Source organism: Leguminivora glycinivorella, chromosome 4 (genome assembly GCF_023078275.1).
Source record: "Leguminivora glycinivorella isolate SPB_JAAS2020 chromosome 4, LegGlyc_1.1, whole genome shotgun sequence".
Classification (NCBI taxonomy): domain Eukaryota; kingdom Metazoa; phylum Arthropoda; class Insecta; order Lepidoptera; family Tortricidae; genus Leguminivora; species Leguminivora glycinivorella.
Genome location: NC_062974.1, coordinates 16,243,235 through 16,314,979, shown reverse-complemented (window position 1 = coordinate 16,314,979; position 71,745 = coordinate 16,243,235). Strand labels below are relative to the sequence as shown.

The window sequence follows — 71,745 nt, the reverse complement described above, 5'->3', positions numbered from 1 at the left end:
AAGAGTTTACATAGCTAATCATAACTAAATATATTTCAGATTTTGTTAATCATAAATATATACTGTTAACACCTTGCCATATTTAGGGCCAGTTGCATCAACCGCATTTGACAGACACTTCATCGTCAAGCAGCAGACGTCTATGGAACTTCCCATACAATAAAATTTAACGAACGCTTTAGCGGTGACAGACGGTTTGATGCAACCGGCCCTTAGTCAAACGTAAGTGGTTTTAAATCGTATTTCGTATGTATAACGTATTTATAAGCAATTACCTTTAAATATGCATAATAATTCAGGTACAGGAATACCTACTAAAGTATTCACAGACATGAAATCTAGTAGCTGTGACACTAAGTGCCAGTTTTTTTAGAAAAGGAATCTCCCTAGGGTCCCAAAGGGTTGAATCCGTACATTGTAACTATCGCAATAGCCGCGAAGAGTTTGCGATTGCAAGCGCCTATACCTGTATCGACCCCGCTAACGTGGGAAGAATACATTTATTATGTCGAGTCACGGTGCTCATTTGGGTATTAGAGATAAAATTAAAATTTACGCTTTGCCCAAAGCAATTTGTAACCGCCCGCTTTACTTCACGCGGAAAATAGGCTTTGGTTTATCCGAGTTTTACATTCATTTTCATAAGTGGCTTACATTCAACGAAATAGCTAAAGGATAGAATAGCCAGAGACGGCGACGTACAAAAGGATTGGCAAGACATCGTTTACTTTTCTTTTCACTGTTTTCATAATGGATCTGGCATTTGAGTGAAAAGATCCTTCAAATATTTATATTGAAAATGAGAACTCTGTACGGGATAAAGAAGATAATAACAGCTGCGGAAATATCGAAATGGACAAGACTCACTCAAGAATATTAACAAACAGACGAATCATCAAAGTAAGTGCTGAAATATTAATTATGTTAGGTACATATTTTAGAAACAAGAGAAAAAAAAATATCACACATGTTCGAGTGCTCTTAAAATCTTACTGAATATTAAACTTAGAATGTAGCTCTTAATTAAAATTATCATAAATACTCATTGGTATATCCCTAGGTACTCGTATATCCGTTCTAATACTCGTTGTAATACTGTTTGTCGAGATGCGCAAAGAAGGCATATCCATCAGTCCGTCGAACATGGGGACCCTGCGAAGGTGTGGAAATTCCTCAAGACGCTTGGAGTTGGTAAGCCGCAAGAGCACTCCTATCCCAAAGATATCGACTATAATCTCTTAAACCAGCATTTTTCGACTTCCGCCGTCTTTGATGGACCAATTAAGGAGGAGACCCTTCAGAATCTTGTCTCGTTACCAACCCTAGGCTCAGCTCCTTTTTCCTTCACGCGTTTTGCTGAGAGTGATGTTAAGAAGAGTATTGTCTCCATAACTTCTAACGCCGTCGGTGTTGATTGCATTGGCCGTACTATGATCCTTCCCCTTCTCGACTTACTTGTTCCTATTATTTCCACACTCAATAATTCCATTTCCTCATGTTCCTTTCCTTCGCTCTGGAAGGATGCTTATGTGGTTCCGATTCCTAAAAAGCCAAATTCTTCTTCTTTTTCTGATTTTCGTCCCATCTCCATTCTTCCTTTCCTCTCCAAAGTACTTGAGCGTCTTATTCACCTGCAACTATCCTCGTACTTGAACAAACACAATCTCCTAAACTCCTTCCAGTCTGGTTTCCGTCCCGGCCATAGTACGGCTACTGCACTCGTAAAAATCACCGATGACATTCGAGCGGGAATGAATGAACAGAAGTTAACAGTATTGACGTTACTCGATTTTAGTAATGCATTCAATACTGTTGACGTCGACATTCTAGTAGGTATACTGCAGACGCTTAACATATCTCCTGAGGCACTCGACTGGTTTCGAAGCTACTTAAATGGTCGTCGGCAATGTATCAAAGTAAATGATTTTCACTCATCCTGGTGCGACACGCTGGCTGGCGTACCGCAGGGCGGCGTGTTGTCCCCTTTACTTTTCTCTATATTTATAAACTCCATTACCAATAACCTTTCTTCTCATTATCATCTGTATGCCGACGACCTTCAAATTTACTCACAAGGTAAAGCTGAGGATCTTCCATCAGTCATTAGCTGCATAAACAACGACTTGGCGATAATCTTAAACTGGAGTCTAAGTTTTGGCCTTAAAGTGAACCCATCAAAAACCCAAAGTATCGTCTTTGGAAGTCCCAAACTATTATCGAGAATCGACCTTAATGCTCTGCCTCCAATCTACTTTGATGGCGTTATAATAACCTACTCCCCGTTGGTGAAAAATCTGGGACTTCTAATGGACAGTACTCTATCTTGGGCACCTCAAGTTGGCGAAGTAAGCAGAAGGATGATTGTTTCAGCATGTTCCCTCAGGAGACTGCGAAATTTTCTACCTATTCCGACCAAAATTGCGCTTGCCCAAACTCTCCTTCTCCCAATCTTAGACTATGCTGACGTTTCATATCTTGACCTAACGGAGGACCAACTAAATAAACTTGAGCGCATCCAAAATATTTGCATTCGGTTCATATTTGGGTTACGCAAGTATGACCATGTTTCTCACTTTCGCTCACAGCTCAAGTGGCTCCCTATTCGCTATCGTCGTAACCTTCATATATTGTCCCTCTTGTATTGCATTTTATTTCTTCCTACAACTCCCCAGTATCTCAAGGCGCGTTTTAGTTACCTTAATTCTGTAAGGTTGTCCCGCAGTCTACTTTTGTCTGTCCCATCTTCTTCTTCAAAATTTTACAACTCCTCTTTTACTTTCAAAGCTGTTCGACTCTGGAACTCTCTACCTCCGGGCATTAGACGGGCTCAATCTATTTCTGTTTTTAAAAAAATGCTTAAAGAACATTATTTATCTCTCCCTTAGTGATCGTATTGCTATTTTTACTCTGTGGTTGGTATGATTGCTGTATATTGTTGGTTTGTTACTATATATCTGTCTTGCTGTATATTACTATTTAAGTATGTTTATGTATATTACTATTTAAGTATGTTTATGTAAGTCTATTTATATTCTCTTATATGTGTATGTTTATTCAATTTGTGTGTTGGAAATTAGAATAAGTATGATTTTTCATTTCGAAGCACCTACTCTTTCTGATTATGTTTTTTATTTCCGCTACCCAAAGGTTGTCTGGTAGAGATCGCTCTTTAGCGATAAGACCGCCTGTTGTCTGCCTCTATTTATAATCATTTGTTTTGTCTCCGCTGTATCTTTTTTCTGTATCTCTTGCTGAGGTGTGCCAATAAAGAGTATTCTATCTATCTATCTATCTATCTATCTATCTATCCCTAGCGTATAATAAATAAGTTAATTGAAATATACAGAAGGTAAATTATATGAAGAAACTACTCCGACCCGACAGACCAATACAATAAATGAATTACAATTTCAGTATTTAAACAATAAATTAATTAATTAAATTAAATACGTTATTATGTTAGAAATATAAATTAAACAGGTTATATATGTATATTTGGACACCTTTATGAGAATAAATAGGTAATACTACCCATCCACAAAAATGTTGCATCCACCGATTTTTAATGAATCCCAAAGTCAAATTGGTGGCTCCATTTCTTAAATTATCCATCCATCCTAGGGTCCTAAAAAACCAATCCTGCCAAAGGAAATGTCTGGTTCACCCAAGGCCGTATGTTCGAGTTGGAGCCCATTTTTTTCACACGATATTATACCTACTAATACTATTTGTCCACGAACTGTCAAATAGTTACCATGACAACACACTAAGTCCCTTATTCATAAACGTACTCTAAAGTTATCAAGCCGATGAAGTTCGTTTGTCCCTTTCCGACGTATAAGTGTGATAGAAAAGGACAAACGAACTTTATCGGCTTCATAACTTTAGAGTACGTTTATGAATAAGGGGGTAATATTGTTAGACTAATATATTTTGAGAATTGGGCCCCAGTGAGACCTGGTGTACACCTATACATTACATATTTAAGGTTGCATGTAGATATAAATGACCATTAATTTTTACTTTCTCTTACGACATTCGTATCAATCTCTTACTTAAATTTAATTTAGAAACAGCCAGACTGGTAACTGTTACTATGCTGACCTTTAAAGGTTATTCCGTCGTAATAGTACTTAAAGCATCAATTAGTCAAAAGAGAGGACCTGGCCCGAGAAATGCCAAGACAATTTGTAAATGAGAATTCATTGTTGTTTGGTTTAGAGTAACCCTAGTGAGGCAGATAAATGTCCTTTCAGGCAGCGCCGTCAGTCAAATCGCGGTTGCTTGCCCACAAGATATATTGTGGACCCAACGGTCGTCCTAGTGGAACGCAACCCTAGAATTACTTTAAAATTAACAATTTAATGCAAATATGGCTGTTGCGGCTACGTATACTAGAAATTGTATAGCTGCCTAAATTGCTAAAGTTCTTATTCAATTCTTAGTTTACTAATACTTTTATTTTGTACACGCTCTTTACTATAAGGCGTGAACCTGGTTGAGCTGGAGAGAAATGTAAATAACTACCTAACATGTATTTTTAGGTAAACAAATGCCAAACGAAAAGCCACATTTACATTTCTAACGATACTCATTATATCTAATGAAGCATTGTAGTTCCTATGTCTACAGAAAACAACGGTAAAGAAATTCGCTGTGATATTCAAAATAAAACGTAGATGAAAACTAAAAGATGTAGTAGAAAAAAACAGTTCAAATGCTATTGGATCGAAGACTGCATTAAATACATTAATTATCTTGTTTCAAATACAAACTATTCGCTTAGTTTGACGTGGGTTACATTTAATTTGGCAGCGCTAACAGTTTTGGAAGCATTTTCAACTTAGGTCGACCGCAACAGGCATCGCATTCGAACAAACAAACAAAGTAATTAAACACATCAAACGGAGAGAAATTGAAGCCGCGAGTCAAAGCGGGCCAGCGCTGTCATTACATTGAGAGCTGACCGCGGGCGAGCTAACGCCTCTGAAGAACAAAAGGAAAATTTGACCATAGACGGTGTAGCTCCATGGATCAAGAGGATTCAGTATATACTGTCTCGTATTAGTCGAATACTCTGTAAAGAGGGGAAATATATAGCAAGTCGGTGGCTGGCATCAGTCAGGCGCCCGTTGGTATGCTGAGCCCTAATTATTACTTGAATACTTTAGGTGTTAAATATTATCATATTACACAATATGCTTGCACTAGATTACAGATAGGTGACGCGACTCACGCGTTCTTTCCTTCGGTATAAGAGGCTAAAAAACGGACTTGCAAACCTAGTCCAGGCCCCGTAGCCGAATGGCATTTCTCCGACGCCAAACGAAAGCGATACGCCGCTGGCTCTGTCGCGCCAATACGCAAGCGCGATAGTCATAGATATCTACTAGCGCTTCGTTTCGTGAGCGTTTCGTGAGCGATTGTGCCATTCGGCTAGCCACCCTGAAGTTCTCAAAACGTTTGTACAAAAATTAAGGAAAAAGTTAAATCATTTGTTTTTATTCCTATTTTGTTACAAAGATTTATTTGATGAATTGATTTTTTTTTGTAAGTTTTATTTCGTCATTAAGGTTCTTTAGTATCTATATTTTCTTAATTATAACAATTATCCTGTATATATCTTATGAAAGCCGACTATATTACAAAACGTTGGTAACAAAATAGGATCTATTAAAATTTGCTGACGTGGCTATGTCCTAAGTTTTTGAGAATTGCTCAGTTATTTAGGTTTGCAAGTCCGTTTTTTTTAGCCTCTTAGAGTCTCACTGCTGGGCAAGTCTCCCCTCGTTTTTTCCACTCGACCAGATTTTTAACAGGCAAAAATACTAGCCAGCCTATGGTAATTTGGCAGCTATTTTAATAACCCAATTTGACACCTTGACGCCTTAATAAAAACAAATATACTTCAAGGCAAAAACAGCTCAAGTACCTTCTTTATACTTTTTTGACCTTAGGAATGATAATAACAGCTCAAACGCTGTATAAAATTACGTGTAAATAAGGAGAAACCGGATGCCGTATTCAAAGAACAATCGTTAGCACTTGAATTTTAAAAGGAACACTTCGCTCGTTAGCAAAAATTTTATTAAGCATATGATTAAAACAAGAGGCCCGTTTCTCTCTCCTATTACCTTACTTACATCAGAGGTTATAAACCTGAAAGTAGGTATATGTCTTTCTCTTTCTTTGGCATAGGTAAAAACAGGGATAAATAAACATACACGTGTGGCTCACTTGTCGAGTCGAGATCAGGGGGGTTTTCGAGGGCGGTCGTGATATGGCGAGAGTATCCACACGGGAGGGCTTGGGTCATTTATTAGGCCATTGAGGTTGCCCCGACGACGTCTTTGGTCGGACGTTGGTATTCAGAATGGCTGCGTCCATTACGTAGGTGAGTGTTAATTGTACGATACTGACCGAAACAATCTAATTTGTTGGGCGTTCGGTTTGTAGTATGCTTGAAACTTGATGTAGTCAAATTGAGTTATACCACATTTGAGTGAGTAGTTTTAGAAACAGATAAGAATGTTTTTGAGAACTTTTTTTTAATTTTAGGATGAAAAATAAAATTACAAGCGAACTTTTTCTTGTTTAAACTTAATTATATTTTTGTATAAATATTAAACCAATAAGGTCGGCCTTACATTGTTTCAAGTAATGTGTAATAAACCACAGAATATATAAAAGGACAAGTAAACTTAAAACTTAACCAATGTGTAATCAATTCAAAATTTCTATAAACTATGTAGTTAAAGGAACCTAGCTCAACGACGACGATTACGACTCAACTATACGACTTAAAAATAAACAGCAAATATTTTATTTTAAAACCCACCTCGTGTACCCTAAAAAATCCAAATATTCATGGGACCCGGATTAATAACTCTTTCCCTAATAAAATGCAACGTACCCTAAATGACGTCATAATGCCCCCGTAAAAGCGAATGGTCATATCAAAAAAGCGACACGAAGCAATTACATGTAACGAGCAGCGTGGACGGGAGAAAGTACCAGTAGGTTTATTCCCGTCACTTAGCAATCAATGGAATTTTTTTAAAGTTAGAATTATATTTGAGTGGAAGGACAGACTTTGCCTCCTTGTGTGTGTTCTATCACATTTATACAATTGATTGTGCCCTAAAGAATTAAATGGTCGCGCGATCTAAGTAGTTTCCTCCGGTAACGGAGTGAGCACCAAGGGTAAGTAACAAAGCAACATGGGTGTGAAGTAATAACGTGCCAATCGTTTTAATTTTAGATTAAGACTTCATGGTAGCCGACGGTCTACTACTCACTATATCCTCACACAACGTGTTCTCTCTTGAAGCCATTTTCCTCAGTCAGCTACGAACCTACGAACGTAGCGCTACGAAAACCTTTGCAAGTGTCCGCGTCTGGAACTATGTTTTTTACAGTGGTTCTACGAAAGTTATGTGTCCGCTGGCAATAAGAACAGGGCCCTATATTTCACCGCCCGACTAAACGTTGTCCATTATTAACTATCGCCCACCACGCTGTATCTTGACTGGTGTCTTAATATAAGTGGTTCTATGAAGATTATACGTGCCCGCTGGCAATGAGAACAGCGCCCTATATTTCACCGTATTACATAGGTTATCAAGGGCCCGGCCACGCGTTGTCGATGGCTAATTAACGCCCAACACGTTGTATCTTGACCGCTCAGACTGTGTTTAGCAGATAATAGATGATAAAGTTAAGTGGGTTGGGGGATCTTTATGTTTGTAAGACAAATCAAAACGAGTAGATAACGAAGAAAACGAAGTAAAAGTACGACGATCAAAACGCAGATTGCCATTCGTGTTATGATTTAAATTTCAAAAACTCAGTTGACTCAAATACTACTATGAATAATATGAATATGTTTAAGTATAGTTAGGTAAAAGAAGCCTAGTATGACTTTTGGTTTAATGGAAGTACTGAAGCAACTAATTCGATAAGGGAAATTTAGTCAAACAATAGTTTGTAATAAGCCCGTGGCAAATTTACATTTTATTTTTTAAATGTGATATATGGCAATAAAATCACCTCCGAGGAATTGTGCTAAACGATAATCTTTTCTCGGTCAGCTTAGATATCAAAAACAGTTGTTTTAGATTCGGTAGAATTAAAAAATCAATATAAATTGATACAGGTTATTATATTAAGAAAGTAATTACGCTAATGTGCTTCAGTTGGCGAAAGGGTCTTATTGTTGAAGCACGTAATCTCGTAATACGAAGTGGATTTAAATATTTATTCAAGTCAAAAGAATGTTTTAAGAAGAGCCTTTACCATCAAAATAATACAATTTTCTCTGACTTCATAGCTGGCCCGTTTGTGTCGGTTACGTTTCTCTGTATCCGATCCCAGAAACAGCTGTACATGGTAAAACCTGATGGCGTATTTTACTAGCGCGTATTTTTAGTGCAATTTGGAATACAACACGAACGTATTAAACCTATGTAGATACAAATTGTGACCTAGCTGGGAACCTGGTTAACAATGTCACTTTCATACCTTTTTTTTTTATTAGGAAACATTCAATATCTATGTAATGTTCGCTCTTGCCAATTTTCTATTGGCATGACTCTAGCCATAAGACATCTAAGATATAAACTATTTAGCATCTTATAAAATGAAAAAATATATAACTATTCAAGAAATCGTGACGGACACCACCAGCGGTGAAAGTCGGACACGAACGCGTCTTTAGCAATTTTGGCTAACGCCTGAAGTCCCTTAGCCACTCCGCCATGGCGGAACCCGTGGAAATTTCTCGTGATATGTAATCTCAGTGAGACTAGGCGGCTATGAGAGCAAGCACCCTATCGTCTCCTAACTTGCACTACACAACAACCTGGTAAAGCTCCCCGCGGCTACGCTTTGTGTAGTGATCCCTTGATTGGCAGAAAATTCAAAACCGGCTTTAGACATCTATTGAGTTAACGTTAAACGTACTTTTTCCCATGATTCTTTCTATTGTATGTATCATTATCAACTTTTCTTTACACGGATCTAATAATAGATGTTTACAAAAGGGACACGATAGCCTCCAAATAATATTATTATAATTTAGTCCATCGCTTTCACGTACTAATGTACAAGCTGCAGGACATTCTCAAAATTTCCGTAAGTTACTGGAGATTTACATGAAAAAGTTCTCATGCAAGTTTCCATTGTGAACATTCTCTTTAAGATTAGGATGTATTTATTAGACAATATTTTTAACCGTAATTAATCCCTTCAGTTGATGGTCGAGTTACACACAGGTGTTTCTTATCAACTCATCAAATGCCATGATATCGACCCTGAAGCTTGGCAATAAATGTGCGAACAACAATGTCGAGAACTTTCCATGAGAGCATTCGACATTTCTCTTTGGTCCAATACCCAGTTAGTTTTTAACCCTTGGTAGGGCGCCGGCTCCCGACCGATTACATCAATCAAGAATCAAGATTCAAATCTCGATAACTCAAAAAATACTTATGCCACTCGAAGAGGTAGATTAGATTCCATCAAAATCTAATAGTCCTTACACCCTGGCTGGCGGTTGCTGCCCTGCGTTTGTCTCATGACTCCCATGACATGACACGAGCACGGCCGACATCCGCTTAGAGTACCCCTAACATTTCATGTGTCTTTCAAATTTCCGGAACACCATTCTTCCGTGATGGGTAAATACATACAAATAGTTTTTGATATACATTTCTTACATTACATTACTATCATGTCCACTCTAACGAATGCTTAGCATCGGTCGACCTGGCACTGAATAGCCAACATTTTCAACGTACACGACGTTTCCGATTGCAACAAAAACGGTTTTCGGTCAAGTTTCAACTCTCGCTCGAGCTTGAGCTCTCGCAGATGGAGTTTTTACCGCTACGTTTTTTCGTAGCAAAGTTTTGGTTTAAAAGTATTTTAAGAAAAGCTAGGTGTTTTGCAACATGGAGGTTACAATAAATGCCATGATTAAGTTGTAACTTCTGTAAAACCGGGACGTTCCTCATGATTACAATCCATTTGATTAATACATGCATATTAGCTAACAAGTGGTTTGGATAGAAAAGAAGGTTCTTTTGAAAAAGCACTCCTCGATATTTCTAGTGAGAGTACGGAATAATTAACGATAATTTATCCCTCCAATTTGATAGGCTCAACTTTCGTAACTCAATCTTCAAAATCGGTTTTTAGTTTAAAATATAGCAAACACGTTAACAAGATAACGTTCCTCGCGCGGACATGCAAACAATTAATTAGAGGGTTATAAATGCTGGACATTAGTCAGGAGCGTCCGCGGTCTCGGACGGACCCGCGCAGCTGTTACACGTCCGGGGTTGTATGACGGAAATAAAGGTCAGATTTTAACCACTTTACAGGACAATAACAATGTGGGGTCAAATTATTTTAGGAGGTTTTTGAGGCATTATGGTTAAAGATAAAGGGTGACAGAGCTCCGGAATATGATAGAACCATAACAGCATATTTATGAAGTGTTGTGAGAAAATAATACAATAAAGGGACCTTTGATTTATTTTTATTTCTACTTTATTGTTTCTTCCTTTACTATGAAATAATCCTTGCATGTATTAGAAATAAAATTATTTTGAATCTCAAGAAAACTGCTTAACTCATAGTAACATACCATAACATACGTAATTGGCTGTAGTTGGTAAAGCATCTTCTTCACTACTTATTATCTATTGTAGTCACGTTATACATTTTTCGTTGCTGGCTCCATAAGGGCAACTACAGGTACGAACACTTGTGGCTCATGTGAAGATAATAGGATACAATTTAGATGTAGTAGGTACCTAATTTAAAAGCTCTAAATTCATTTAAGCCGCCATAATTTATATTGCCTCGCCAAAACCATTATAATTTTATTGTTATTTAACAGGTTGTCATTGCTAAATGATTGAAGTATAATAAAAAAAAAGCCGTAAAAACAAAGAAATTCGATTTCTAAACCGCGAAGGTAATTTTGTCTTCTCGGCACGGTAACTGTGCGGTAACTCCTCTATTCGGTACTCCAGGAGCCCTCGAGTCAGATGGATCGTAAAATATACGACACTCCAATATTATATGGGTAAGAGTCGTTTACTGCCCACTCAGAAAAAATGTTAGCTTAATTCCCCACCCGACCCTCTACACATAAATATCCGCTCGATTCTACCATTTGATCGAAATACTCGAACCGAAAGGATTTTTGCGGATAATTAGACCCCACCTGTTCGCTTCGACTTCATGTTTTGGCTCTCATCTTCATTCAATACCGAATCATAAGTCAATCAATAGTTTTCTGGTTGACATTTAATATTGCATTTATTTTATGGGTCAAATGGTAAGTGAAACTGACATTTATTACTATTATTACTTGTTGACTAAAATACTAAAAAAAAAAAATATTAATTACAATTGACTAAAAATTTAATTTATTTATTAATTCACTTATTATTTCATTATCTCGTTGTTTGTTGTTATTGTTTTGTTACTTACCTTTTTATTGTTGATTATTTATAATATATAATTGTATTTGCATGGCTTTCGTGTCTATATTGGCAAATAAAGAACTGAATACTGAATAACGTAGTTACGTTTGAGATGCTTACGATAAGTAGGTAGTCGTTCTACATTAACATAAAATTTACATTTTCTTTGATATTCTTATTTATAAGAATTTGAATAATTCTTAATACTATAAATACATAACGTTTTTACATACCGTTACACTCGATGTAAATTTCTGTTTTCCTAGTAACTTGATTATTTCATTTATCGGAAAAAGTATAAAGATATTTCAGCGGAAACTTGGAATCTAAATGAAAAGCGACAAAGCAGATAAGACACATCCTAGTTATTCGAGCAACTGTAGTAGTGTGTGCTACGCCCCACCTCAACTAGACTATATAAGCAGGTTACATATGTTATTCTAGACATTATAACTCTATACTCCGAGACAGTCGTTCATTCAACGTCCCACATCACATGGCGACCCTGCCAATGCGGCCTTGCGCTGCACTGGCGGCGCGCTGCGCCAGCCAGGCAAAGGCAAGGAAAAAGAGAAATCGTCAAGACAAAATTAAGCAAAGAGGAATTTGCGGAAGTGTAGTATTTCACGAACGGACTAAAACAGTTATTAGTGCTTAACACTTTCGCTACCAAGAACCCGACTGTCGGGCACACCGCTCGTAGAAGCGTAGCCGATTACATGGGTTTCCCCGTATGTAGCGAAAATGTCGTAGCGCCGCGTAGAGCCCGGTTTCGAAAGTGTTAAATAAAAACTTTTTACTTCAATAAATTTTCCTATCGGACAAGGTGAATAGTGAAGTGATGGAACTTTAACTAAACGATTTAAAAGTGTTTCTAATATGAACTAATGTAGTTAAACATAAGTTGGACAGTGATAATATATATCTTATAGTTAAATAATCAACGTGACGAAAATCAGCAAATAAAAAGCAACTGTTATACTGTTAAGGGGAAAGTGACAAATAATCCGAATAAAAAATGGACTACGGACTGATAGCGGATAGTTTAAAGGAACTTTTTCGTGCCATGGTGCCGTCAGGGTGTGTTGCCGAAGATCCGGAGGTTCGGCCCCAGGAGAACATGAGAATATGATTAAAAGTCCAGTTTCAATTTCATTATTAAAATTACATAATTACGAGTAGTAAGAAAATATATTATATGATTTATAATTTTGTCCAGTAATATTCCGTATAAATAAGAAACATGACCGCGGCGCATGCTCTCCTTAAAGGGATCGGTATGCGGCCGTATGCTATTACGTCTCTAATATCATGGTACTTGTGCACTGTTTTGAATCATTAGAATTTTATTGTAATGAAGTCAATTTTAGAGTATAATAACGATTTCTAAATGTTTGTATAAAACTTATTGGCATACAATTATGAAGCTTAAAATCATATACAATTTAGAACTATTTTAAATATTTGTAAGACACATATACCTAAAATGAATAATAATGTGTACCTGGACATAACGTTTTATACGGATGTGACATTTTAAGGTGGAATTAAGAATTGAATACGATAAGTAACATATATGAGAATACATAGATATATTATGTTGGTATACGAATTTGAATGTTTTGAACAATGTTGGATTTTATGGCTAGTAGCTTCGTAAAGGTTGGTATTGTATGTGTACGGATATTTTTGTATGTAGGGTAAAGGTATGTGTAAATGGCAAGTTGGGATTTGATTGATTTTGGATGGCGTTTTAGTATAGTTGCTGGGAAAATTTATATATCTAAGCTTTTCACAGGACACCTAGCCTGATCAGCTAGAGGTTGTTGACATTCTTACATATATTAAAGTTTTCTAAGTTTGTGTATTTGTTGTGACTTTTGAATGGGTATTTTAATTGGAGAGAATGGGAATGTATGAATATTGTTATTTTTTATTAAAATGAATAAATACCTATCGCATCTTCGGTGGCCCGAGAGGCACCTTTGATCGAAATAGTATAGCAAGGGTATGCCAGGATACAAGACAGGCACGGAATCCTTGGTGTCTGACCATGATTCGATCGAGCATCAATCGCGGAGACCCTTGGACACACGGAATGATATTATGTATGGATGTGTTAAAAGAACTGCCTGGGTGTATGAATAAATAATAGTATGTGCGCGTTTAAAAATAAATATTCTTGTATCCTGAGCTAATAAATGAATAAATAAATAAAAGGTTGGCCGACCATTAATGCGTTGTGTACCCTTGCCAAGTATTGCACGCTATAGATGCACATTTAAGAAAAAAAAAGTGAAGTATACACGTTATTATGAAAGGACGTCATGAAATAGTAATTACGAACTAAATATGCGTAATTTTGAGAATAATAAGGTACCGAACAGCTACAAAGAAACTTAATAACACATACGTATGTAACAAGGACTTGACTAAAAAACTAATAATATAATTTTTTATATAAATGTATAATGTAATGTAAGTTTAATCATTCTAATTTGCTCTTGTTTAATCTTTCGTCATCAACGTGCCACTTTGGCATAAAATTTACTTAAAAATTTAATTGTTATGTGTAATTAATTAAAAAAAAAAACATTTATTTTGAGTTTTTAACGTACTGTGTTTTTTTTAGTGCGAACTTTTTTGTAACATATTTAAATGTTGCAAATGACTTTGAAAATTATAATTGGTATTAATAAATATTGGCACTTAACTATTTTAACCATCTTTGAAAATAATTTACTTTAAATTTTTAAAATCATTGATATTTCCTAATTTCCTTGATATTTTTATTTTTTACTTTGTATTTTTTTTTTTTTTGTATGTCTTATATAATTTGCTAGTATAAGATATTTTATCTTTTGCTTAGTTAAAAAAAAAAGAGTTTATATGTAGTAAATAAACTTTTTTTTTTCATTAACAGGGAAGGTGTAGTGTGTGCTACGCCCCACCTCAACTAGACTATATAAGCAGGTTACATATGTTATTCTAGACATTATAACTCTATACTCCGAGACAGTCGTTTCATTCAACGTCCCACATCACACAACCAACAGAACAAACCAATTAGACACACAAAGGGTCACGTAAAAATCTGACAAAGGATAACGAGTGAACAAGTAAACAAGTAGGATTCGGCGAATTATTGCGCAATATTTTTGCTAAGTACCTACCTGTTTTTTATAAGTTATCACGGTATATTCGGCACACGTCATCCATTTCCTATCCAGCCAGCAATCTGGACAATGAAAGAAAAAGAGCGTCCCACATCGAGGGCCGCGCACAAAGGGCTATACCTGCCGGGCCCGTCGCGAATAGTGTGAATCCTGCTACATCCCTATTGCGTTTCCACCCTGTAGCGCTTGCAAAAACGACCAAAATATTAGGACCCTTCTTAGTAGATCGACGCTTAATTAAAAAAGGATCCTCCACATTGCAAATCATCAATTTGATTTAAGTATTTCAGCTAAATTTTATTTAAATTTTCCTGAAATATAATAGTTTTCCTGACGCTACGTTTCCAAACGCCGATATTTTATTTTTTCCAGACGGGCCTAGAGATCGGTGGCGAGACTTAAAAGCCCACTACAAAGGGAAACACACATCCGGTCCCGGGCCTATTGTTGTGGCGACGTAGGCCTACGAGTGGCAATCGCGGTCTCTGCTGCTCACACCTCCGTTGTACGAAAATGTGACGATGACTTGACAGCATACGGAATGACTGGACGAGCAAAAGAAAAACGACTTTCATATTGTAAGAAGAAAATAAATAGAAAATATTCAGGACGTTTACAAGATTATTTATGACTATTGATACACCTTTATTAGCATTATGTTATATCACGTTACCTACCAGGTATATTGTGGCTGGTCTTCCGTGGATACCTGTCCAAGCGATCGCGTCAGTAGGTACACACATTTAAACAAAAATTAAACTAAAACGAGATCTGGAAAAGATTAACAACTAGATATAAGATATTTTGACAATAGGCAGTTTTTTAATGTTTAGAGATTTACGGCTTTAATTATGTATTTAGTACACTTACAAATTAGTTCCACCCCCATTACCAATAAAATTATTTGCCTACTATAATTATGATGTAAAATTATTTTCTTTTTACTAAAATTACCTGCTTATTTATATTATGTATATGTAAATACTTATAATGTTCATTTAACTTCCTTAATTTACAAAGGTTCTTTATTAACCTATTTAGATTGAGAACTCTTCACAAATATAAACGTGCGACCACGAGCAAATGACGAAACAGGCGCCCAGACAGTCTCATTATTCCAACAAATTATGGACACAGAAACAAAGAACTCAATTAAACAAACATTACCTTGCCAATTGAACGAGTCCATAACATGTGCAAAACTCCGGCTCATTTACGAATCTAGTTCAAAGGAATTTCTAAACAACGGGTAGCCGGGTTCCCAATGGTATTTCAACAAAGCCTGCAAGTTGTAGAGGTATTCGAAATTGTTTACAAAATTCAATCCTAAAGCTTCGAGCCAGATTAAATCTAATTTCAACTTGAAGGTAAGTCTGAAATAAGTCTTCATAAAACCGGAACGGACTGATGAATCTGTCTATTTGATTTAACCCTTCCCGAAGTTGTGCCCTGCTGATTGCCCGAAAGTTGGTCCTTTCCCTACTTGTATTTCGCCGTTTTTTCGTCGTAAAAAAACAAATCGGGAACAAGGTAGTAAGTAATGGCTTAAAAGTGAGTTCTGGGGCCTCGAATAGACGGCGCTGCCTGCTCGCCCGAGCCTCTCAGCCCAACTTTGACATTTAGCAAGTTTCCTCTTGTTTTAAATAAACTTCCCTAATACTGCACATATTCTTACGGTGAAACTGTGCAAGACTCCGACGATTTCGTTTCAATTAAAATGTATTGCATCTGTAATGTGGCCATGCCGAAACGCATCTACTACCTATAACTTGTCTGAATGATGATTCGATCTTTAAATTCAAATAAAGCTAAATCTATCTATCTGCAAAGTATCTTATGTCAATTTCAACTTATACAGATATCGTTCACCGGTGTAGAGTAGATCGATTACAATGATTTCAATAAATTGAGTTTGAGATAGAAAACAAATGAATATGTAATAGACTATTAAGCCCAAAAGCCTCTCTGGACAGTCTGAACCATCCCCAATTTAATAGTATTTTAGTTACCTTAGCTAGTTTACATAAATTATAACAATATGAGTAAGTATATTGAAATATCATTTGTTTTGATGAAATTTAATTGCAAGTATTAGGTATGTATTCTAATTTCATTAAACATCGCAAGCGAGATTTACATTCTCACAATGGTTATGTTAATATTAATGACGATTAGATACTAAAATAAAGGTCTGCTGAGGGACATGATTCATGACTGAAAACTTCAAGCAAGAATGAAAATGTTAATGTTCAAAAGTAAATCATTTAAGTCTAAGGCTTAACTTTTTACTAATTCAGGGAAAGGCAACTTGAATCGTGCTCTAATCTACGTTTAAATTCAGAGTAACAATAAAAATGTCGGACGGTTCATAATTCCGAAGAGCTTAACCGAAATTTATTGCACAGCCATAAATATTTGCTGTGAACGATCTTATTTTCAGTTCAACGCCGACAAGGTTCTAAGCAGTAGAGTTATTATAAGTTCCGCCGCACACGTTATGGAAATAGGAAACCTTAGCTTCGCAACTTTGCCGACTTTCGTAGTAGGGTTTCATGTGGCATGTAGTTGCAGGAATTCAACATCCATTACATATTTAGCGCCAGTTCCAATTCCAAGCAATAGATAAATAGGCAAACAATAGATAAGCGTACAAGCAATAATTGTTTTTCGACATCACTGTAGTTTCACATATTTGTTAATCAAATAATCATATTTTGAAGCCCGTTAAAGATTAAAGAGAGCCGTTGAAATACAAAAATAGGAAAAACAAAAAGCAGACTTAATAAAGTGGGAACCGAGCAACTTTATTATTTTTATATGTATATTTCACATACAAGATTCAGGGGCAAGGCAACTTTACCTATGTAGACAGCAACCAAAAGGAAAAGCAAATGTCATGCCTTACAGTGACATAAAGGAGAAGGCCGAAAGTCGCAAAACCAGGAGACTACTCCACTGATAAAAACCACGCTCTTCTTAGATTGTAATGATATTAATGATATTTCACAAGGCTACATAGACTATGATTCCCTGGTCAGCATTCAGTATTGATACTTCTCACAATTTTATTGTTCATGATCGCCTGGTATTATATCTTATTCGTTGACATTTCAGCCAACTTGTAGCAGTCCTAAACCGGTAGTCACCGCCTGAAGCGAGCCGGAAGAGGAAAGGATTCAGCAATTGACGCCGGCATCCCACAGAGCTCTGCCTTTATAAACAACATTTACACTAGTCAATGCAAAACCAGTATAAAAGTGATGTGTCATAATACCTAGTTATTACAAATCTGAGGTCAAATTGGATTGGGCAGAAGCAAGCAAGTAGGATATATTATTTGTGAATAGACTGGTGCAATGCCCTACTTCCGATGATATTTTTACAGCAAGGGTCCGTTTGCACTCTTTACGTGTTCTGCGTGATACGGAAAAACAAAGCTTGGTTCTTACGTGTCAAATGGACGGTAAGCTTCTGTGGCTCTGAAAGCTTGCAACTAGCAACTATTGATTCAGCAAATAAGGCAAACAAAAACTACTCTAATAGCTACAGCTACTCTATACTAACCTAGTATCTTAAGCAACCTTATAAAAACTAACGCTGTCTATAATGAGTTGCATTCGTCAACGAATGAGTTTATAATACCTACTTGAAGTCGTGCAAGTTATCAATTGCACTACTTACAATAGACCACCAATAAAATATTTTTCATTTTCCTGCATACCAGTATTTTCAATTTTGCAAATATTCAACACGTAGCAATATTGTAAGCTTGCATAAATGCATAATGTTCCTGATACACTTACTATTCTCCCTCGAATGATATCACATTTTTATAACGAAAAACACAGGAAAAGTTTCCGGCCTAAACTTGGTAGCTAACAGAGACACATAAAAAATTTATTAAATTAGATTTTAAAACCCCATGTTGCTTACAGTCTGAGAAATAGTTTAACTCCAGGAAACTCGCAAAGGGTTAACACGCTTGTCGAACACGCATTAAGTAAACAAGTCGAACAGATTTACAGCGTGTAATCAATAAATTCCCAGGCAGGGTAGGGCCTTGCTCTAAAATGCGTCAGCAGCCAGGGCCGGACTGATTGCTTCATCTATCTACAAGGGGCAGGGTCCGACGCATATAAAATAAATGCTGAGCCTGTGATGATAATATCATGTTTTGTAAGGGCATGAATTACATTGGTATGAACATGTACTGCCTGCATAATGTTATTCTTCAAATGCAGCAAGAAATATGCGGCAGTACTAATAAAATCGTGTCAGATTTATTTGCTGCCTTCGAAGAGTACTACATACATTAATTGCAGGTGACTGGAATTTTTTTATGTATCCATTTTATGGTACAGTCTGTTCGGAAGGAGAAGAGCCGTGGAATGTATAGGGCCTTATTTTATGATTCATCTTTTTCCGCAGACTCTAGAGTCAGAGTAAACTATTTTTAACCCCCGACGCAAAGACGACAGGGTGTTATAATTTTGACGTGTCTGTCTATCTCTCTGTCTATCTGTGTGTGTGTCTGTCTGTAGCATCGTAGCTTCCGAACGGATGAACCTAGATTTAGTTTTTTTGTTTGAAAGCTGAGTTAGTCGGGAGTGTTCTTAGCCATGTTTCATGAAAATCGGTCCACTATGTCGGGGGTTTTTTTTCAAAATTTTAATTTTGTGGTTAAGTTATTGCATAAATATTGTAGTCGAAAATTAGAAACTAGTAGTTTTTTCGGGGTATTTCAGTTCAAATGTACAAAAAGCATTTAAAAATAGTATTTTATGCAACTGGCGTTTAAAGGAGGTCAAAAAAGACGAGTGGCGTGGGTAACAATTTGAGGCGAAGCCGAAAATTGTTATTGAGACGCCACGAGTATTTTTTGACTCAGTTAAACACCGTTGCATACAATACTTTTTCTACGACCATGCACTTAGTTTTTAATAGTTTTCTTGAATAACTTTCGTGAAATTCACACTGATTCCTGTATTTTGACGCAAAGGTGCACTGTCAGCTCGGCTGCCCAAAGCCTTTCCGCGCACTCGCGCAGTGTCGTTATACGGCGTTGCCATGGTTACAGAGCCAAACAATGCGTTTTCAGTTTTTTCGATACTGCGCGCATGCGCGGAAAGCCAGCGGACGCTGGCTTTGGGGAATAGCCTTTATGTAGGGTTTTAAAGATCTATGCACGACCCTGTAAATGACGAATAACAGTTCGGGAGTAGAAAAAAGTATTTTAAGTACCACGCTTTCTTTTTCATTAATTAAACTCGTATACTTTTATTAATTTTGCAGCAGGTCTTCTTTAGGCAGCATAGTTTAGCAAAAATCAGATAAAACTAAATTAAGTAAAACGCTATTCGCAATATTAACTAAGTAAACGCTCTTATAATACAGAGCCTCAATATTGCTTAGCAAAGCGCTATTACATTTCCCTTGCCAATATAACGAACCTTTTTATGCCTTTTTTATGCATATGAAAGCGAGCAGTACGAGTATTAAATCGCCTATTGTAGATACACGTTAAGCCAACGGTAAATCGCGAACGGCTCCAATAGCTACTATTTAAAGTATTGCTAACCGAAGGCTTATGATGGAACAGTAACTTTTGTTTTTTTCGTGTTGGGAGTTAAGCCGTTGAGTGCATGTACAAAACGCAGAATCGTAGATGAGGATTTGCAATTAGATGTTAGACGCAACTGTGTGACCTTTATCATAGATGGTTCAATATGCTCCAATGAGGTCCTTTTCGTGTGAAATTTCAACTAAAATTCTGATAAAAAGCTTCTCTTCCCTGATGGAAAGAGACATGTAGAATTCCTCCAGATAGTCCAAAACCATCCATTATGACAGTTCCTCGACTTCCTCTTCAAGTGATGTATCCAGGCATTTTACCGTCTACGATATCTGTACAAAAAAATTGGTACGGCACGTTCCTAGTCTCGGGGTCGTCGGAGCCTATTTTCTACTTATATCGCTTGAGAGGTAAAAAAGTAAAAAACTCCTAAGAAATTCATAAACACACCACAACACACAGAATTAAATTTGTAGTCCATAGTAAGTAGGCCGGGCTTTTGTTTTAATGAGACTTCTACTACTTGTACTATTATATATTCTGTGCTTCAACTACTAACGCTAAAAACTGGTTTATTAATATTAATGATATTATATTTACCGAAACTAAGTACATAACTCCTCTTTTTACACATCAACATTATTATTTCACCTAAAGCATTTTTTTCATAAACAGCATCTCAAGAAGTGAAATATTAATTACATTTAATTACATGTGGAAGTTTTATAGAAGTGCGCTAAAATCCTAAATCTATTTTCGCAGTTAAATTTTTACCGTTTAAACCGTATACCAGTACACATGCTTGTAAAAATAAGGACATAGCGATTACGGAAACGGTTATCATAAAGAATATCCGACATCGATGCCACTCTGCGAGGCATCAGTAAATCTCCGATGAGCATCGGGATCAGCGGCGTCGACAGTTTTCAGCCCATTTGGAGCGCTCCTCTGTTAGCCTTCTCAACCTCCTATCTTACTCAAAAGATTACACAGAATCCACCCCTGTTTTAAGCTGCGTAAAGTCAGTGGTCCAAATACTGGGAACCCGAGACACGAGGCTTAGAGAATGTATGTCGCGTTTTTACGGCGTCCTCGACATTCGACCCCTCGTGACAACAAACATGAGCTCGGTGAACACGCCTGCATATGCCCCCAAATGATTTTCGTACGTGACTTTATAGATGATATTTCTTATTGTTTATTGTGGATTGAAAGGGTTGTGTAAATAGATTTGGCTTTCCAGAAATAAGACGCGATAAATTTAGGCTGGTTGTAATATATGAGGGGGATTAGCACTTGCTGTGCCTTTTATATACGACCGTAACATTTTTAGTCTTCTTCCTTAGCCAGAACAATGTTTTACATAAGAGTTTATGCAACCAGGTACTGGGTAAACGAGTCAAATCTGTCGACAGTTCCAATTCGACTAATGACTCTACGTATTTATACAACAACTATAGCCACTGAAACAATAAGAATCAACATTTAAGAATAAAAAATCAATTAAATTTTAATTATTTTCAATATCAATATAGGTAAGTAATCATTTTGCTGAGTTGTTTGTTTTAGAAGTTAGAAGGACTACCTGGTATATCATAATAAAGTGTGTACTCCTGGTTTAAGTACACATGAGGTTCGTTTTAAGACTTTCCGGCACTACTGGCTAAAGAATAGTGAATTTTACGCTCAGCTCTTAAAATAGGTAGTAAACATTTACCGTACTTAGCACAAACAACTAACGTTTGCAAATGGCAAAGCAGACGTTTTAACGGATTTTTTGTAAAAATGTTCTGGTTGCCGGTATATTGAAATTAGTCAAAGGAGAAAATGGAATATTTACAAGTTAATAGGCATCTAAGTGCAGCTTTTAATGGTACTTTCTAGAGCGATTCGCTCTTAACTCTCGTTTTACTTAGCAAATGGCAATGAAAGAAAATAATCGATGGAAATATCGTCGCCGTAAATGCTCACTGCGTTATTTATTCGCAGCTTTTGAATCGGTTCCTTTTAACGGTAGTTTTAAGTGCCATGCAGTCCGGCGGGGATCGCTGAATAGTTATTTTACGCGGTATACGAGTACGGTTACCTTTGAATACCATCGTCTCAAGGAAAATAATGAAATAAAAAATGATGGGGTGAAGGGTTTTTACGAACGTCATAAATATGATGAGCCTCTAGGATGTAGCTTAATTTTTTTTTATAATGTTAAATATACTACTATAATTCGTTCGTCTTTGATACTCTACAAAATTCATTTATTTAGATAAGTTAGGTACTTTTATACCTACTCATTTCACACAATTTTATTAGGTTTCCTGAAGCCTTCAACAAATCGCGATCCGTCTGAAATGCGAATTCGTAGAGCCAAGTTAGCGTTTTCATAAAATTCCTAGCAGATTGTTTAAGAGTGTGGGTAACATATGTGCGAGCAGTCCCATCGGTCGCCGACACCAGGGACACAGTTCCACTAGTGTCCGACAAACTCGTTAAAAGTTGGCGAAACAACGGAAGAGCTGTTACTCCGAGACACTTGCCGCCACGACGTTAAGCACAAAAGTACTACACGACAATAATATGAAGCATTTTGTTTCGAGACAAAATAAGTTGCTGTTTAAGCTGATACGTCGTCGCTGGCTCAAAGGGAAAGTTCCGATTTTTCACATGCCGTCGAAACTTGCAAGTGTGCAACGCGTTGCAGAAGTATATTCCGTTATTATAAAAGTTGGTGTAATTTCAAAAGTTTACGGCGATCTTCTTTCGTGAGTTAAATTGATATTCGTCATATAATTAGAAATGGTTAGCAAGGAATCTTATGCATTTATTAATATAATTACGCAAATGCGGAATAATGCCAAAGTAAGTATATGTTGTGTAGATAAAATATATAAAATATAAATATTTAAGTAGGTAAGTACTAATATAATTCTTAATGGATCCAATTAAAGTACTTCAGTTAATAAGTGTTTTTTTGTTTAGATTGTAATCTAGAACGCACTTTCCAAATTGAAATTTAGATGATATTACAGTTACAATTTTCAATTTAAAATATACAGATGTACTAAAATGGTTCTTCATATTTTAAAACGATTTATTACCTACCTTTATTACCTACTTCTATAATTAAGTACTCAGACATATTATCTTACATTTTATAGCAAACCGGCAACATTAAATATAATGAATTTAAATAGCTTTATAATACACCGCTCGTGAAGACACAATAACATTCGGATCAAGAACAGATTACGTCGACAACAATTCACGAGTAATCTAAAGAACAATAGCGGTTTAGTGGGGGTCGTTAAAATTATAAATATCCGGGGGCCCACTAACTGCCCCAGTATTCCGTTAAGAGGATTCCCAAAGCTGTAAATTGCGTACGCGAAATATTTACGAGACAGGCTTTCGCAGCATTACAACGACCATGTGGAGAGCACACATTTGCGCATTGCATGGCACGCTGCAAAAATGTAACATTCAGCTATTCCTAAGGCGAAAGAGCCTATAACTGTCCGGAGCTCGTACGTTCCCACACTACCCACGCCTATTTGGCTCCAGGTTATAACATTAACACACTGCCAAGTATATGACTGCGCTTGAACTAACAGTATTATGGTGAGATGAAACTATCCTGGAAAATGTTCTTATAATAGCTTCTACTTGAAGTTCATATCCAATTTAATGCCTATGAAAGTTTGAAACTGGTTATTGTATTATTTTCACCGATAAATTTTCATAACGTAGAGTTAGTAAAGTAAAGTAAGACAATAGACACGCTAACTACTTATAAAAGTAAGTACTTTTAGTTAAGTACTTAAGCTTATTACTACTACAATAGTAGTCATGATATTTTTTAACATAGGTAGCTTAGGTCAGATGAAAACTATCTAACTATCGTTTTCAAACATAGTTTAAATCCTTGTAAAGCGGAATGGACAAAATATAGTTACTTTGACAATAACCGTGGCACATAGGGGTATTTCACTAAAAATGCTGGCTGTTAGTCGATATAAATAAGTAAAAATAAAAATAGCATATTTGGATTGACACAATAGAACTACTTATAGAAGTGTATAAATAATTTTGGCCAGCTTTTTTATTTAAATACCCCTATGTGCGTGGCGTTAAGCTAAAATGTATACAATAAATAGCCTATGCTCGGTAATGGTCGTTATTATACATATATGGCGCAATCGGTAGGATAAGAATCTACGCTTCCTAAGGGAATCTGATTTGCAATCAGATGTATTATTAATAAAATCAGTAATCACTGTGCCCAGTTGTTTTTTCTAGCGGGATTTACTTCGCATTTAACTTAGACCTAGGTCATTTTAAGTGAGAACTTGAAATAGTATGAATCACTTCCCGCATACATGACTGTAAGAAAAACTTAGATGCGTCCATGTTTCTAACATAATTTAGCAAAAAGTCTTTAATTTAGCTACTGATATCTTAAGAAGTTAATACCTTAAGCATATGTATTAGGGGTAGTACATAGTAGTAATAGCTACTACGAAATTGCTGAGAGAGGTAGGGAAGGTCACATTGACGAGGTCGCGAGCGTATTGAACAGGTACAATTAAAAAAAACTTTCTGAAAAACGATCACTTAGTGTAATACTACCCCTTCCTTAATTAAAAATAACATCAACAAATGCAAAACTTGGCAGAAATTCTCAATTTTCACCTTGTTAAGCCAGTGGTCTGTTTATTTATATAAATTTAAACCTAAGCCAGTTCCCGTTATTCAGCGGAAAACTTAGCAAAATCTGCAAAAAGAAACTGCTTTTAAATAAAACAAAAACTTGCAATTTCTTTGTTTTTACATTGTCCGCGCTGCAGGGAGCCGGGCCGTAAAAAGGGGGGAACAAAAACCGTTCGGCTAACCGCCAAGCGTTAATAAATTCTTGGAATTTGCGGACTAAAGCCCACGTCACACATAACGCGTGATACGGCCGGGTTACGCATGATATGACATTTCAATAAGGTATCTTAATAAAAATTAAAAATAAAGTTTAACAACCAGACTAATTTTGAAGGATTAGACACCACTTAACCCTTAAATGCATGGTGATGTATATATGCATCATATCTTTGATGGCCCGTGGCTCGATATGTAGCTATCTAAAATCACATTTATTGCTTAATTATTATTCATTACTTATTATTATTTAATAAACAATTAAATAAATATAATGATTCACTATTTATTATTTAAGTATTAAGATGAAATGGCGGAAAAGTGTGAAAAAACAGGACGATGGCGATTTTTAGTATGTGATTTAGGTTGATTTTTTCGGAGTTAGTAATTAGTTTATGTTTAAACATTTTATCATAAAGGTTTCACAAATAGGGTACTTTTTTAACCCTTAATTGGACAGTGTTCGCTGTGGCGAACATACATTTCAAAAAATCTACTGGACGCATTTTCATCTTTGTTTATATTTCTTTTGACTCAAATTGTAGATTTGTATGTTTTTAATTGGTAGAAAATTAATTCATTACTGTTGCAATATTCGTATGCCAGCAGTGCACGCAAAATCGCAGCAAGACGGCAACCGCGAAGTATCATCTAGTTATTTATGACATTATATTAGATTTTTATGGTATCACTTTAATAAAAACGATATTTATCGGTTACCAATTAGGTAATGAATCGAACTAAAGAGTTTCTAGTTTAGTGTAAGACTTAATTTAGTGACAGTGGCACTTAAAAAGTCATGTTCGAGGTGCCGAACACTGCCATCTTCACAGTGAAATAGTAGGTTGGTTGCATGTTCGGCGTGGCGAACACCGCCAGCTACGCAGTGTTTGAGTTCCAGGCTTGCATGTTCGATGTGACGAACATTGCCAACTAATCCGTGGACTTTATACCAAAATATTTATTTCGCAAAAGAGCACAAAAGTAAATTACATTACTCTTACATCTGAATACGTAAAATGAATAGCTAACTCTAACCTAATTACGCACATCCCGATGCAAAAGTACCTACCCGTGCTCTTACCGCGTTACGTGTTGAACCGCGATGGATACCCTTTGCACGAGGAAGGTCCTACAGCGAGGATTTAGACCCTCTTCATCATGAGGACAAAGTATTTTAGGGGAAGTGGGAAGATTCCCCAAAAATACTTTGGCCTCCGTACACCAGAACCCGCGCTGTGAGGCATCCATGCCCGAGGTTCGCTTCACTCAAAGTATAGTTAGGCGTGCAATTTTTGCCCTCGATGTCAATAAGTCTAACGGGCCTGATGGTATACCAGCTATTGTGCTGAAAACGTGCGCTCCGGAGCTAACCCCGGTTTTAACGCATCTTTTTCGCTTTCATACTGCTCAGGTAAATGCCCGTCATCCTGGAAGACTGCTTGAGTCCATCCAATTGCAAAGAAGGGTGATCGCACAAACCCTGCACACTATCAGCCCATTGAGGCCCAGATTTGAGAATCTCTCTTCTCTCCAAGGTAATGGAGTAAGTGGTTAATAACCAGCTCTTAGCGTATCTGAAGAGCACCAGCTTATAGTGACCGGCAATACGGCTTCCGCCATGGTCGTGGCGCTGGTGATCTTGTGGTATAGTTGACTCATAGTTTGGCTACCGCCATTGATACAAAGGAAGAAGCTCTGGCGGTTAGCCTAGATATCGTTACCTAAAGTTTTTGATAGAGTTTAGCATAAGACGCATCTTCCCTAGTTCCCCTCGTACGGGCTCCCAGAAGGGCTTTGCACGTGGGTAGCCAGCTTTCTAACTGGGCGGAGCAATTCAGTTTTCATCGATGATCAATGTTCAGAAATCCGACCCATTAACGGTGGTGTACCCTAAGGAGCTATCCTATCACCGACCTTGTTCATCCTTCATAACAATGATATGCTAGTAACTAGCAATATCTATTGTTATGCGGATGACATCACATCAGGTGATAGACAGTAGACAGATCGTGAAAATGCCTATCGTGAGCAGATTTTGCTATGCAGAATGCAACTTGTGTCTCAAGTCGAGGCCTCTTTTGAGCAGGTATCCATAATCTTGTCGAGTTGAACCCCAGTAAGAAGATTTGCACATTTTTCGCATATAAAACCCCATTTGACATAACATAGCGCCTAGATTCCAGGACATTCCCCTTACCGTCTCCAAGAGTACCGGGATGTTCGGTGTCAACATTACGAAGGAGGTCTAGTTTCGGGGTCACAAAGTACACAAAGGACACACAAAGTGTAAACAATACTTTTATGTTCATTTTCTACAAATAAATTTGCATGTTTCTTAAAATTTATATAGCAAATTATTTCGCACTTTTTATTCTTGATTAGCTGGCAGTGTTCGCCACACCGAACATATTTTTCCTGAAAAACTGAAAGATTGTGATTTTTTTCATTATTTTTTCGGGGCTCCTTATGACCCACAAAAATGGTATTCAACAAAAAAAACGGTATTTTTAATGTTTTCTATGTCTGCCAAATTAAGGGTTAATAGTAGTCATTTTTTTTAAATAAAACTTACCAAGTACGATATACTTATCCTTATCCTGAACGGTGGGCCAAAATGGTTACCGAGTGGGACCCACGGAACACCGTAGAGGGTGCAGGCCGGGGTTCAGGCAGACCAAAAAAGAGATGGCGGGATGACTTGAACGCATATCCAAGCTGGCAGAATTACGCACATGACAGGGTTGAGTGGAAGAAGCGAGGGGAGGCCTTTGCCCAGCAGTGGGACACTACAACAGGCTAATTAAAAAAAAATTACGATATACTTATATAAATAAGATTTGGCCTATTTAACTTCTAACACTGATTTAGTATAAGAGTGATTCCATAAAATTCGGTTAACTTTGTGTTTAGGGCAATTTAATAGATTTGTAATAAATATATTAGGTATCTTATGTTATAGGGGTTGAATATACACGCCGTTTGATTAGGTCATCCGATTTGGTGTTGATCACTGCATTATTTATTATAGAAAATAATTATCAAATGTCTTAAAAGTCAGTCCCTAGCCATGTCACATTTCCAAATTTCAGATTAAGTTTCTTCAGTATTCATGAGTTTTAATGATATCACTAGATTTTTGTGTTTAAACCAATGTAATATTACACAATACAAAACCCCGTAACAGTTTTATGGAAGAAAATTACGTTTATGATAATAATTTTTATTCTATAATATTGTTATACGTAACTAGCGTCAGTACCTAGCCACTTAGAAATTTTAAAAATACGTGGCAGTCGAGCAAAACCCGTTCTGTTACACTACATCATTCGAAAGTATCAACGTGAAGTTAGCCGCAAACACGACGCGTTCTGCGTCGGCCATCTTATCGCCGGTGCGATTCGCGTCCTTGGAGCGTAAAGACGTGCTGTGCCAGTCGATTTTTCAGTCCCTAGGTAAGTTATTTGATATAAAATAAATAAGTTATTTTACCCGTTACCTAATTGTATGTTATTCTGATGTGTGCATTGCTGTGAGAGTGAGCTTTAGGTTTCCGCATTTATATCTGAGAATAAGCTATGAGCGATTATGTTTGCATTTGTCAGTCCCTGGACCGTCAGGCCCTGGTTATGTAACTGGCTAGGGACTGACATTATGGCTAGGGATTGACGATAGTATGATAAAGGTGGAAACAAAACGCAATTTATTTCGCATTTAGGCTAAACTATATTTCTAATAGGTAGACATAATTATGATTTCCGCAAAATCATTTAAAAAATCTAATTTATATAACATTAATTTTAGAACATGTCGCCAAAGAATAAAAATTCGACATCGAAAGAAGATAAGGCTAAAATATAATTAATGTACGTTTGACTGAATTTTTACACTGAACTATTTACAGGACTGTTGTAGCTGTTAAAATGTAATAATAAAAATCATTTAAAACAGAAAATATGTGGTTTTATTCAAAAAAATATTCTTAGCGTCAGTCCCTATCCTCGGCCGTCAGTCCCTAGAAAGCTAATATCAGAAAATTGTAAATATCTCCTTAAATACTAAAAAAATCGGCTGGCCCTTTTGGATGTATCGTACGTGGTGTCATACTTACCCAATGGGTGATCAACTTTTGCGTTAGCATTAAAAAAACACCTCTGACAAAATCTGTCCAAAAGTTAACCGATTTTTATGGAATCACCCATAAAAATCGATCTTAAATATTTATTTTATTATTTTTCCCAGAGTCAAAAACCATTGTCTATCACATATATTAATATCTCTAAAAGAAAAATTCATGCATTTAAGGGTTAAACGATGTGCAGGTACAATAAAATACACAAAAATTACATGCAACATAAGTCGAAAATGTGAAGCGGGGAACTAAACGCGATTATTTAATCGTATGGCATGCATGTTCAGGCAATCAGAGTACAGCTTTGAGATCACGCGATGATTGGGCACATTGTCACAAAAAAAGTAAGCGTTATTTTAATCTTGTTTTTTCACTACGTCTAACAACCCATTCAAATAAATAGATTGACAAAACAAGGGGTAAAAACCACAAAGACGAAATTATACCTCCCTAATTAATATATACTAACACCAACCCGGCCGTTAGTGTCACCCTGTATAACTCAGTCTTTACTAAAACATGGTGGAAGCAATGGTGCCAATGGTGCGACACCGACTACCGACCCGCTGTGGAGTGACACTCGTGACCACTGCACGTTTTCGCACTGATAAATGCGTTTCAGCTCTTTAGGTACCTCACTTTATAACTACTACTAAGTTCAGGGTGCGTAGCCGAATGGCATAAACGCTCACGAAACGAAACGCTTGTAGATATCTATCTCTATCGCTCGTGCGTATTGGCGCGACAAAGCCAGACTACCTTTCGCGGCGTTTCGTTTTCGTTTCGCGTCGGAGAAATGCCATTCGGCTACGGAGCCAGGCCCCGTAGCCGAATGGCATTTCTCCGACGCCAAACGAAAGCGATACGCCGCTGGCTCTGTCGCGCCAATACGCAAGCGCGATAGAGATAGATATCTACAGCGCTTCGTTTCGTGAGCGTTTCGTGAACAAACTTTTGACGAAGCTTTTCGTATAATTGTAAATATTTTCTCACTTTACCCATAGTAAAGGAGAATACTAGTATAACAAGACCCCTAAATCAGCAGCTGTCCGAGACATTCTAAATAGATCCATAAACCCCTTAATGTAACAATGTTAAAAACATCGAAATATCGAGATTTGCACCGAGCCAGTCGTGTAAAGTCGGAATATAAGAAATTCACTTACTCGTTCATTTAAATTTATATTTTCAGCATAATAGGTACTAATTCTACATTCTACATTTTCATTTTCCCCTCACTAGCTCGGAAACACGTGTTTTGTCCTTTAATACCAGCGGGTAAAAACGCATTTTATCCACTAGTGGATAAAGTAATTTGACCTTGAATAAAGTCAAATTAACTGCTTTAAAATTGATATAAGTAGGTGAATCTAGTAATAAAGATGATTTACCACCTGTGGAAGCAGTTATAAACGCATTTTTTGCGTTGTAGTTTCCTCGCTATAGTGATGGGAAAAGTTTTGTGTTACACTCGGGTGCAAATGTATTTTACTTCTCGTGTGTTAAAAAACTCGCAACTTCAGGATTCTATTCTCGAACCACTCGCTTCGCTCGTGGTTCAACTATAGGATCCTTTCACTTGCTCGTTTTTCAATTCCGCACTCGGCGTTAAAATACAACTTTGCCCCCTTGTATAACAAATAACTATTACCTATCAGTCAAATGGATATTTATCATGCCAAATAGATAAATACTTTGTGATAACGGCGTCAAAACGATCATAACTTGCGATTTTACTTTACCATTAAAGGCTGTCTGAACTTTAATGAAACTGTCAATTTTATGCCGCAAGTTTTCTCTGCGTTGAAAGGCCGGATTTTATGCAGAAACCAAGACATCGCTTTTTAAGATCAATGCTAGGTGTTGAAGGTACTTATAATAAACAGAACCATACGTAAGAGAGTGCCGGAGAACGCGGTTTCAAATTCCGGCTGGTACTAATGAGTTTTTTAAACGTATGTAGGAAATATCTTGGATATTCCAACAAGGCCTAGCTTACGAATTGAGTTGTAATCCACTCACCATACCGGTACCCTACTGCCTCGTTGTCTTGTAGGTGTTGTTTTTTTTATCAAACCTCAAAGCAAGAAGATGTAGGTACGTAAAAGTTAATGGCAAGTATACTTCAAACGTTTGGCGAAACAAAATAATGCTTAATTGTAAAACATATTTTATTTATTTTTAACAAATTACACCGTAATATAATCTAATCACAGGTCTATCAAAATTACATTTCCACTTTCAAAACACGCTTACCAAATTAAAATGTTACATTTTGGTCCATAGTTTTTAAAATCCTACATTTATAATATCAATACATCTAAATACAAATAATTATATAATATATTACTAATTTAGAATATCACATAGGTATTCTAAGCAAGTTAACAAGTAAGTATGTGAATTTCGGGTGAGATTACATGAAATCTCGGAAATAAATTCAAGAAAAAACTATCAAGCATCAATACAAGTATATTACAAAAGATAAATTATTCCAAAATAATCACATACCTAAAAGCGTTCTATAGAAATCGAATATCTAACACCAAATCAAGCATGTCGTGTTGTAATTCCATGTCAATGAAAATTAAGTCTAAAAATAATATTCCTAAACAAACAGGTACATATTACATAATCAAACCTTAAAATATGTCAGTCCAGTCCTTTCATGATCTCACAATGTTCCTCACACAATTACAGCTAAGTCACGTTTTAATACAGATACCTAAAATATTCCTAATACTAGTCGCACCTATAGATAGGTTGTCGAAGGTATCTTTGCTAGTTCTTGAATGGCTTCTTCCTTCAGTTCCGGGAGCGCCGATACTTTAGCTACTTTAGGGTCCATGTATCTGTTGTATACAGACTTGTGTTTGGAATTCTTTACATTGACGACGATCTTAGCGATTTTCCGAATAATAGGATCGAGGTGTTCCAGAGTGTATTCGGAGTAGTAGGTCATCGTAGGAGTCCAGACTTCCTCAAGGGTCTTTCTAGACAGCAAGTGGAGGGAAAGGCAGAGAGCGGCGGCCGCCAGCTCCGAAGGTCGGTAGTGTGCCATGCTGTATTCTATCAGGCTGAGGTCTACAAAATACTTCGCCAAATGATGGTTCTTTGATGTCCCGTGAGCAGCTTTGACGAACCTGAAAATAAAAACAATTTCGTATAAAAATAATGTTCTGTTCCATGCCCAGGGGCCCGTTTCTCGAAAGGTATAAGCCTGGTATTACAAGTGCGCGAACTGTCAAATCGTATGGGTTCATGGAAACACACTTGTAATACAAGGCTTGTACCTTTCGAGAAACGGGCCCCTGGTCTGAACTACGTTTTTCGCACAAGTGTGTTATTGTGATGAAACTGTGGACTGTGGACTGTGGACTAACTACCTTCTCTGACAAATATACAGTCAGTCCCTATTTTTGACACGACATGTTATAATACCGTAGTGTAACGTTGTTATACAGTCGTCATGAGTTCTGTTTTCAATTAAAATGGTAGGTAAGATAATCAAAAATGCGCTATTCCCGTAAAGCTTAAATTTGAAATCAGCCTTATCGAGAATGATGTGATACCTTTTAGTTGAAACTGAAACGTCATATTCACTCACTTATTATAGCAACTTGTGTGAATTTACCTTCTAAGGAAGCTGAGCGGTATGGGCCGAGCGAGACAGAAGCCCAGCTTGGACATGATGTCTCTCTCGCACTGGAACACGTCGGCCTTGCTGTACGCGTTGTCGGTCACATACACGAAGTCCCCGACCTCCGGTGCGTAGATCTCCTCATATTTTGAGGCCAGGAACATCGCTGTTACGCCAACTAGCTGCAACTGGTCGCGCTGGACGTTTGGTACCGCCTGAAATGGACTGAAGTTTAGTCTTCATTCTATAATGACAGAATTGCTAGAACAGCTTGCCAGAAATTTGGATATAACAATTCATAATAACGAGAAAACGCGTAATTTGTAAAATACAAAACGAACCACTAACGTGTCAGGTTTTTTTATAATAAATTTTTGTAAGTGCTCACTCAGTCCACACGTTTTGAGAAAGTTAAAAATGTAAATATCTTACGATTTGTAGCACCTAAGACACTCGAAAGTACTTCAACATTTAGTAAAAATTTTTACTAAATATCCACCATCTAATATTTTATATTCGTTGTCTGGTTTTAAAGATATTCAGACATAACTTTTCTCATACAAATGTATCAAGTAGGGTGACTACACTATGTCGGCTCCTGATTTTCCCCACCTTCCCATTGTCATATTGAGATTGGAGAGTTTCGTTCGTTCAATTTTGATAATATTAAACTAATACCATATTAATTATCCATCTGCAAACTGTTTTTAGGTTATGTTCTTGGCCTAGTGATGATGTGTATTGTGTAATTTTTATCGACGTCAGGATAATAACCATATCGACATGCATGCATTAAAAAGGACATGAATGATAATTGGTAAGAAACAAAGAATATAATACTTCACTAGTAAGAAACCAGAACCTGGTAATCTAATCGCGCTAACAGATGAGCGTACCGGATTTGTAAGTGGGAGCGAGAAATAGTTATTCTTTTCTCGCTCCCACTTACAAATCCGGTAAACTATTATCAAAATTGAACGAAACTCCCCAATCTCAATATGACAATGGGAAGGTGGGGAAAATCAGGAGCCGACATAGTGTGGTCACCCTACTTGATACATTTGTATAAGAAAAGTTATGTCTGAATATCTTTAAAACCAGACAACGAATATAAAATATTAGATGGTGGATATTTAGTAAAAATTTTTACTAAATGTTGAAGTACTTTCGAGTGTCTTAGGTGCTACAAATCGTAAGATATTTACATTTTTAACTTTCTCAAAACGTGTGGACTGAGTGAGCACTTACAAAAATTTATTATAAAAAAACCTGACACGTTAGTGGTTCGTTTTGTATTTTACAAATTCCCATTTCACTTTCACTCAATCCACACACACACGAAAACGCTGGGATTCAGAAATATTTATTGTTTATACTGTGTAGGTGCCTACCTACAGGAAGTAACACTAGGTACATTTTTAGTGAGAGTATCAACAGTTTTACCCTTTTCGGGATTAGCTACGTTCTTAGCCTAGGTGCTACGAAAACATGCATTAATCCAGTATACACTGATATTAGTCATAGTTAACAGATGCAGTTAGCTACAGTAGGCCTAGCACATGATTGTCGCGAGAGTATGTCGCCACGATATACGAGATAGACTACCCGTCCTTATGTCATTAATACAGTTAGAAGAAGACATATAATCTATCTCGCGGCTACATACTCTCGCAGCAATCATGTGCTAGGCCTACTGTTACTATTTAAGGGACATGGCTGCTGTGATAAATTAAAGTTCAACAAGGTTTTATTTTAAAACCGAAATAAATTACACATATGAAAGAAAAAGTGACCAAGTCCAAGAAATATTTTCAATAGATTATAATTTAACTTGTGTTCATTAGAAAAGGTTTTATTTGTTATATTTTTGCCTTGCTAAATGAGCTTCAAAGACATAGACACAGAAAAGTTTGTTCCTACTGGTCAATCATTTAGTCATACTCATACTCTTTGTACATATTTATTGCTTGTCACATTGCATCTTATTGGGGCCACTGGTGATTGATAAAATATATGATATTTCAAAATAATAATTTTATTATGATCCTTTCGCGTAAGCTAAACAATTAGAAAATAAAGGGAACAAACAAAATGACTTCTTACTTGTAAGTATCTGTCAATAATTCCCACAGTTAAATGGAATGTTTCCAAAACTAGGGAGAACTGGCGCTGCACTTCCACTAGCCAGTCAATGAGTGTGGCCCTCATCTTTCCAGTGATCACAGACTGCAAAAAAATATAAATTTATAAGGAAATTGTTTGTAAAAGAAACTGGTATTCCACTACTACTAACTACGTACCAAGTGACTACTTATGAATGTACAGTCCCCATCACACATATCGAGAGTTTACATGTGAAACCTGATAAATCGAGATAATTGGTCCTTGAAATAACAACATTGTGGAAATTACACATAGTTCGAATTTCAAAAACCAGCTTGCTCAACTTATCGGGTTTCACCAGTAAACCCTCGAATTATCGGAGTTGACAAAGCCCTCATAAATATCGGAACGCGCCTCTACTATCAATGTTTACTTTTGAGTGTGTGCTCTGATATTTATGATAGCTTTGGCAACTCAGATATAAGTACATCTAAAACTACCAGATGAGAACTAGCTTCAGCACATGCCATTTTTAAAAGATCATGAAGTAGCAGCAAATGGTCTTACTACTCAGTAAAAAAGAAATAATGACTTACTTTAAAGAAAAATTATTACAAATATTCGGGTTCCGTAACGTCTCTAAGTAGTCTAAGTACACAATTTATTGAGTATCATGTTTTACTGGTTATTCATTTCAAGTTTAGCCACAGGCCCACTTTTTTTGTGATAAAAGAAAAGATTATTTTTCTATTTAAATAAACCTGTGTTTATGATACTAAACTAAAAAAATATCATTTAAACTCATTCACACAAAAGTACGAAATTTTGAAAATGAGAAAAAGCTTAAGAACCGAGCTGTCTTAGTCACCAGTACCTTAATAATAACCCAAGCGTTTAATTGTATTTGAGGTTTATAAAAAACCTAAAGATTTTTTTTTAAGAAACGGTACTACAACTAGGGAACAAACCAAATTATTTTATTGAATATTTTTGATTTGTTCTTTTTTCAAGTAGTCACACTACTATATGTGAATTATAAATTGAAATAGATACCATACACGAAAGAAAAAACAGCAAGGCGCACTGGTGGCCGAGCGAGGAATCTAACCCAGGTCTTCAGCTTATGCACCTAACGTCTTTACCACTAGACCAGAGACCACACACCCGCCACCAGCTCCGCCACCAGTGGGCATTGCAGTTTTTTCTTTTGTGTATGATAATCTATTTCAATTTATAAACACAGTACTACTTTCTAAGCTCTTACCTGTTTCCTCAAATGATCAGGCTCAATAGGATACTTCAGCTCCAGCTCAGTTAAGTAATGGTAAATGTCCTTAATATAGCATGACATCAGCAAAGGACTATTATTGTCACCAGCATCAATATCCTCTACATCTGCTGGCAACGGGGGATGCTCCTTTTCAAGATGCAACTCCTGTTTCACAGGCTCGGCTAGCTTCAGTTTTCCCAATGATTCTGTGGGCTCTTTCAATACTGGTTTAGAATCTTCATTCACAGCTGATAATCTTGACGGCTTCTTATCCTGAACTGGTTTTCTTGGCTTCAAAATGTTTTCATCATTGGTCTTTGGTTGAGTCTCTTTGAGGACAGCCTAGATGACAAAAGAAATAACAACTTAATAATAATAATAGTAATCAAGGTGATAAATGTAGCTAGTTACTTAAAATGGACTGATGAAATTTATCAAAAGGCTGCTGTAAACACATACACACAGACTTGTTTATTTTATCAAATATGATCATCTCAAAACTTGAGGGAATAGACTGCCAGTTTGGTCTGTCTGTAGTACCCTTACCGGAACAAATGAAAACAAGTTCTAAAAAATATGTACCTTAGTTCTGGCCGCAGCTTTAGCAGCATGCCCAGCCGTGCTTTCTTCTCGTCGCAAAGGCGGCCTTGAGGACGGCTGAATGATTGGCTTGGTGGCTGCCAAGCCAGTGTCAATCTTGGACCGCACATGGCTATAATTGCTGCAATGTGGACAAAATACATTAAAGACCCATGAATCAAAAAAAAACTTATCCATCATTGCACATTGCTTCAACTACTAAGTATTAAGTTAAGAAGCAATAGTAATAATTTAACAACAACAAAACTGCGTGACAAAATTTGCATAACAAGGTTTAATAACAAATTAATCACTTGAAACTGGAGGTGAGTCAGTTAATTACCACGAATTCAAAATCTGCAAATCATTAACGTGATTACTAACTTGAGGGTAGATATGCTTCTTACCTTTTGACTGTGGCTCGATTTAAAGTAGCCTTCTTCTCATATTCGGCTGTTGCTACTGCCACTTTCCCGATCGCAATATCCCTCTGAGCTTGAGCATTGGTGTTAAGGTCACCCAAAGCTCCGCGAGCAGTCAACCCTGGCCTTTTGACAGGCAGAATCGCATTGCTTTTTCCTTTCAACACATTCGCGTTTTCTTGATCATGAAGATTGACCTGTTGCAAGAAATAATGTAAAACTGTCTGCATATAATTCAAATACCACAATAATAATTTTATTATAAATGTTGTCATGGCTTACCAATCGTTGCTGCCTCCTCACTTGGATCTCCATTTCTTTCTAGAATTTGAACGAAATAGACTTATTTTCTTAGAATGTTTGTGAAACCTGTAGTGCACGTAAATAACGTAGAAAGGCTACAGTTGCAGGAATCAATCAGTTGTGAGACATCACTGCAACATACAAATTTTAACGCACTTGGTCTTGTAGCCTCTCTTGCTTGACGGCCGTCTTAAAATTAACGGAAAAGATTTGATTTCGACAACCCAGCTGTGATGCAACTCGCTGATTGGTCATTGAGAGATACGTTATGAACAACACAAAACCTCTTTACATGTGCATACAATATTTGCCTGCTTTTATTGATACAAAATTTATTCACATTAAAAAATAGGAATATCCTTAGTTTACTTGTGGTAAATATTTATGGCAAGATAAATATTTCTGGAATATAATATTTTTAAGTCTCTCAATTGACTAACTGCCAGAGACAATGATCAGCTGTTTTAAATGATCTATGATCTAAATTTGTATTCAACCTTTTTTCAAACTTTGTAAATATTCCTAAATAAGTTAAAGAGTATTATATTTTACAAATATTTTATACTTTTCTAAAAAGTAATTCATATTAACCACAACCTGTTGAAATTAATGAAACAAAAAGCCCATTTTCTTTTTCATTTTAACTTCTGATTGTCTATGAATTTTAGTGTTGCTAGTTTTCAACAAACCTGCAGCTTTGACTTTTTTTCAAAATGCGATAAGGTCGCAGACTCAATCATGGACAGTTTAAGATACAATTATGCCTATTTTTGTATTTCACTGACACATGTAAAAATTCTACCGTTAAGCGTGTTAAAACTTGTATGTCTTATCCTTCTTTTACATTTCAAGCGTATTGCAGAATAGATACTCCTATTGGTTTCTTCATAGTTAACAAATTATAACGAGGTGTTTTTTCTCCAATCATGGACGGCAGTTCTCCAGTAATGGAACCCCCATTACGAACAGTGAAATATACTCAATGAGTCAATTTTATATAAAATTCTCTGTTAAAATAACCCAAATAAAATTAGTTTGGGTTATTTTAACAGAGGAAAGTTTCTTGTAAATTTTGGTTTCGTAAATTGTACCTTGTCCATCATAGGAGGTACGCAGTTATGGACACTCGCAAAATAACACTATATTTTTATATATTTTGGAGTAAAAAACTAGTATGTTTCATACTTTATCTCATGGTTAATGTAGTAAGTAAAACTCATTCAAGTTTACACCGAGTATTATTTTTTTATTATTTTATACATGAACTCAACTGTCTTTGCTACATTACTAAGAGTTCGTCCTAATATTTTTTTAGTAAATTGATGACTTGCCGCCAAATCCTTCAGAAATAACCGAATTAAATTAAACTTCAAAATTAAGCAGTTCTATGACTCTTGTTTATGGTAAATTGGTAAAATGCTGTCAGTTTTTAGATGGTGCGCCCACGGGCGACTTTTCGAAGCGACTTTTTTGTTGCGACCATGGGCTAGTATGAAAGTGCGCTCACGAAGCGACGCAACTTTTCATACAAATACGTAACTTACGTAAGTCGTCGAGCAACTTTGTCGCCCATGGGCGCGCCCCTTAAAAACTTACCCCTTTTAGATACTTATTTTTAAGTATTTGTGTTTTTTTTGTCCATAATGGCATCACCGTCCGTTGTAGGGTATTTTACATTATGTAGGTAATTTATACATATTTTAATATTTCACATGATGATGACACCGATTTTGGTTTAATACTTTATTATCTACTTTGATTTAATAGTAATTTGCGAACATTTACATTACGTTTAGACTGAGAAATTATTTATTGACTGGAAATTATTGTATGGAACGTGCAACCAAGTTGTATAATGTACATTGTACTCGTAAATGGGAATTTTGAATCATTCACGGTTACGCCGTGGCTTGCGTGGGCGACGGTCGCGCGATGGTCGCGCGACGGCGATGCAACGCATACGAAATCAAACCTTATCGATATGGAAGTATGAGACGCGACGGCGACGGTCGCGCGACTGTCGCCCACGCAAGACACGGCGTTATTTTCAATAGATTTATATTGACCGGGAAAACCGTTTTGATTTTTGTCATTAGCTACCGATATTTTGACGCAGTTACAAGCATCATGATCACGAAAAACATAATTATGATTACCGACCTTTATACCGACAAATTAAGTTTTAACATTTTAATTTCATTGCTGGCTAATTACGTACAACTAATTCTACCAATAGAACAAATGCCTCAAAATATGAAAATGATTTCTTAGAAGCAAATACCTATTTTTGTTACAAAGTGGAAATCTTAAATAATAAATAATCTAAAATAGATATAGATAAATATATATACAGGGTGGAAAAATCGAATGCCACAAAATCAAAAAATCAAAATCAAAATCAAAATAATTTATTCAGCAAATAGGCCACAGGGGCACTTTTACACGTCACATGTACATAGGTATTTAAAAAAATATTTAAAATTGAGTTGAAATTACAATTGATACTATTATATACTTTTGCCTCAGTCGGGACACGAACCGGTCATATGTGACAAAAAATAACGTGCCAATTAATGTGCCAAATTTTCATGGCCTTCCGTTATTCTGATTGTATTTGTTATTTAGAGAAAAATGAACCTTATCAGTAACCCTTTCAATCTGCATCATAAAATAGTCCCGACTGAGGCAAGCGATTTTTCATAAATCCTTAAATGCAGAATTTATTGTTTTTAAAAACAAAGGAAAGTCTCCCTTACACAAAATGTGCTATTTACAATATTTAAGGTAGTTGCCATCCATGTGGCATTCGATTTTTCCACCCTGTATAGATAAATAAATTATAGAGAATAGACATCAATGTTACGAAAAATATTAGGCGTAGCATGGCAACACCCGTCGGTGACATACGTCAAATGTCAATTTAGTCATATAAACGTCAATCGGCTCAAGAGGCTAAGCTTGTAACCAATATCGATAATAATCTGCAATTGTTTACAGTTTTATTCAGTTATTCATTCAGTAAGCAAAAATCAATTAAGGAAGGCAGAAGACTTACCGGATACCACCACGAATTTTATCAAATGTAATACTCATTCATTCAGTGTAAACGTGTAATTCTTAACCTAGGTTACGCGCGGCGTCATTGTAATAATCTAATTTGATTTGCATTCAGTTTTTGCAACAATGGTGCAGAAAGGGCCTCGACCTTTGGTATTGTGCGGTCCATCGGGATCTGGAAAGAGTACTCTGCTGAAGCGCCTTCTTAAAGAATTTCCTGACAAGTTTGGGTTCAGCGTTTCTCACACGACGAGAGGCCCCCGGCCGGGTGAGAAGAATGGAGTCCATTACCATTTCACTACAAAAGATGAAATGCTCGCTGCCATTGAAAAAGGTGAATTTCTAGAAACCGCTACATTCAGTGGGAACACTTATGGGACAAGGTAAGTTTGAGTTTTCTGGATTCAGGCTGACCATGTGCTTTTTCACAATGTTGTGATGTGAACCTTGGCAATGTGCCAAAGTTCATTGTGCCTATTTTGAAACCAGTGTTTACTCCGCTGAATAAACCAGAATCTGCACACTCGCTTGCAAATAGATTGAATATGAGTTATTATTTCTAGAGTTGTATTTTCATGAGTTGACTCACTATTTTGTAGTTTCATATTGTGTACACATTTTATAAACATTGTGTGTCCGTAGTTCCACACCCATCTGTAAATTCTAATTCTTTTTACTAATCCTTGATAGGGATTTGATTATTCGATTATAAAAAAAATGTTGGTTAAGCTTACTGAATCAACCCATATTGCTGCTTTCTTTTGTATATTTACACTATTATTAGAATGTCTAGAATATCTGAAATTCATTAGGTTTTTTTTTTGGTTTTGAATCTGGAATTTTCTTTTGTTTCTTTAAAAGTTCAAAACTTGAATTTAATTTGTACTCGTACAAGTACACAGGGACTTACGATCAAAATTTGTGGATTCTCTGCTGTAAAGCCACATTATTGTCCTCAAGGTAAAAATCATGTTTATATTGTTGAACCTACTTATCCTCTCAAAATACATAAATCTGGTCAATTTATTAAAAACAATTACATTACGCGATTTGATCCGTTTCCATTTTATTTCATGAGTAACTATCGCGGTAACCGAAGTATCGTGGTAATCGCGGTAACAATTACATTGTTTATGTGTGTATGTTCTTGTTAACAAATATGTAATATCAACACAACACTACTGTACACAGTTATAAATTTATTACCAGCCAGTTAATGACTATGTAAATATGAATAAGGAGACATTAAGTACTCATAAACTTCTACTGATTAGTGGCAATTTATCATAAACTGTCATACGCAATTTTTTTTTTTATACTACGTCGGTGGCAAACAAGTATACGGCCCGCCTGATGTAAAGCGGTCACCGTAACCTATGGACGCCTGCAACTCAAACAGTGTCACATGCGCGTTGCCACCCCATTAGAAACTTGTACATTCCCTTTTGCTGTGTTAAGTACACAGCAAAAAGAGTGTACAAGTTCCAAGGAGGGTTCGGGTTGCCGACGACTCAAAGGACAATAAACGGAACAAGTTAGTTCCGTAAGTCCTCCCGTCATCAGCACACCGCACCCTCGTTGAGCTCTGGCAACCTTACTCACCGACAGGAACACAACACTATGAGTAGGGTCTAGTGCTATTTGGCTGCGGTCTTCTGTAAGGCGGAGGTACTACCCCAGTTGGGCTCTGCTCTAGATTCGAGCGAGACGATATCCGCTGTGCTGTGCCCTACCACACAAAAATTAGCAATTTATAAGTGTAGATCAAAAATTCAGATAATGTACCTGGTATGCAATTTGTATGGAGATAACCATACAATCCTAGTTGCAGAACTGATTTTGTATTGAAAATAAGCACTTGAAGCTCACACTACAATACATTATCTGCTTTTTTAGAAACCTCCTTTAAACCTTTGCCTTGTTGTGACACTTTGGGAGTATAAACTGTTGTGGTCTCGGAGGAAATATAGACTGGAGTAGCCTTTCAGTTACTTACCCCTCTGCCAAAAAACTTGAACAAATGTTCATAAAGTCACGTAAATACAATTTCACAATCGATTCATGCTCATTCACAGAATCGCCACGACACATATCACTGGTAATTAAAAATGCCCGCGTGTGCTGTGAACACTTGTAATAAGCGCTCAAATACCTCAAGTTTGCAAAAAGATGGCATAATATTCCATTTGTAAGTAATTTTAATATTGTTATATTACTGTTTTTATTATCTAAATGATAATATTTTTGTCATACGTCATCGAATATCGATTTATGTGATCGAATGCAATCGATTTGAAATTTGTTGGTGGGTAGAAATTACGTCACGAACACTCCCCACGAGACTTCGATTTTTTGCTGTTTAAGAAGATACCTAATGTGGTTTACAATAGGGTCGATATTTATATATCAATTTATTCATAAAAAGACGCACTCCCCACGAGACTTCATTTATATATTTTGTAAGAATTAACCTAATTTCAATTAGAATAGAGCATATATTATAATAATATTGACAAGGATAATAAAATTGAAAATTAGAAAAATCATTTGACCGAGACTTCGTCGTAGAGATGTGGGCATGGTCGATGAAATACCAACTATCGATAAAAAAGTATGATTTGCAAACCTTGATCACACAATTCATTTGAAATATATTTGCAATTTTCCGAAAGAGAATGATTTGAGTTTTATTACATGTACTTAATAAACTTTACACTTTGAACTACCAGTATTGAAAACAGTTAATGAAGACTAAACCATTTCTAGTTTATTTATTTAACCAAGTTTGTCTATAATGATTTAGTACCACCAACCGCAGTAAACGTTGTTGATTAGTTAGTCTGGAAAAATAAATTAATGTTTTATCAAAATGTCAAATATTTCTTTACCTACTAATCCTATTATCCATCGCTAGTCCACCCGCGTGATACCTACTACCCAGGATTGTCATTAGTGAATCTTAATATGATTATAATAGTGCCAAACATTAAACAGATCTAGAAAAAACAACGACATCATTAAAATTATAATTTGCTTCATTAATTATTATCGACTTCAGTTATCGATGCCTGCCTCATCCCTATAGTTTGAGACACACACGTGCGCATTTAGTGTCCGTATACACTGTGTTTCTACGAAGTATTTCCATGTGTGATATGTCTGTGTGCATCATAATGAGCATGTGTTATTTTTTTATCATAATGTGCGTGTGTATTGACAATAATATTTTTTGCATTTGTGAGTACTCCTTTACATGTGTTATTTCCTCACCTCCCGCGAATCTTGGCAGAATTATTTGTACGTAGACACAACATGAAGGCTACTCCAGTCTATATTTCCTCCGAGGTTGTGGTATATTTGCCCTAATGTTAGGGCTAGGGGTCACAAGTTGTGACCCCTAGCCCTAACATTAGGGCAAATATACCACTAACAGTTTATACTCCCAAACTAACTTTTCCCGGTGCCTTATGCGAATGGCATTTCTGCTACGCGAAACGAAAACGAAACGCCGCGAAAGGTAGTCTGGCTCTGTCGCGCCAATACGCAAGAGCGATAGAGATAGATATCTACGAGCGTTTCGTTTTGTGAGCGTTTGTGCCATTCGACTACATACCCTGGTATCTTTAAACGTGAATGTTTCAGTTTGGTTCAACCTCTTACAAGAAATTATATTAACTGTGTTGTTTCATAATTCCAGCAAGAGAGCCGTTGAAGATGTTCGCCGCACCGGAAAGATCTGTGTCCTCGATATCGAGATAGAAGGTGTGAAACAAGTGAAGAAATCAGACCTCGACCCTCTGCTGGTGTTTGTGATGCCGCCTTCAATCGATGAGCTGGAGAGACGCCTGCGTGCACGAAACACAGAGTCTGATGCCGCATTGAAGCTTAGACTCGAGACAGCTATGAAGGAGATTGTATTTGGTAAATACTTTTTATTGTATTATTTTCAATTCGACCTAGCACAGAACCGTCGCATATAGAACGGAATGGAAATCCATGAAAGAGGCATAAGTTCAGCAGTGGACACGAATATCGTCAGTACTTTAAAAAATCTCGTCTCACGCTGTTCCTCAAAGTTAAAACGCAGTAAGTCTATATGCATTCCATACATACTTACTACAATTTTCTTTTCATTGACAGACGAAGATACAAGTTTTTTTAAAAGTAGTGAGGATATGCTGAGAAGAGAGGGAAGATTTTCAATTATGCTGAGATTTTTAATTAATCCTCTAAAAGTCTTTCATAATGGTACTGACCTACTATTCTAAGAGGCACTGAACCATCAGAGATACATTTTTATTATCATCATAATCTATTATTTTTCGGTGAAGGAAAACATTGTGAGGAAACCAGACTAATTCCAATAAGGTCTAGTTTAACCTTCGGGTAGGTCAGATGGCAGTCGCTTTCGTAAAAACTAGTATCTAAGCCAAATCTTGGTATTAGTTTTGAAAGCGTACCCCAGGCTTCCATGAGCCGTGGCAAATGCCGGGATAACGCAAGGAGGATGATGAATCTATTATTTCACCCGCAAAGAAGTTGCATGGTGACTGTGATTCATGTAGGGCCTATGTTATGTATGTATGTATGTATGTGTGTATGTTATTTACGCGCTAAGTATCGACGTTTTAAGCACGCGCATCAACAGCGTGTTTCTCATTCCACTGACGTGTTTGTTTGCGTTGTTCACGATACAAAACCCGCGTAATGGATCGAACACGCGTCACCCGGCCCTTTTTACGAAATATTTTTTTTTATAAACTGGCCAGTGATTGACCTTAGTGGCACTTGATAGAAAGTGACGACAACGCCGAAGTTGTAGCTCACTGGTTTAGTACTGATATAAACGCTCATCGACGGCGCATAACGGCCCAGCCACGACATTGGTCTAAGCGCGACAGCGGTGAGCGGCATCCATACGTGCGAATGAAAAGTCCCGTGTGAATGAAAAATCGCTGTGTCTCGTTCCAATGTATGGCCGCCGCTCACCACTGTCGCGCTTAGACCAATGTCGTGGCTGAGCCCTAAGGCAGCGTTCCCACTTATGCGTCGCGTGTCTCGGGGCGCGCAAAGGGCGTCCGCGCCACGCCACCTGAGTGTAATTCAAAAAGCGTCTCCTCAGTACATTTTGTATAGGAAGGACGTAAGGCGCACCGCCAAGCGGCGCGGCGCGCGCCCCTTCGCCGCCACGCCACCTGGGGCGCGTCTTACGTCTTTCCTATACAAAATGTACTGAGGAGGCGTTTTTTGAATTACACTGAAGCGGCGTGGCGCGGACGCCCGTTGCGCGCCCCGAGACACGCGACGCTCTGGTGTGGCCGGTCACTAAGCGTCCTGCATAACTCCTTGTACTGTGTACTTAACACAGCAAAAGGGAGTGAACAAGTTTCTAATGGGTTGGCAACGCGCATGTGACACTCCTTGAGTTGCAAGCGTCCATAGGTTGCGGTGACAGCTTTCCATTAGGCGGACCGTATGCTTGTTTGCCACCGACGTAGTATAAAAAAAATGCTCTAAGTGACCGGCCACACCAGAGCGTCGCGTGTCTCGGGGCGCGCAACGGGCGTCCGCGCCACGCCGCTTCAGTGTAATTCAAAAAACGCCTCAGTACATTTTGTATAGGAAAGACGTAAGACGCGCCCCAGGTGGCGTGGCGGCGACGGGGCGCGCGCCGCGCCGCTTGGCGGTGCGCCTTACGTCCTTCCTATACAAAATGTACTGAGGAGACGCTTTTTGAATTACACTCAGGTGGCGTGGCGCGGACGCCCTTTGCGCGCCCCGAGACACGCGACGCATAAGTGGGAACGCTGCCTAATAGATATGGAAATTCAGAGGTCTACAAAGTAACGTATCGCATGTGTATCGATCGATAACAATGTTCAGTGTTGTAGCACAACTGCGGTGTGCATAAGCCCTAGTGAGTCAATAATGATGCAGCTTATGGAAATTCTATACGCAGCGGACTTACGGAGCCCTTCGGATCCAGTACAACAACGCGTTCCGGGTATTGATGGGGCTGCCTCGTTTCTGCAGCGCATCAGGGATATAAAATTAAATTATAACTAGATTAATATTGTACCCGTATAAAATTATAATTATTGTTGCCCGTATAAAATTAGATTAATATTGACATAGGGCAGTGAATTTCCTTTCACTTTTGTTGGCTATTTTCCACATGTTTGCCATCTTGGCAATACTCAAATAATAAGTCATTCATTGGCTATAATGTTCTTTTTTTAACTGGCAATTTGAATACAAGAGGGCCAACACCACCAATTATAGGAATCTTAACAAAATTTGAATGACTTGCATCAATTTTGCTTGCTTGCAACAACACCAAGCTGTTGTGTGCTGTGTGGTCTTTAAATATTTGTGTAAGATTTTTTAACCCCCGACGCAAAAACGACGGGGTGTTATAAGTTTGACGTGTCTGTCTGTCTGTCTGTCTGTCTGTCTGTCTGTCTGTCTGTTTGTCTGTGTGTGTGTCTGTCTGTGGCATCGTAGCTCTGGAACGGATGAACCGATTTTGATTTAGTTTTTTTTGTTTGAAAGCTGAATTAGTCGGGAGTGTTCTTAGCCATGTTTGATGGTAATCGGTCCACTATGTCGGAGGTTTTTCAAAATTTTAATTAGTTTTTTTTTAATAAAAAAAAATTACAATGGTATGTGGCTGATTCTTAGCGGCCCGAAATGTATTACAAAAACACCTAAATACAATTTTTTTCAGCCTTCTAGCTCAAAAAATAAAGATTTTACACCTGGGTTAGATTTTTTGGAAAAAAAAAAATATCCAAATCGGTCCAAAAAAATGTCTATATATACGAAAATATAAAATTCGTGTGGCACTATTGTGCCACCGAAAGCCCAAATCTGAAGTCCATTTTGGTCTATCTCTTATCGTTTCCGAGATATAACGTCTTGAAAGTACGAAATTAATTTATCGCCACTCGTTTCGAACTTCTTCTTTTCCACAGTTGTATCGTAATGTACTATTATTTAACGTTGTAACAAATACTAAAGTAGTATTTGTGTTAATTACAGGCAAGGAGCCCGGCAACTTCCACATCATCATCATGAACGACAACTTAGACAAGGCGTATTCGGAACTGCGCGAGTTTATTGCGCAGAATGTGAAGGATAACGACCAAGGTAGGATGTTTGCACGATTTATATTGAGAATGCTGTAACAGTTTGTGAAATAAAGCCTAGACAAGAGCCCTTTTGCGTTGCGTATATTTGTATCTGTTATTAGCCGGGTCCACACTGAACGAGCAGTCTCGCGTGGCTATGCCTCAGACCCTCAGTCAGGCAAACGTGCCCGCATAAGTAGGTACGAACGATTTGCACACGAGGCATGGCCTCGCATGGCTGATAGGTCAGTGGGAATACGGATATACTTTCATGTTAGTCTGACAGAGTTTGCTGTGTGACACACCATTTTAGCTAGGTAATAATATCATAACTTTTTTTGGTTATAAATGATTTATGATATGAATTACCTCATCATGTATGCTCATCACTTAGCACTAAGTCAAAGCAACATTGTGTGCAGTCCGCATACAATTATCAGTTGGGTTACAATCTGTACTGTATTGGCCCTAAAATAATTGCTTTATACAAAAACTATAACAAGCTGATGCAATGCACCCAATCCACCAGTTCTATGTTTTCTGTATAAAGCAGCCTGCTTCTGTTGATTTACCCATTTTAGAAGTAAACACATGTAATCATCATTGGATTCCATCTTTTTCTAGACTCGGTAGTATTGCCATACCGGTAAAACACCAAACTCAAAGATCCTCCACATACAGTAAACGGCCATAAAGAATGCACATCGGTCTTTGGAAAGAGACAATAGGCTAGTTTCCTATACTTAAGAGGATACGGTAGCGAAAATGCTAAAATGGAAAGGACTCCCTTTCAACTTGGGAATTTTAGTTAAATATACAAGTGTTATTAGATTCATCGAAAAAAAATTGTCCATTAAGAACAACTCAGTCAAAAGATATTTCAAAAAAAATCTTGAAAATCGAGGTTCCGCTCTCGACACTTTCCTCCTTCAAAACTTAATCAATCGGAACGAAATTTGAGAATCTGAATAACATTGAAATAATCAATGTCGGACCGTTTAGCTTTTTTGGTTAATTGATACCAATCTTGAGTATCACACCTTTTCTTAAAATAAAATATTTTATGCAGTGCACGAAATAAAGCACCACATAATTAGAAGAAGAATATGGACAGTACTTATTTTAAACATAATTTCTATTTAATAAGTCAAACCGAAAAATATAAAGTAAATGAATTGACCGTGACGTCACTCCTCAGTATTTCATAGTAATTCCATATTAGCAAATCGTTTTGACAGTTCATAAAAAGAAGCTGATTTGACTAGTAGGAAACTAGCCTATTAACGTCACAAGCAAGAAAGAGACAACGCTCTACGAAGACGAAAAACCGGTGTGCATTCTTTTTCTTTATGGCCGTTTATTGTACAATGACATAATACAAATATTTCCATACTAATCCTTAAAAGTACAATGGTGATATGCTGCGAAGCTGCTGTTAATTCATAACCATGCATTAGTGGTGTGTTTGTTTGACTAACAAAAGTGTTAAGTGTGTCTAATTGTTTTCCAGAGTGTGGCTGCCCTACGCCCAACGAGTAATCATTTCACCGCATGGAGTGGGTTATGTTTTCTGAGAAGTTTCACTTTGTGTATCCTGTGTATGTAGTCAGACAAGATAAATTTGCAATGGTTTTGATAGCCCCAAGGGTCAGAATTTCATCGTAGTTTGATGTTTTAAATGACATATGCACCGGCGAAGCTGCCAACGTAGATTGAAGACACTAACTACAGAGACTAGTATACTAAGATTCATACAATAAAATAATCATCTATGAAAATTTCGATAGGTATTTCATAAAGTGAAACTTTTTTTCTTATTTTGGGTGTCCCGTTAATATTCACGAAATAAATATTTCTTATATGCAATGATGCCACTAGCGTAATCGTAAAAGTAATTGAGAAATAAACAGAAAATTATAAAATAGGCGTATCAAATTTAATAGATTACCTGTTACTATTGTTACTAAAATCGCCGTCAATAGAAATTGTCAACCACAGAACTTAATTTAGATAGAAGAAACAAATTCATATATTTGTATAGGGGCCGAGCGTGTCAAATTTTGTACTGAAGTTGATTCTTGCCTGTAATTTTAAATATGTCTCAGGCTCTTGATTGTTCATAATTTTTGTGTTGTTGCAATTGAATATCACGTAACGAGGCATTTTTTATGTTTTGGTTGACATCAACTTACAAAAATTGACGCCCGAAAGCTGCAAGCTGCGAGTAAAGACGGACAACTCAGTGGATTTCACTGAGTTCATTCGACACGCTAAGTAGATACGTTTGCTTGATCTATGGTATATATGACATCTGTGTTGTCAACAGTGTAAACAAACCATTGTATAAAATATCAATATTCTAGCACAATTTAATTATTTTAAAGGTTGAGGATCATAATGTGATATGAATTAATTAAATAACACATGGATTTAGCCAGTATCTGATGAGTAAGAATGAAAATTAAAAACATTTTGACTACAAGGTTTGTTTACATTGTTTACAAGTTCTATTGACGGCGACTTTATAATATATACTTCCTGGATATTTACGGTTACACTTCATAAACGTTAAGCCCTTTACCATTTATTAAGTTATTTTTAACACATGGGTTTTAGTATAATTTATACTAGTACAAGTTAGAAAAATCTCAGGTTTTGGTTGAACAATGCTGATTTTTCATATTTTTATATTATTAGTAGTTATGGCTTTGTTTTAAGTTTTATTTTTACTGATGAGTTTTTTTCTCTAATTATACTCTAATTGTACCTAGTATAAAAGAAGACATCTCACCTCCCTAGCGCATATTGTTTACTTAAATTAAATACTATCTGTGCACACATGTTTAGAGTTATAGGCCAGCTCAGTACTTTAGTAAAATTGTAATGTATTTTTCTATTAATGTCTTTAACTTGTTTTGTGAGCCAAATAAGTAAATAATTATTAATGAATTGTATCATTATATTATGAAAAAATGTAAAATCAGCATTAACCATCTGTTAGTTGTAAGTTTAGTTGTGTTGTTCAATTACTTAGCGAGTATGGAATACTTCTATGTAATTCTGCATGGTTAACGAAGTCGATCGATATAACACCTTAAGAGCTATCTTTAAAACCAGTGAATAGTGAATACTTAGGTAAAGTTTAAATAAAAACATGTCGCGTGATGAGTGTACACAAAACATGCTCATCAAGTGACAAGTCATAGCATAATTCATAATTTTATAAATTGTTGGATAAAATTGCGAGCCAACACTTAATTTATCCATGCTTAGTAACTGAAACACTTAATACTAAGGAACTTTTTAAAATGTTGAAAGAACACTGAGTCCTGTCATCTGTTCTTTTAACATTTTTGCTATATGTTAAAATTAATGTTTCCCAAATGTTTGCCCCAAAATGTACTGATATTTGTGTTTATTTGGAAGCTAATATGTATTTAAAAATAAATTTCTGTTAGGTACTCAACTTGGCTCTCTGGAGCAGATGCTGTTTACGATTGCATAGGAAATTAAAGAATATTCCTGTCTTAGTAATGTATTCAACTGATACTATACATGCCGGCCTTGCCGCAAGATTAAGTGGCGACTGATGTCATATTGCTATCTCTTTCATGCCAATGGAAACCCAGTAATATAGAAAAGGATAGCATTACTACATCAGTTGCCACAATATTGCGGCAAGTATAGCATTTTTGCAATTACCGGCCGTGTAGGAGAGTTGGCAATAAATGCAACCATTGAGTGTATATTATAGGTACTTTATGTAACAATTTTGCTTGACATTAATTGTACACTTGTTTCTATTTAATTATTGAAAAAATAGAAAAACGATTTCGTAATGGTTGATCACACTCATTATTTTATATTTTGATTCCTACTCTGCCTGTTCAAGTTCATACATTAACCCCCTTAGGGCCAGTTGCACCAACCACATTTGACAGACACATCATCGTCAAGCAGCAGACGTCTATGGAACTTCCCATACAATCAAATTTTACGAATGCTTTAACGATGACAGATGGTTTGATGCAACCGGCCCTTATTCATAAACGTACTCTAAAGTTATCAAGCCGATAAAGTTCGTTTGTCCTTTTCTATCACACTTATAGTCGGAAAGAGACAAACGAACTTTATCGGCTTGATAACTTTAGATTACGTTTATGAATAAGGAGGTAAATAAGACTTGTTGGTAGTGGCAAACATACTGAATCACACTGAATGGTTTAACAAATCCGTAGTTAATTATTATTTATAGCAAGGAAAGTTTATTAAAAGGATTTGCCAGCTACCTCTATGAAAACTTCATGAGCTAACAAAGATTTTAAATATTTGTACCAATATTAGCATAACCGAGAATCCTGTAATGGCAACGCAGTCCTAAGCTGCCACAATGCTTCAAATATGTATGTAATAGTTAAAGTAGTATAGCTAAAAGCTTATAGTTAGTGGGTCAAACTCACTTTTAAATGTATGTAGGTATTGCACTAGATTAAGTGTTCAATGTCATTAATTTTAAGATTATCAATGCATTCCTTCTGCAACCAAAAATTAACATAATGAGTTTTAAAACTGTCGATTGCTCACTGAAAGTATGATTTAGTGCAAGACTTTGATTGAATGATATTGAGGTCTATAACTGGGTAGATGTAACATAATCAACTAATCTGGATCAACAAGAGTTGCGTCTTAGTTTTTTTTAATGACATTTCCATAACCACTTTATTGTAAGGCCGATAGTCCACTATCATATGTTTATCATAGAAATATGCTCATAGGCAACATGCCGTCCTTTTTCTTCACGTTGGAGAAAAAGGGAGGCATACAGACCTATATTTCTATGATAAACATATGATAGTGGACTATCGGCCTAAGTGATGTTTCTACTTATTTATTGCTTGGCATAATACCTAATTTACTGAGGTCGGTTATGGTGCCAAATGAAAAGAACATTGGGCCTCGTTTATTGTCTACACTTTACATCTCGTTACACGTTACTTTTTAATACTTAAAAATGTTAGAACAATATACATTAAAATGAAACATTCCATTTCATATGTACCTAATAGAACTAAGTGCAATGAATCAAGAAGGGTTTATCACCAGCATAATAAGTAAATAATAAATATTTTTTCTTCAGACCTCCGTTCGCTGTAAGAAGTAAACTGCAAGGAGTTAACCGCCGCTTAATTATTTAAGGAGAATATTATGTATTTAGTATATATTCTTATAAGGTTATATTTTTATTTGGGCATTGAATTTAAAAACCATTCCATTAAAGAAATACCTACTATGCCGTGATCATAATTGTGTTACCGAATAAATAATTTATATCTTATTAGAGCATCGTTTGATCGACGATATAAAGCGTTCTAAAGCTCGCGATTGTTTTATGCGATCAACGAAATGTAGGGAAAATAATATCGCTGCGATAAACGCATTGACATTTTCATACTTTGCTTGATCGCTCGCGTTCAACGCTGTATTTCGGTCTTATACAGGTGCAGATAACTTGCTTGGTAACACTCTAGGCATGTTTTTGATTAGTTTTCTTTATGTATTATATGTTGTGAAGAACATTTATTGTTTTTATTTTATTGTGGATGTACGTTTTACTCATAAGTTGATACAAAATCATCTGCAATATATACTTAAATTAGTAATTTATTATTTCGAAATTCGACCAGTGAGTAGGTATTTTAATAAAAAAAAAGAAAATCTTACTACAGGGGTCGCTTCATGAAAAAGTGTGAAACCACTGACATAGGCCTATTAAAAATATCAGTATCTCATTTAACCCAAAATATACCTTTAATGGAAATTGAATTGTGTCATCTGATATCTTAGTCCTATCAAGGTATAATGTTGCCGTGAATGTTGCTAACTTAGTAGGCATTTGTCGTTGTAACGTGAATGTTGTTACCTAAATACAGGATTAAAAATCTTTTTGTTGTTTTATTTTGATTTTTCAGCCAAGTATTACGTTCAAGCCAGCATAGCAAGGTAGATTAGTAGGTACATACCTACCTTGCTAGTAGCTCGCTTGGCACGTGCTAGTGTGTAGTAGACGAGGCTCCAAGGGGACGTTCGTTTGCAAAAATAGTGGACCTCAATCAGACTTCTGATATATATTGTATAGAGCCCAGACCCTATAAATAGATGTTACCAACCAGTTTTGTGGTCCCCCCCCCCCCCCCCCTCCATTCATCATCAAACCATGCCGTGTGGGGGGTCAAATGAAAGGGCTTATCGAGTAGTTTACGAATATATAGTTGAGTCCTATTACCAGCTCAAACAATAGAATGCCAAGCTATAACTGTCCGCTCTCTGTCTCTAGCTCTAGCTCTAACTAGTCTGGAAACAAGCATTTTTTGTATACACACGAGACATGCTAGTTTTAGTAGTTTGCTTTCCTGGCTTTAAAACTAGCTTCGTGTATTCTGGCCGTAACAATTGTCACAAAACGGAACTATTTATAACCCATTCACTGCCACCAATGCTTCTATTTTCGTTACTTTCACCAGTGTGCCTTCAACGCACCTAGACGCGTTCATAGTAAGTACAGACTTTCATCCAGTGCCTTCAACGCATTATGAGTTCTGCATTTTGAAATGTTCCTGTGTGAATTAGTATGAACTCAGTTATGTGCGTTGGAGGCACTCGGTAATAGTCGGTTGAACTCACATTCTCCGTTTCGGGCACACAGCAAAGTGTGAAACCAAAAGAAGATGGCAGTGCAATAGTGCATGCCTTAATGCTATATTTTGTTAGAGTAACTAAAACTATATAAAATTAAAACTAGGTATCATTACTACCATTACAGGTGTTCAACATGTTAAAGAAAAAAAAAGTTGTAGTAAGGGTGTTTTATTAAAGAAAATTGGCATTAACATACTAAATGTATCAATTAATATTTAATTTATAAAATGACAAAATTATGCGTAGTCAATAAACCAAAGTCAAGAAAGTGAAACCAAGTATTTGTGCCCCATAATTGCAAAATATTTGATTTATAAAAGCTTCAGAAATTATACATAAATTACATATCTTTAAATTATTAGATACAAAGTAAAAATGAAACTATATTAGAGTATGAGAACATTAAATTTAAAGTACAATGCTAGTATCTTTATCCCATTTATCGCGATGGGAATGTGGAGGAGTGTTTTCACAATCTCCGATAACTCCCACAGCTTTTGAGATGCTTCTCAGGGACGTGCTACTAGCTGCCGGTACAAATTTAGATTTTGATAATGATTTCAGTCTTGGGATATGTGAAACTTTTTTGCCAGTGATTGGGCATTTATTGTCATACAATGTATTGGCAGATTTAGAGCGACCATGGGCATTTTCCCCCTTATTTTTCATACATGACAAAGGAGTCCTGGAGCCACCTGAGCCCGCTGATCGAGATTTCTTGGGAGTTTCATGGGGTCCTTCTTCATCTTCATAGATGAGAATTCCATCTGAGTTCTTCCCAGATCCTTTTGTAATGCAATTAATTAGCTCTGCATTGGTATTCTGCAGAACCTTAATAAGTGTGTCATCAGACATATCTTCAACATTGTCATCAGTCTTATCTTCTGCTTTTGAAATCACAATAGGAGTTCTTTCTATTCCATTAGTGGGGGATCTTGGGTCTTGAGGTAAAACTTTAAATTTAGCATAATTCATTAATTTCTGTTCATCATCACTATTATTATTGTTGCTCTTTGATTCTTCACTGTCCTCTTCATATTCTTCTTCAATACTTTCTTCTATTTTTTCATCAAAGTCAAAGTTTGTCTCTAGTAATTTTTTTGGTTTGCCAATGCAGTCCTTAGTAGCATTTTCAATGCTGTCACTTGAAGCTGTGGATGAGCCCAACGGCTCTTCCACATCCTTAATAGTATCATTAAAAGTCAGATTTAGGAAACCATCACACAGGTTTTTAGGAACAATGTCAGGAATAGATTTTGGGATAAAACTTTCATCAGCTGAGCTATTATTGTGCAAACTAGGACTGCCACAACTGTCTATAGCTTCAGCTCTTAGTAAATTTTTGTCTTTCAGTTCTTCAGTGTTCAATCCTAAAACAATAGGTGTTCTCTCAAAGTCCTGAGTGGGTGAGCGAGGATCATAAGACTGTAGGTGATTTTTTATAACAGCAGATAGAATGGGATTGTTGTGAATAAGCTTGTCTTCGCCCTGGCCGTTTTCAAAGGTCTTCCGTAAGTCAACATTTTTAGTTATATTGTGCTTTGATCCGCCTTTACCCTGTAACAAAGGTATATTTTAAACAATTGAATTAAGTGGACACATGAAGCTAAGATAGACTTTCACAATGTAAAGTTTAAACTATACCAGTGTGGTAATGGGCAAATAAATTCATCACCCCTTCCTCCTTCGGGTTTTGTAGAACAGTAGTGAAAGCGACGGGTTAGCAACCTATCACTGCAATACCATTATTTTGTTTAATATCAACCTCATATTTGGTAAGAGTGGAAAACTTTAGCAGTTTCATGTGCTCTTTTAGAAAAAAACAGTCGTGAAATTATTTAAGAGTGTGTTTTTATGTATAATCCGAATGGAATGTATATGAACTGTTAAAACAAAACCATATTCCCATAAATAATTACCACAATTTTAAAGGCGGGAAAGCATTATTGTTGGGCTGTGTAAACTATTAAAATATACCATTAAACTAAAAATGTATAAGTACATAATAATTACCTGTACAGGTGTCCGCGAAATCTCTGGTGTAGGGGACCTTGGATCTGAATTGATATTAGTGTCATTTTTTTGGACCTGAACAGCTGCTTCATTTGTTACTTTGCTGGTGTTGCTTCCCATTGTCTTAGTGCATATAATAAATTTCTTAAACGAATTGCACTAGGCCACATTAAACATCGCACATATAACTTTTTTAGCTACTTACTACTACTAGAACTTTAACAACTTCCAGTGCAGAGACAAAAAAATTAAAATAGTAACGGTTGGATATGTCAAACTTGTTTCCTAATTTAAACGATGGTTGACAGTGACAGCGTTCACAATAGTACCATCCGCAGAAAAGTAAAAGATGGCTTTACACGAGGGGATCTGAATGATCACGTACCACAGAGCTTGGAACAGTTGGAACCACAAACTACTAAGAAGATACTACGTGTTGGAACCAATCACAGGCGATTATTAAAGCGTTCAGACAACTACTTGCAGAAAAAAAAATACTTCATACAAAACCAAGGTTTAAGCTAGGAACATACTACGCGGACGTCCGTCATAAAACGACCGCGACCGCGACCTATCAGTGTGCACGGAACAAAACATCCAGAGAGCCAGATTTCGATCGGACGTCCGTGCGCTCAAGGCCACGTCCGCGTCCGTCGACCGATAGTTTGCACGGTTATGTGTATTTCCATTGTCCAGATTCCCGTCCGCGGTCGATTTACGACGGACGTCCGCGTAGTGTGTTCCTAGCTTCAACAGCGGTTTAGGGTCGAATCTTGTTGATTTTAGTTTTAAATCCAGATTTGTGGACTGGCCTTAATTTGGTCCGGTCGTGTGGTATGTTGGTCAAAGATAATAGAATGTCTGGTCTATGGTAACATCGGTTATGTTGGTATTGACTATTCATTCATAGACAAAGATAGTCTGCACTGCTGAAGTCGTAAAGTTGTACCACATCTCGGACACTGGCGATCAATTATATGAAAAAGGCGCGTTCCTAGCACACATTCTTATTCCTATTTTGAATTAGCCGGAATCGCCGGAATTATTGTAAGCAAAAGTGTGGCCAGTGCTATAAAAAAAATTGCACCATTCAAGTGCTTTAGTTATACTTCCGTGATTCAAGGTATGGAAGTGAATTTTAATAGCTAATTAAAACCGTCTTCAAATGCGATGGTGATAATATGGTGGTTATAAATTTAATTATTGGTTTTGTAAGTATCTGATATGACAGAACTTCGTCAATTTTGGACCGATTTTTATATTGACTTGACTTGCATGGGATCATAACATAATATAACAGTCATTGTGTTCGATCGCTTCACGATTTTAAGTATGTAATAGAGTGACCGTTAATAACTAGTTAAAAGTAATTCGATTTTCTCTCGGCCCTTGCTATGAGAACCCCTGACTTGAGCTGCACGTGTTACTGTGACAGCAGTTTATTTACGTTTATTCCGTTCAATTCGTAATTGGATTATAAGTTCTTTTAGTTGTATGGAAAAACCTGACGGACATAAGTGTATCTTGCATACCTATATGGGAAATAAATAAATATAATAAGGTCGTCTAGGTGAACGCGTACCATGCTTGTATGAGATATGACAGGTCGACTGTTCGCGTTTTTGACAGGCGGTAACTGTGAGGTAACCGAGGGGGTGGGCGGCACTTTCAGCGGGGAGCGGGAGTGGCCATACTGTACGATAGTACTCTTTATTATACTGTGGTTGTACTGTACACGACTGGGAGAGCATGGGGAGAGCTAACTTATGATTGTTATGAAAGTATCGTTTATAAAAATGTGAGTATGTTTAGTAAAACGTCCCACTTTGTCGGTTACCATTAACCCTTTAACCGCCAGAGCCTGATATATAAGACATCACATATCCAGCTCATTCCGCCATAGTCTGATAAATAAGACAAAGATCTGATTTGGTTTTTACAGCCCATTTATAACTCCCATAACTATGCCAACCTTACTCTGCGTGGTACAATACCTGTCGGTGGCGACACGAGCACGCTCGATCAAAAATTTCTGGCGGTTAAGGCGAGAGTTACTTGTATCTTTATATGAATAAACTGACAAAGCGGCTTTATAGCAATCGACAAAGTGGGACATTTTCCCTTGCACACTCACAAATGTTATTCTGGCAATTAAAGTAGGTATAACGTCACAGTAAAGAATGCAATCAGTATTAATGTATTTTTATTTTATTTCCAAATTTTTATATAAATACAAACCTGAACAAAATCCCAGAGTTGATGTGTTAGAGTCTGTGCGGAAAGAGAAGAGTCGACTCTTCTACGTCAGAACCAGAACAAACTGTAGTACATGGAGGAAATATGAATGCATTTCTTATTAATTACTTAATTACATCAGGTTTAAGTTTGCACAATGTAATAATAAGTAATTTGGTTAAATTTACTAGATTAAATCTAAGATTGCTTGATATTCCTTTTTCGAATTAGCCCACAGGTGAGAGCGTGCGTCCAAGAGCCTCGGCGGCAAACAGGCGTCACGCGTGTGCTTCTAAAGCCGCGCATACACTTGACACGGCAGCGTGAGCCTTCCGCAAGTCCTTTGCCGTTGCCAACTGTAGCGCCTTGGCAGCTGACGCGTCCTCGCTCGGGCGGCGGGGGAAACTCGCACCATGTCTTGGCTGTGGAATGATAAAAAAAAAACACCTGTTTAGCTGTAAGCAAGAGCCAAGAGTTCATATAAAATAGATGGGCCTCTCTCATGGATAACCTCTCATACTACTGGACACAGTCTCGTAGATTTTATAAGCATTGTGTAAGTATAACACTATAGAGATCCTAAGATAAGGTCTAGTTTACACTTCGGGTTGGAAGGTCAGATGGCAGTCGCTTTCGTAAAAACTAGTGCCTACGCCAAATCTTGGGATTAGTTGTCAAAGAGGACCCCAGGCTCCCATGAGCCGTGGCAAAATGCCGGGATAACGCAAGGAGGATATAACACTATAGAGATCCTATCTTGTTATATACAATGCTTGAAAGACGCAGGCCAACAGGGTTATCCAGATGAAGGCGAAGGAAGATTTACTCAATAGTAAGGATACCTATATAATAAACGCATGAGGCGTCACGAGCAAGCGTCTAACCCCGGCCCACCTGGGGAAGGCCCGAAGGGGGAAGCATACAGCTGCCGTGTGTGGTCAAAGGATCCTATCTCGAATTGGACTATATAGCCACAAACGTAAGTGTCGCAAGGATGCTGCTTAAATCATCTGTTATAGATGCAAAGACCTATTATTACTATCAAAGACATGTAACTCCGTATAGACAGATAAAGTCTAAGAAAAAAACGTAGGTACCTCAGTACCATACAGAAAAAGGTACGGTGGCCTAGATGGCATTACAACTTTGAGGTACGCTCAGCTAGGTGGCGCTAATATTAATATTTGACATTTTAACACATATCAAGCTAACAATATAGGCCAAATTGTCAAAACTGAGGTTCAAAAGACAGTAACTCTCTATAATGCTCGATCCTCTTTTTTATTATTAAGGATATATGATTTAGGTACTCCACCTTTGCAAACCGGAAGGTCTCCTTTCCACCGCAGACCGTCCCCACACACTTGCGTCGTCGGCCCACTCAGCTCGAGGTGTTTGTTGGCGCAAGTGAAGTTACATTGCTTGTTCTGGTCCCAGCAGTGGGCTACCAAGTGCTTCGGTGTCACACAACCTTGGGTGACGACGTGCACCTGCATTTTACATAGCTGGAGATTCTGAAAGAAAAAAGAATACTAATGTAAAGAATACCTCGTATGAGTTACCTATACGAGTATATGTAATATTAATATGTTTAAGGCTTCTAACATAGTCTTAAGTATTTGGAGTTTCAGGCGTTCATAGGCTTACCATCTGGCTGGCCGTATACTCGTTTGCCATTGATGTAGATTAAAAAATAAAATTGCTGCGTATATCTAATTATCTATTTGACCTATATGGCTGCAACCCTTACCTTGTTTTTATACATTATCCGACCAACGATCATGTGAGACCCTTGTTCCAGCAAAGAGCCAATCTTCGGTCCGTACATGTGCACAAATCTTGCATTTCTTGATGCTTTCCGTCCCGAGCATGCTCGAAGAGTTGGGCTCTGCAGCACGACTCGTCCTGATGACGCTTTTGCTACCAATGTTAGGTCATGTGGGCATTTTACACATATGCTAACATCTGTAAAAATATATCCAAGAATGTACTTAAAAAAATTGGGTACCTACGAGTAATAAAAGTTTGGTTAGTTCTGCGCCTAAGTAAACTTTCGGCTCACGGTAATAAACGTTTCAAGGTCCAGTTGTATGTAGCTATGAGGATTGTAGTTGAAAATAAAAACCTACTAAGTACTCTTGGGTTTTAAAAAAATCAATCAGTACCACCTACCGTGAGCCTGAGCAGCAAAACTGTCCACGTCTTTAGACCGTATTCGAGAAAGCTCCGCCCGTTCACCAGCTCGCACGACATCTCTGCCAGGATACACGAAAGTCACCTCTTCATTCACTTTTTCCCTAACATGCTCGTTAAGATACGCATCAGACTGGTAGTACAGTCGCGGGTCTTCGCGTGGTTGGTGGACTTTGACCGGAGTCTTGGAGGTTTCTGCGGCATAAGTAGGGGGTACCGGCGCGCGCTGGTACCAGCTGCTATGATCGTCATAATCATTGCTCCTTAGTATTGTATTTTCTTGCAACTTTTCGAGTGGCACTTGATTTGAGATCTGTTTAACTCTGAAAACAGACGCAGGTGATATTTTAGTCTGTTTAGTTCCTTATCTATCGACGCCACTTCAATAACCTGTAAATATTTAGCCAAGAAGTTTACCTATTTACAAACGTGGAATGTTCCACTCAGTCGTTCTGTGCAATACCTATTGCGCATTGACGCAGGTACTATTTCGGTCCAATCGAAAACTATTATCGGTGAAATATTTCCCTGATAAATTATATCTCGATTTATTTACAGTTTCTACTATCCACATTTCACCGAGATGCTGATAAATTGCGCTAAGATCTTTAAGTAAACAAACAGTTTCGGTTCGTAAGTGTAATCAAAACAGAACAAAGTAGGTATTTTGGTTATAAGTAATTTGTTACTTTGTGTGTTGCAGATTTAAAATACATACTTAGTTGCTGTTACTCACTACTACATAATAATTTTTTTTTTTTACATTTTCCTTCAAAATTCTTTTTTTTTACAAAAAAATTATAAAAAATAGTTTATTTACGTTCAATTTGATCTCGTTCTAACGATACCCCACTTGATCTAGTAACTTGAAATTTACAGTTTGGCCCCCTTTCATTTTGGCCATTTTTGGTACGGAACCCTAAAAAGATTAGAAAATTATTATGATCTAGGTACCATTATTTTTATCCCATCTTCCTAAATGAAATTCTACTCTTAAAAGTATAACATGCCGTAGCCCCGCACATGTGCAATGTAAATACATTTGAATGTTATTTGGAGAGATGATGGAAGCGTCGATTATTGTAGCAGATGTAACTGCGAGCGAATGCGAGTGTCGCGAGCGTGCCAAGCCAAGTGCGTCAACACTAACCTGTTGATGTCTATGTCCGTGCGACGGCCTAGAGCTCCTGAAAGTTTTACAAAGTTAGTACAAAATATAAACTAAACCAGTGGTGGACAATTTTTTATTTCGGGCCAAAGTTGGAGGGAGTTTTAAGAACCAAAAATGTATTTTTATTATTGGGTTGGTAAGAAAGTAATGAGCGATCGATTGAATTCCACATAAAATTTTTGAGAGAGTTCTAGAATCTTCTATGGTCGAAAGTATATAAAGGGCGAGTCGCACAGTTTCTCGTCAGTCATTCACTAGCTGTCGCCGAGCTAATATAAGGAAGAAAATGGACGAATTAAAAGTGCATGTAAGGCATTGCTTACTATATGAATTTCAGTCTGGCCATTCAGCCGCCGAAGCAGTGCGTAATATATGTCAGCGTGTTGTTCCTGAAGTTGTATCTGAGACCACGGCGAAACGATGGTTCCAGTGGTTTCGTAGTGGCGACTTTTCATTATCAGATCAACCTAAGTCTGGTCGACCGGTGAAGATTGATGTAGCCAAATTAAAAACCTTAATTGAAGGAGATCCGAGGCTAACGAGTCGTACTCTTGCTACCGAGTTAGGCTGCTCTCATGTCACCATAGAAACACATTTACACGAGTTGGGAAAAAACTACAAATACAGTGTTTGGATACCGCACGAACTTGATAGAGATCAACTAAACCGCCGTGCCGATATCTGCATACAACTTCTGTCTTTTCGCCGCACATTCAACTGGTTGGACCATCTTATCACTGGAGATGAAAAATGGGTCTTATATATAAATCACACACGCAAACGTCAGTGGCTAGCTCCAAACGAAAAAGGAATAGAGGCACCAAAAACAGAGCCTCACCCGAAAAAAGTTATGCTGTCCGTTTGGTGGGATATTCATGGTATTATTCACTGGGAACTCCCACCAAGTGGAATGACTGTTACCGCATCAGTATACTGTAATCAGCTTGAAAATTTAAACCAAAAAATCTGTCAGAATCGTCCACAGCATGTTAAAGTTTTTTTCTTACACGGCAATGCTCGCCCACACATTGCAAAAGTGACTCGGCTAAAGCTATTGGAGCTAGGTTGGAAAGTGATACCTCATCCACCGTACTCTCCAGACTTGGCACCTACGGATTACGCATTGTTCAGATCGCTAAGCAATGCCTTGAATGAAAAAAAGTTCGATGATCAAGCCCATCTACGACAGTACATAGCTGAGTTTTTTGAATCTAAACCTAAGAACTTCTTCGCCGATGCTATTCATTCTTTACCAGAACGATGGAGACAAGTAGTAGATAACGAAGGCCGTTATATTTTTGATAAATGATTAAAACAATAAATTAAATAAAAATTACAATATTGGTTATGATTCGCTCATTACTTTCTTACCAACCCAATACAATGCTGCCACATGCCATGCCACACACACAATTCTGAAGGACCGGTGGAGGGCCGGATTAAACCTTTCGCGGGTAAAAGTAGGTACAGTACTTTGCCCACCACTGAACTAAACTATAACACTAGAGCACTGTAAGCTTCAGTCTTACGGTAAGCATAAAAAATGTAAAAGTGAAAATTGCGGGGTGAATTCACCAACTTTCGTTTTTAATAGACTTATTTTAAATATATTATCTGGAATATCTGTAGGTATAGAAACAAAATCGCAGAATTACAATAAATATATAGAGAAAATTTATTTTCTTCTTAAGTTGTTCTGAACTTTGAAAGCTTATCAATACAACATTAACAACATTATAGATTTAAAAAATCTTTTTAATATTATAAAAAAAAATTCAAACTTTGTAATCAGCTTGTAACAATAAAACTTACCAAATACGCCAACAATCAACAAAGTAGCAAAAATCTTCATAATTATTCGGTACGGATCATTTGCGACTTTAGCATTAGTGTTTTTAACAAAGGCCCGGTAAACAGGTTAATAAAATATCACGTTTATACGTTTTTTCTTCAAAAATAATAAAAATCCGGAAAATTTGCAGTGCGCAACTTCGACCGGCCAATGTTTGCAAAAAGCGCGCGAGAACTACTCTCAAAAGTCGCCTAGTCTGAAACCTGGTTTAGGAAATCAACCTTGAAACTTGAAACTAAACATTCAAGCTATCTCGCTCACGCTTCAGCTGAAACAGTATCGAGCAAAAGAGACCATACGAATATTGCCTACAATTTAAAACTTGGGTTTACACTATTTCATAGTTATGTGGGCGGATGCAATCGTTTGCCAGGTTTTTTTTTTTCAATTAGTAATAAATACTGTAATATTATGTATGAATTGTGTTGCGGCATTAGTATTTTGTACCTACTAGATACACCACGTATAAACGTCGTAACAACTATGGAAAACTCCTACAAATATTTACAGTAATCTCGCGCCCCGAATGTCAAAGCAATACCTACCTACTGAAATTCAATGGCTGTTATGCTTATTATGTTTGGGCAGGGTAAAGCTGTGTTGTGATGGATTGATGATCGAACTGACTTGTCGACCTGTCATCGTAGACAAAAAGCATTTTTTACCTCGGCTAATAAGCGTAGAAATAATCTCCAGACTTTTACGACTATGTTCTTGCTGCCAAGATAAATAGTAAGTAGAATTATCAATACATATGAAAATAATTTGAAACCATATGTAATTATTAGAGTTCTTGGCTACGCTTTCACTACGATTCTAAATGATGTGATGCTCTGCAGCAACCCCACTTTACATTTTGGGTCTTTAGGGTTTCGTACTAAAAAGTTACAAAATTATGGCATAAGTAGGGGGTTGCTGGGAGGATCCTCTCCAGCAACCCCAATTTCATTTGGCTTTTACTCCTAAACTAAAGGGGTACAAATTATTTCAAGTAAGTACAAATTCAGCACCTATTGTGTACTAAATCCTCGTATAATAAAAAAACCTAAAATGCAAAGTGGGGTTGCTGGAGAGCATCACATTCTGAATGGGGAAGATATTATCAATGGATGTAATGTAGAGTCTTTGTCTCGAACCCAACACTGAATGAAAGAGATAAAATGCATTAAATGAAAGAGATCAAATGTTAGTCAGGTATTTAAATACCCAAAAACAAACATATATTTCAAATCATAATAAGTTGCAAAACTCAATAGTCACACGAAACTGGATTTCATATTTCTGTAAACGTTGTCCAACGCTACAGACGCACATCTCCGAACAATACTCAGCCCTTGTAGATAGGACCCATATGCAAGCACGACATCACCTCATAATGCTCAGCCCGTATAGGCAGGACCTATCAAAACTGATTGCACGTCAAGAAGCAGCAGACAGACGCATATCATAAATCACTTCACAATGCTCAGCCCGTATAGGTAGGGCTCAGAACTTATTGCACGTCTGGAAGCAGCACGGATGGTAGGGCGGGCTGGGACAGGTGAAGGTCTGGCAGGGGGAGACGGCGGGGCAGCACTCGCCAGGGTACCACACGGTGCGGGCGTAGCGTCCGCTGGGCCGCGTGCACGCGCCGTGATTGAAGCAGTGCGCCTTGCATGGCATGTCGTAGCGGCATGGCCTGGATAAAGGATGGATTGTTTATTTTTCTGTAGGTCGAACAAAGATGGGGAGCGGATAGTTTATTTATCTTTTGTAAAAAATTAATGATGTCAAAACAGGACCTTGTAATGAGCCCTTAAGTTCGTGCATTACAAAAAAAAATACTTATCACAATGAATATACTGTTCCATCTTCCATTGTGTTAAGGGGTTCAGTAGCAGGCAAATTGCCTTTTGAACGGCAACGGCTGGGGCTGTCGGTAGCGAGGTCTTTGAGGAGAGGAGCAAATAAACGTACTGTTCCATTGGAGCGTTAGTGGGTCCACTGCAGTAACAGGCACACTCCCTTGTGAACGGCTGAGGGCGGGGCTGCCCGTAGCGCGGCCGTTTGTAGTAGATGCTGTACTCGCCGCGTACGCAGCCGTACCTATAAAAAGACATGTGATGACAAGACAAGGTCAGACTGAAAACGCTTAGCGTAGACAGCAGGGAGCAATAGTGACAATGCAAGTAAAGATATAATATATACAGGTCAATGCATAACGGGACGGCCTTGTACCACGTGGAGGTGATCAGTGGAGAAGGATGCTGGCGCAAGTGGACTAGGCTGGAAGCAGCTAGAAATAGTCGCCCAGCATCGTGAAAAGTGGAAGATTCTTCTGAGAGCCCTATGCCCCTAATGAGGGATAACAGGATCACATCATCATCATTATCTATGCTTTGTAGATCAAACTTACAGCTTGTAGATAACAGGTAATACCTACAATTTTGTGATTCAATATATTCATATTTATTACCAATAAAATGAATATGAATATATTGAATAACAAAATTAGAACCCTATGGTTACGCTGGTAAAGTTACGCATATTCTACTTTTTAGTAATGTTCTATTTACTAGTATGAGAGTAACAAAATAAAGCATTGAAAAAAATCTTATGAACGAAGTATTTCTTCGCTTCAGACAAGTGAGCTTCAGCTTTCAGGTAGGCCAAGAATAAAATAAAAATAAACAAATACCTAGGACACGGCCGGCAGCATTCGTAACCTCGAGGTAATACAGACATTAGGCAGAAGCGCAGACCAATTCAGCAAATACTTGCAAAACTACAAAAGAAAAATAATAAAATACTTTCTCATCAAGTTATGATAAATAATTATGACCGCCTTCAAACCCACTAGTACTAACCGTGATACTTTTTAGTATTTCTCAGTTGTATTTTCCAATTTTTATGAAAATTTGAATTTTTATAGAATTTTTTGTATTTTTGTGTGATTTAGGTATAAAAAATTATAAAACTGACAAATTTAGATTTTTTTTGTCAAGAGTTGACTAGTGTTTTGTGCCAGTTGCATTTTTGCGAAGAGCAAAGAGGTGGTACGGAAGCAGAAATATGTTGTCTATGCCCTAGAATAGGGAACTTGACTGTAGTTAAAATAAAATATTTTATACCATGCACGAAATAAAGCATTAGATAATTATAAGAAAAACATGGACAGAAGTTATTTTTTAATCCAATTTCTTTTTAATAAGTCGGGTAGAAATATATAAAGTAACTGAGTTGACCGTGACGTCACTCAATTCGATTTCATATAAATTCCCATAGACCTATCATTTCGCTTCTATGTAAATTCCATATTAGCAAGTCGTTCAAATTCGTTTTGACAGTTCTTAAAAAGAAGCTGATTTGACAATCCTTAGATTAGGATTACACATAGTTGCATCCGGTTCATCATCCCAGGTTCGAAATATTAACAACTTTTGACTGTTGTCTTCAGTAAATAAATAGGTATACAAAAGTCAATCACGATTTCCCAGTATACAGGGATTTGGGAAGGGATTCCTGATCTTCTATCTTTAACTTATGCTTTCATGTAGGTTAGGTATAACAGGGCAGTTTCAGTCCGATCTTGGACCCATCCGATATCGGATGTGGAACCATTTTTTTTTTTAATATATTCAATGCGCCCGCGCTATCTTTGACATCCTTTCTACACCCGATATCGGATCGGATAATCTGAAAACACTAACCAGCACTGGTACCTAGCAGACCACATACAGAGGCAATCCAATGAAACAAGACTCAGTATTTTAAGGATAATATATTATGTATAATACGTATCAATGACACAAAGGATGAAAACAAAACGACCCTTTATTACATTCTATCATGATCTTCCGTACTCATCGCATACGACGTCATGAAGATGGAAGTAGTGAAGGTTACCGCCATTTATTGGGCTGAAACAAAAAAAAAACTGTTTTACATGTCAAAATTAAATTAGGTACGCAGATTCTTCAGGGTCGGCAATGCGTGAGTCAACTCTGGAGCTGTAAGCGTCCATAGGCTACGGAGACTGCTTTTCACCAGGCGGGCCTTATGCTTGTTTGTCACCATGAAGTATAAAAAAAATCTTAGTTAAAGCGGTAGAGGAAAATTAAATTTTTTTCAACGTTTTTTTTAATTGTAGGTCTATATCATATCATTTTGGAATAAAAATAGACCTAATGTTAAATTACTATATTAGGAAAAACTGTAAACACTTACGACAATTTTGCGCCGAGACACATTTTCCATTATACCTCCAGGTATCGCGTTTGCAATAACATCTGCACACTTCATCGGCGGCAGTGCCAGGGTTGAACGGAGGAGAGTTGAACCTATCGGCACAGTCTTCCCATTGGTATTTTGAGCGGCATTCGTACACTTCATTTGCTCCCGTGCATTTTGGAGCTGTAAAATAAAGAACAAATAATTTTTAAGAAAAAAAAACCGCCTTCCTTTGGGGTTCTGGTGATCAATATTTTCAAATGTTGGATTATGTTATCAATTCGTCTGTATATTTTTTAATGTTTGTTATTCGATATCTCCGTCATTTCTGAACTAATTTTGAAATTTGGATGATTCTGAAGTACTTACAGATGAGAATGATTATCAGAACGGAACTCTAACCAGGGGCGGCTCACTCTTCATCAGCAGTTCCACTGCACCAAATGTCACTGTTCTGGACGTAAGTGCATGCTGTTCTTATAAAAATACCAAAGTCACTATAAGTGTGCCGTTCAGATTTGAGGAGTTCCGTTCTGACCATCATCAGCAGTTCCACTGCACCAAATGTCACTGTTCTGGACGTAAGTGCGTGCTATTCTTATAAAAATACCAAAGTCACTATAAGTGTGCCGTTCAGATTTGAGGAGTTCCATTCTGACCATCATCAGGAGTTCCACTGCACCAAATGTCACTATTCCGTACGTAAATGCATGCTGTTCTTTTAAAAACACAAAAATCACTATATGTATGCCTTTCAGATTTGAGGAGTTCCCTCGATTTCTCCAGGATCCCATCATCAGAACTGGGTTCTGAGAAAAATGGGACCAATCTGTATACATATACATTCAATAAAAAAAAAAAATTTCAAAATCGGTCCAGTAACGACGGAGATATCAAGGAACAAACATTAAAAAAAAAAACAGACGAATTGAGAACCCCTTCCCTTGAGATTTGGAAGGCGGTTAAAAAATACGAAAACAGAACAGATTTCTAAAAGGATAAATTAACTTTAAATTATGACTTTTAATGAATCTGGCATGTGAAAAATACTTTTCACCACACCCACAGGAAAAGTTAGGCTCTCTTGATACTTCAAAAACGAATAGCAAAGTAGTATTTTAACCACAAGAGAGCAAAGAAATCTCATACGAATTTTAACTTGACGCCCAAAGCTGCGATGAATTGTAGAATTGACGCGTAATTGACGATTTTGAATCATAAATGTTTGAACATTGACGAATTTGACTAAGTTTCATGTTTTACATTGCATTTAGTATTTTCCTTTTGTTGATAAAGTGAAAAAAATTGTTTCACTAGGTGGCAACATTTGTTTGTCCTACGTGCCTTAAAATGCAACGCTCAAGATTCCACATTCTGAATATTGGAATCTTTCGCTTGCTCGGGTATCAATATTGATATGTGCGGTTGAACAACAACTTTGAAAACAAATTACTTTTCCTAAAACTTTTTTATCCAAGTGAACTTACAACACTGTGATTTCGGTATGCATTTTCCATTCTTATCTCTTAAATAACCATCTTCGCAAACGCAACCTCCTGGGCACGGAGGTATTATTCTTGGACAACCTGATGGAGTCACCAGTTCTTGACATGTTTTTGGGTTACATTGACCGGCTGGACAGTCAATGTATATTTCATGCGATCCTTTGCACTGTTTTGCTGAGAAGAAAAAAAAATATTGTAAGTTGGTGTGGAGAAAAAAAATGGTGTTATGAAAGCCAAATTTAATATTAAAAGGTCGTTGTAAACTTCGCCGATAGAAGAATTGAGATGTAGGTAAGTGGGTGCCAAGTTCATTTGGGATGTAATGACAAATTTTAATGTACAGGCAAGGATGATTTATATAGGATTTACAATCTTCATACAAAGAATCGTACCTCCATTTTTTAGCGCCACCTATTAAATACTATCATAACTACACTGATGATGCCTACAAATTTACTTTTATCAAAATATGTATTGACGCACAGATGTCATATATACCATAGATCAAGCAAACGTATCTACTTAGCGTGTCAAATGAACTCAGTGAAATCCACTGAGTTGTCCGTCTTTACTCGCAGCTTGCAGCTTTCGGGCGTCAATTTTTGTAAGTTGAAGTCAACCAAAACATAAAAAATGCCTCGTTACGTGATGTTCAATTGCAACAACACAAAAATTATGAACAATCAAGAGCCTGAGACATATTTAAAATTACAGGCAAGAATCAACTTCAGTACAAAATTTGACACGCTCGGCCCCTATACAAATATATGAATTTGTTTCTTCTATCTAAATTAAGTTCTGTGTATTGACGTGATATCATATTCATGATATTAAAGTAAAAAAATATGTCATTTGTTCTTATAAAAAATAAAAACATGCAAAAATATTTGGAGAAAATATGATTTTGGCCACAGCCAGGCTGCGAAACAGCGCCATCTAGTTTTAAGCCTATAAGGCCCATATATTTCAGGGGTGCCTTTATTGTATGGGCTTTGTCAGTCCCGTATTAAATAGTTCTTGGTACAGGTAACCGTTTCTTGTTTTCCGTTAAATTCGACACGTCGGCGTCGTTAGATTCATTAACAGGAAGCACCTCGGTTCTTGTTAAATTCGAGTTAACCAGAAAATCAAAAACTGTTTCATAAAATATAAATTCCACATAATTAAGAAAGAAATAATTAGTTAACTTACAGTCATCTGATGAAGCGGAGACGAAAACAATAAAATATAAAATACAGGCAAGATACAAAACGCGAGCCATTTTGACTAAGACACGACTAGCGAGTTGTGAAGATGTTACAATACTAGTTGCACCACAACCAGATTTTACACTTGTAGTGGTTTATAAACCGTCCATGTTTGTTTTATCTTTAATGTGTGATATTGTGAATAATAGCGACCGAACGGGAATTGTTATTATTAAAATCGTGACAAACATATACGTTTTAGCAAAAAATTAGGGTACCGTAAAATAGTTTCTACTCCCGTACTGTTATTCGTCTCATACAGGGTCGTGCAATAGATCTTTAAAACCCTACATAAAAGATGTCAAGATAAGTCTATATCCCACCAAAAACATTCTGTAAAAAACTAGCCAAGTCTCGATGGAGCTGCTTGTTTATCTCTAAAAAGTAATGAAATCTAGACAAAGTCCTGCCAAGTCAAAGGTTCCTTACTGCGATTTCTTTATTATTATAGTTAAAGTTGTGTGACTTGGCCGTTGAAGTGTAGCGGTTCTGGCGACAGATTGGTGCAATGGTGTCATGGAGCACCTGGTTTTGTACCCTTGTGTACCCTTCAGGTTCTTAAATAGGGGCCTGAAAATGCGGCGAAATGGTTTCAGTAAAGGATGGTACGGCAGTGTTTTTGCTTCGCGCCCGACTTGGCTGGGGCACTACCGTGCCCCCAGATTTTATTCCCCGAAAATTCCGCATTTGTAGCAATGTGTTTCATTCAACATTCCATTTTGAGGTACGCAACCCTACAAGTTCGAAAAACTATGCATTTATCGGTAAAAGTTTATTGTACGGAACCTTCGTCGGAGGGTGCGTCCGACTCGCTCTTGGCCTCGA

The 71,745-nt window shown here is 37.1% G+C and overlaps 6 protein-coding genes across 7 annotated transcripts; 1 reads left to right on the top strand and 5 right to left on the bottom strand.

Moving 5' to 3' along the window:
- Positions 1-31,448: 31,448 nt before the first annotated feature.
- LOC125225372 (G2/mitotic-specific cyclin-B2) lies at positions 31,449-37,804 on the bottom strand. Its single transcript, XM_048129055.1, has 7 exons — positions 37,592-37,804; positions 37,295-37,506; positions 36,891-37,029; positions 36,303-36,650; positions 35,039-35,161; positions 32,930-33,150; positions 31,449-32,438 (listed from the first exon to the last, which is right to left on the bottom strand). The coding sequence occupies exons 1-7, from the start codon at positions 37,622-37,624 to the stop codon at positions 32,048-32,050; spliced, it is 1,467 nt and encodes a 488-aa protein (XP_047985012.1). The 5' UTR covers positions 37,625-37,804; the 3' UTR covers positions 31,449-32,047.
- Positions 37,805-40,535: 2,731 nt separating this feature from the next.
- Positions 40,536-53,742, top strand: LOC125225373 (guanylate kinase). Of its 2 annotated transcripts, none has more exons than XM_048129057.1 (5): positions 40,536-40,694; positions 40,785-41,052; positions 44,367-44,590; positions 47,711-47,818; positions 52,937-53,742. In XM_048129057.1, the coding sequence occupies exons 2-5, from the start codon at positions 40,796-40,798 to the stop codon at positions 52,951-52,953; spliced, it is 606 nt and encodes a 201-aa protein (XP_047985014.1). In that variant the 5' UTR covers positions 40,536-40,694; positions 40,785-40,795; the 3' UTR covers positions 52,954-53,742. The 2 variants fall into 2 exon arrangements, with proteins under 2 accessions (XP_047985014.1, XP_047985013.1); XM_048129056.1 differs by lacking the exon at positions 52,937-53,742 and adding an exon at positions 49,310-49,779.
- A 905-nt stretch (positions 53,743-54,647) lies between these two features.
- On the bottom strand, positions 54,648-56,880 carry LOC125225446. Its single transcript, XM_048129178.1, has 2 exons — positions 56,509-56,880; positions 54,648-56,052 (listed from the first exon to the last, which is right to left on the bottom strand). Exons 1-2 carry the CDS (start codon positions 56,626-56,628, stop codon positions 54,904-54,906), a joined length of 1,269 nt encoding a protein of 422 aa, XP_047985135.1. The 5' UTR covers positions 56,629-56,880; the 3' UTR covers positions 54,648-54,903.
- Positions 56,881-58,694: 1,814 nt separating this feature from the next.
- On the bottom strand, positions 58,695-64,132 carry LOC125225397. Its single transcript, XM_048129100.1, has 6 exons — positions 63,920-64,132; positions 62,087-62,123; positions 60,916-61,259; positions 60,494-60,708; positions 60,059-60,257; positions 58,695-59,165 (listed from the first exon to the last, which is right to left on the bottom strand). The coding sequence occupies exons 1-6, from the start codon at positions 63,957-63,959 to the stop codon at positions 58,942-58,944; spliced, it is 1,059 nt and encodes a 352-aa protein (XP_047985057.1). The 5' UTR covers positions 63,960-64,132; the 3' UTR covers positions 58,695-58,941.
- A 1,011-nt stretch (positions 64,133-65,143) lies between these two features.
- On the bottom strand, positions 65,144-66,764 carry LOC125225848. The gene is made up of 3 exons (XM_048129719.1): positions 66,637-66,764; positions 65,916-66,044; positions 65,144-65,637 (listed from the first exon to the last, which is right to left on the bottom strand). Exons 1-3 carry the CDS (start codon positions 66,681-66,683, stop codon positions 65,445-65,447), a joined length of 369 nt encoding a protein of 122 aa, XP_047985676.1. The 5' UTR covers positions 66,684-66,764; the 3' UTR covers positions 65,144-65,444.
- A 936-nt stretch (positions 66,765-67,700) lies between these two features.
- LOC125225565 (venom serine protease inhibitor-like) lies at positions 67,701-71,022 on the bottom strand. Its single transcript, XM_048129323.1, has 4 exons — positions 70,865-71,022; positions 69,656-69,847; positions 68,166-68,351; positions 67,701-67,858 (listed from the first exon to the last, which is right to left on the bottom strand). Exons 1-4 carry the CDS (start codon positions 70,932-70,934, stop codon positions 67,851-67,853), a joined length of 456 nt encoding a protein of 151 aa, XP_047985280.1. The 5' UTR covers positions 70,935-71,022; the 3' UTR covers positions 67,701-67,850.
- Positions 71,023-71,745: the final 723 nt, after the last annotated feature.

Excerpts from the sequence above, each read along its gene's own strand:
- LOC125225373 (XM_048129056.1), top strand. The coding sequence starts at position 40,796 with ATGGTGCAGAAAGGGCCTCGACCTTTGGTATTGTGCGGTCCATCGGGA. Across the intron at positions 41,053-44,366 it reads GGGAACACTTATGGGACAAG|CAAGAGAGCCGTTGAAGATG; the intron begins GTAAGTTTGAGT and ends TCATAATTCCAG. Across the intron at positions 47,819-49,309 it reads TGTGAAGGATAACGACCAAG|AGTGTGGCTGCCCTACGCCC; the intron begins GTAGGATGTTTG and ends ATTGTTTTCCAG.
- LOC125225397 (XM_048129100.1), bottom strand. The coding sequence starts at position 63,959 with ATGAAGATTTTTGCTACTTTGTTGATTGTTGGCGTATTTG. Across the intron at positions 60,709-60,915 it reads TTTTGCTGCTCAGGCTCACG|ATGTTAGCATATGTGTAAAA; the intron begins GTAGGTGGTACT and ends ATATTTTTACAG. Across the intron at positions 59,166-60,058 it reads AGACCTTCCGGTTTGCAAAG|CCAAGACATGGTGCGAGTTT; the intron begins GTGGAGTACCTA and ends ATCATTCCACAG.
- LOC125225565 (XM_048129323.1), bottom strand. The coding sequence starts at position 70,934 with ATGGCTCGCGTTTTGTATCTTGCCTGTATTTTATATTTTATTGTTTTC. Across the intron at positions 69,848-70,864 it reads CTCCGCTTCATCAGATGACT|CAAAACAGTGCAAAGGATCG; the intron begins GTAAGTTAACTA and ends TTTTCTTCTCAG. Across the intron at positions 68,352-69,655 it reads CATACCGAAATCACAGTGTT|CTCCAAAATGCACGGGAGCA; the intron begins GTAAGTTCACTT and ends TTTATTTTACAG.
- LOC125225372 (XM_048129055.1), bottom strand. The coding sequence starts at position 37,624 with ATGGAGATCCAAGTGAGGAGGCAGCAACGATTG. Across the intron at positions 37,507-37,591 it reads TGAGGAGGCAGCAACGATTG|GTCAATCTTCATGATCAAGA; the intron begins GTAAGCCATGAC and ends TTCTTGCAACAG. Across the intron at positions 37,030-37,294 it reads AATCGAGCCACAGTCAAAAG|CAATTATAGCCATGTGCGGT; the intron begins GTAAGAAGCATA and ends TCCACATTGCAG.
- LOC125225446 (XM_048129178.1), bottom strand. The coding sequence starts at position 56,628 with ATGGGAAGCAACACCAGCAAAGTAACAAATGAAGCAGCTGTTCAGGTC. Across the intron at positions 56,053-56,508 it reads TTTCGCGGACACCTGTACAG|GGTAAAGGCGGATCAAAGCA; the intron begins GTAATTATTATG and ends CCTTTGTTACAG.
- LOC125225848 (XM_048129719.1), bottom strand. The coding sequence starts at position 66,683 with ATGTCTGTATTACCTCGAGGTTACGAATGCTGCCGGCCGTGTCCTAG. Across the intron at positions 66,045-66,636 it reads TGCTGCCGGCCGTGTCCTAG|GTACGGCTGCGTACGCGGCG; the intron begins GTATTTGTTTAT and ends GTCTTTTTATAG. Across the intron at positions 65,638-65,915 it reads ACTAACGCTCCAATGGAACA|GCCATGCCGCTACGACATGC; the intron begins GTACGTTTATTT and ends TCCTTTATCCAG.